At 38.9% G+C, this 72089-nt stretch overlaps 1 protein-coding gene across 1 annotated transcript; it reads right to left on the bottom strand.

Moving 5' to 3' along the window:
- Positions 1-21255: 21255 nt before the first annotated feature.
- Positions 21256-68708, bottom strand: LOC101683054 (glyceraldehyde-3-phosphate dehydrogenase-like). Its single transcript, XM_045088137.1, has 4 exons — positions 68672-68708; positions 66220-66271; positions 43668-43734; positions 21256-21809 (listed from the first exon to the last, which is right to left on the bottom strand). The coding sequence occupies exons 1-4, from the start codon at positions 68706-68708 to the stop codon at positions 21393-21395; spliced, it is 573 nt and encodes a 190-aa protein (XP_044944072.1). The 3' UTR covers positions 21256-21392.
- Positions 68709-72089: the final 3381 nt, after the last annotated feature.

Below are 72089 nucleotides of genomic sequence, written 5' to 3'. Positions count from 1 at the left end.
ATAGTACAAGTAACCCTAAAATTGATATGGAATCAGAAAAGACCCTGAATAGCCAGTGAAATGTTGAAAAAGAAAACCAAATTTGACAGCATTACAATTCCAGACTTTAAGCTCTATTACAAAGCTGCAATCATCAAGACAGTACGGTACTGGTGCTAAAACAGACACATAGATCAATGGAACAGAATAAAGAGCCCAGAAATAGACCCTCAACTTTATGGTCAACTAACCTTTGACAAAGCAAGAAAGAATGTCAAATGGAAAAAAAAAAAAACAGTCTCTTCAACAAATGGTGTCAGGAAAATTAGACAGCCACATGAATAAAAATGAAACTAGACCATTTCCTTACACCACACACAAAAATAGACTCCAAATGGATGAAAGACCTCAATGTGAGACAGGAATTCATCAAAATCCTTGAGGAGAACACAGGCAGCAACCTCTTCGACCTCAGCCACAGCAACATCTTCCTGGAAACATCACCAAAGACAAGGGAAGCAAGGGCAAAAATGAACTATTGGGACTTCATCAAGATCAGAAGCTTTTGCACAACAAAAGCAACAGTCAACAAAACCAAAAGGCAACCAACAGAATGGGAGAAGACATTTGCAAATGACACATCAGATAAAGGGCTAGTATCCAAAATCAATAAAGAACTTATCAAACTCAACATGCAAAGAACAAATAATCCAACCAAGAAATGGACAGAAGACATGAACAGACATTTCTGCCAAGAAGACATCCAAATGGCCAACAGACACATGCAAAAGTGCTCCACACCACTCAGTATCAGGGAAATACAAATCAAAACCACAGTGAGATACCACCTCACATCAGTCAGAATGGCTAAAATTAACAAGTCAGGAAACAACAAATGCTAGTAAGGATGCAGAAAAAGAGGAACCCTCCTACACTGCTGGTGGGAATGCAAGCTGGTTCAGCCACTCTGGAAAACAGCATGGAGGTTCCTCAAAAAGTTGAAAATAGAGCTACCCTATGACCCAGCAATCACACCACTGGGTATTTACCCTAAAGACACAAATGTAGTGATCTGAAGGGTCACATGCACCCAAATGTTTATAGCAGCAATGTCCACAAGAGCCAAACTAGGGAAAGAACCTAGATGTCCATCAACAGATGAATGGATAAAGAAGAAGTGATATATATATTCAATGGAATACTTTACAGCCATCAAAAAAAATGAAATGTTGCCATTTGCAATAATGTGGATGGAACTAGAGGGTATTATGCTAAGCAAAATAAGTCAATCAGAGAAAGACAATTATCATACAATCTATGATATGAGGAATTTGAGAGGCAGCGTAGGAGGTCATGTGTGGAAGGGAGGGAAAAAATGAAACAAGATGGGATCTGGAGGGAGACGGACCATAAGACTCTTAATCTCAGGAGACAAACTGAGGGTTGCTGGAGGCTGTGGGGGAGAGGGATAGGGTGGCTAGGGGATGGACACTGGGGAGGGTATGTGCTATGGTGAGCACTGTTAATTGTTTAAGACTGATGAATCACAGGCCTATACCCTGAAGCAAATAATACATTTTATGTTAATTTAAAAATAAAAATAAAAAATTAGTTAATGGGGCAAAGGAAATGATAAAAAGAAAACTCTAAGGTATCTTGGAGGTAACAACTTCAGGAGAAAGCCACCACCCTCTAGCCTGAGGGAATAAATTGGTTGGAATTATTAAAACTTGCTTTAAAAAGTAGCTCCATGGAATTGAAACTCAGGCCTCTGAGGAGGGAGCACTGCTCACCCGTGCTTGCGTCCCTGGGTTCAGAGGAGGGTCCTGTGGCTAGGGCGCAGACTCTGAGACACCTGTTGCTAGCATCTGAAGCGGGGGCAGTGAAGATTCTACAAGCACTGGAGGAACTGTAAACCAGACTCTGATGCTGCTCTAGGGAGGAACTGCCCCTACTTGGGTAAAGAAGCATCATCAGGGTTACAGTCACAGAAACAGGAAGCAAAACTTGAACAGGAAGGAGCAGGTCCCCCTTTCCTTCTCCAACCATACAGTCTCCATCTGGGGCCCCCTTCTGATGCTAGGTGGGATCAGCTTGTAAAGTAATAACGGGATTTGCAGAAATCCAGGCTCAGGATTACAAAGCAAAGGGGAGTTTGAAGCTTCAAGATAATAACTTAATAACTAGCACAGAGTATCTCGTTTGTACTGTATAGAGGAGGAAATCATAATCGTACTCTGACAAAGTATAAAAATACCCAGTTTCTACAAGACATCTCCCATGATTCCTATATCATCATTAATGAAAACATCATTGAAAGAAAAGTGCTGGTTATTATTTCTTCTGGAAGATAGATTTGTATAGGTGATCTCCAACAGAGAGGATATTAAGAACTTACCTTTTAGACATCTTAGTGGCTGTATTTATATACATACTATTAACTTCCAGAAACATCATTTCTATTCCTATAAAAATCATGAGGATGCTTTTTAGCCAGGAAACATCTTAGGCACTGTGATTATTCTCCATAGATATTTATGGTGCCATCATTTGAATATCTCTATTTTCCCAAGGTGCTGAAGGAGAAAATATTGATTATAGAATATTCTGAAAGTCACTCAGTGTGTATAAAGCTAATAAAAAGGCGTATTGTGGTCATGGTAGAATTTTCAAGGAGGCAATGATCATGGCTTTACAATGCCTATCTGTTTGACAGTTTTTCTTTCGTATAAAATGGATATTCATTATATTGTCCACATCTTTGTTGACTGAGATTAGACAGATTTAACAAGACAGGAAAATCTATACTCTTATACCAATTTTGACAGACCTAATAGACATAAAAAATCTTTCTGATGCCTTTTCTAGAGCAGTTAAATGTAGTGGTCAACCACAGCGTTCAGAATCTTCCTTTAACTGCTAGATTGGAAGTTCGGCCTCAGACCAGTATTCCTAAGTGAGACCTAAAGGGTGTATACATATATTTTGAGTGCACTGTGTTCTGAGAAAATTTCCTCAGAATAAATGGGAATGGGGCAGAGCAGAGAAGGAGGCTGTCAATCACCTCGGGCTTTCAAAGGCCATAAAAGGTAGGCAAAAAGAAAGATACAAGACATAAGTGTTAATCTAAACTTCTCCCTGAATGGAGAGACAAAATAATGTGGTAACTCAGTCAACAGCAATTACATCACTTCCATTCTGTTTCCTACATATGATAGTTCAGAGAATGGAAATACAGAATAAACACTTGATAATTTATGATGCTCTTATCAAAGCTATCCCCAAATGGCCCAGTGTATTGAGAGGTCACTAAAGATAATGTAATATTCTAAAAATTTGGCCACTGGAATCAGGTTACCCAAATGCAACACAATCACAGGCATGTTAACTGTCCATGCCTCAGTCTCTCATTTGTAAAACAAGAAAAATAATATACCTACATAAAATTAATTGAGGTTAACAAAGTGTTGCAAAAATATAGAAGCTAGAGATGACAGCAGTTGATTTCTCTTATGTAGCAGCTCCCAGTTTGTGATCCTATTCTACTTGTTCTACTCACAGACCTTCCCCTAGGTAATTGTTCTACTCTACCTCCCCCTTGGTAATTGTTCTTCTTTACTTCGTCAGAGTGGGCTCGTGGGCACACCCAGGAACCAGCTCACAGGAATGGTAACAGACCAGTGAGCCAGGGCAAAAAGGTTGTCTTTTAAAGAAATGACCCAGAAGTTGCACCTAGCATTTCTACTCACATACTGACCCATATATTTTACCTGCTTTGAGCAAAGTTAGTGTTTTTGTTTTCTTTGGATAAATATCTGAAAGTGGAATTACTGGATCATATGGTAGTTTTATTTTTAGTTTTCTGAGGAATCTCCATATTGTTTTCCATAGCGGCTAAACCAACTGACATTCACACCAACAGTGTATATCGTTCCCTTTCCTTCACATCCTTGCCAACACTTATTATTTCTTATCTTTTTTGATAACAGCCATTCTAGTAGGTATGAGGTACTATCTCATTGTGGTTTTGATTAGCATTTCCCTTATGGTTAAAGATGTTTAGTATTTTTTCATGTACCTGTTGGCCATCTGTATGACTTCTTCAGGAAAATGCCCATTCAGATTTTCTGCTCATTTTTAAACCAGATTGGTTTGTTTTTTTTTTGTTTGTTTTTGTTTTTGTTTTTGTTTTTGTTTGCTATAGAGTTGCATGAGTTCTTTATATATTTTGGATATTAGCCCCTTATCAGATACATAATTTTCAAATATTTTCTCCTATTCCATAGGTTGCCTTTTCATCTTGTTGATCACTTCATTTGCTCTGAAGAAGCTATTTAGTAAGATACGGTACCACTTATTTATTTTTTCTTTTATTGCTTTTACTTTGGGTGTCAGTCAGTAACAGTTATCTAAATTACAAATTCATAGAACTACTAACCCAGCATTTTCTCATCTAGGTATATGTCCTACAGATATACCGGTACCCAGAGAAAATGACATATGTACAAAGTAACTCACTTGGCCTCAATTCTAGTAAGAGATTGGAAACAAAATAACTGTCCATCAATAAAGGGCTAGGTAAATAAATTATTTGTCTCACTTCTCAAACATTTTTATAGATCTTTGAAATGCTCATAGTCTGTGAATACTTACCTGTAATGTCTGATGATTAAATTGGCCCCAACAGAGGGGCCTCAATCTTCTTTACCACACTTTACCACACTTGACTCAGTCACTTTACCACAATGCTTTATCACATTGCCAGATCAGTTTTCTGTCACTGGTGAGGGTCACAGAGTAAAGAAATTGCTCGTAAACACATAAGTGTTTTCATTGATTCATTCAATTCATTCATTTGCTATCCATCAAATATTCACACTACTATGTGCCAAGCACCTAATAAGTATTTTTGAAGTCAGGGATCTAATATGCATATGTGTACAGATTACAGGGGTTCTTTACTAGTAAGTGATAAGCTGAAAATTCATGCTCAGTGTACAACCATTGGGCATAAGATTTAGATGTAAGACAAACAAAGGTAGAGGTTTAGTTCGAACCTTTAGTGAGCGTGATCATGTAATGTGAGTGGAATTCAATCAGGACAGTTTTTACATAATTAATGTCTTTCGTTTCATATATTAATGGCCCAATGTCATTATTATAACATTTAAAAGACATGACAATGGGGGTTGTCAAAAGTTGAGGCCCTAATATTCTAACAGCTCATGGATCCTAGTAAAAATCCAACCAATATTGGACAATAGGTAATTAAATGGAATGTCCCAATCTACCAATTCCCAATGGACTTTGATGATGTTACAGAAGTGTCATTATGATTTTCAAATGGGAAGGATTTATATTCAGTTTCTATTCCAATCAGGAAACTTTCCTTCCTTTTCTACCCCTAAAACTGAAGAATGTTATTATTACAGAGAGACTATAACCCCCAATAGGCCAAAACACAGCACAGTTCATAGAGGCAATTATCTGGGTGTCTCTTTAAGTACCTGAGTAGGGTTTTGACAGTATTTTCGTGATATTATTACTTGCACCCCATGAATTCATTCATTCAGTAAACATTCATTGAGTTCACGTAGTATGTGCCAGGCATTGTGTTTGGTACATAATCAAGAGATAAATGGATAAAGAAGATGTGGGATGTGTGTGTGTGTGTGTGTGTGTGTGTGTGTGTAATGGAATATATGTGTAATGGAATATTACTCAACCATCAAAAGAATAAAATTTTGCCATTTACAACCACATGGATAGAACTTGAGAATATTATGCTAAGTGAAAGAAATCAGTCAGAGAAAGAAAAATCCATATGATTTCACTCATATGTGGAATTTAAGAATCAAAACAGATGAACATCTGGGAAGGGAAGGAAAATAAAATAAGATAAAAACTGAAAGGGATGGTATGCCTGGGTGGTTCAGTCAGCTAAGTGTCTGCCTTCACCTCAGGTCATGATCCCAGGGTCCTGGGTTGGAGTCCCACATCGGGCTCCTTGCTCAGCAAGGAGCCTGCTTCTCCCTCTGCCTGCCATTCCCACTGCTTGTGTTCTTGCTCTCTCTCTGACAAATAAATTACACAATCTTTAAAAAAGAAACAGAAAGGGAAGCAAACCAAGAGACTTTTAATTCTAGGAAACAAACAGGTTGCTGGTGGGGGTGTGGGGGATGAGGTAACTGGGTGATGGGTATAAAGGAGGACATGTCATGTAATGTGCACTGGGCGTTACATGCAACTAATGAATCATTAAATTCTACCCCTGAAACTAATAATACACTGTATGTTAACTAAATTGGATTTAAATTTTAAAAATTTATGAAAATGTCAGCCAGGGCTACAATCATCTGAAGGCTTAACTAAGACTAGAGGATCTGCTATCAAGGGGCTTACCCGCATGCCTGCCAATTTAGTGTGGGTTGTTGGCAAGAGGTCTCACTTTCTTTTTTCTTTTCTTAAGGTTTTTTTGGTTTTTTAAGATTTTATTTATTTATTTGTCAGAGAGAGAGAGAGAGAGAGCACAAGCAGGGGGAGCAACAGTAGGGGAGAGAAGCAGGCTCCTTGTTCAGCTGATGTGGGACTCAGTCCAAGGCCCCTGGATCATGACCTGAGCTGAAGGCAGACGCTTAACTGACTGAGCCACCCAGGCACTCTGAGGTCTCATTTTTCTCACTGCATGGACCTTCTTAAAGGGCTGCTTGAGTGTCTGCATGACATGACAGCTGGCTTCTCCCAGAGAAAGTGATCCCAAAACAAGCAAAGTGGAAGTTGTAATCCTTTAAATGACCAAATCTCAAAGCCACATACCATCTCTTCACCACGTTGTATTCTTCAGAAGCAATTCACGACATCTGGCCCATAGTCAAGTGAGGAAGAATTAGTCTCCACCACTTGGAGTGATAGCTTCAGAGAATTTGTAGACGTATTTTAAAACCACCATGATCATCCTATGTGCTTTGTATGCTTCTAGTCCCCCAAATAAATAATCCTTTAATATTTCCTATAAACCTGAAACTCTACCAAAAACAATTTTATCCTTAACTCTGGCCAACCTGGTATCTGAAGATACGTCCTGACTTTTGTGGATGTGATAATCATGAAAGCAGGTTGCTGTTTTCACCATGAATAGATTAATGTATGCTTAATAACTGACAATTTTGCAGTTTTTTCCGTAAATATTTGTTGTTGCTTTTTTTTTTTTAATAGGCCAGCCAGTCTCTCTGGAGCCTGACTTCCTAGCACTCTACAAGTGAATTTATCTTTCCTTTTCTAAATACTTTGACCTCTCAGCATTCCTTTAGACAATGTATGCATAGGACCTCCTATCTTACCAACCTCATAGAGAAAGGAAGTTGTGGAGAAATGGGAAACAAAACAAGATGACCCAAGCAAGACCAGAGAGCAACAGGAGCTTACAAAGAGGAAATGGTTGTGTTTCTTCTTGCCATCTTACACTTCCCCACTTCCATAAGAAGACCCCTCTTCTGCTCCTTCAGCCCGCGCTGCAGAATGAATATGCACTGAACAGAGCCAAACCAGGAATCTGGAATCCTGCAGTATGAGGCAGAGCCATCCCCGCTGACCCTCAGACTCAGGAGCAAAAATATTATTTTAAGCCATCAAATTTCAGTGTAATTCATTGGGCAGCATAAACTAACTAATACATCCAGTTCTATTTAGATGACCACTGCAATACCAATAAGTTGTAAGTAGAAAGCATGACTGTGACAGAAAACCACATCTCCTGCATAAACCACGTTTTTAGAAAAGGAGGGGGAAATGGTTCTCAGAAGAAGGTTGTGCCAAGGAGTAAGGAGTGTGCTAGGCACATAAATCAATAGGGATGCACCAGAGTTTGAAATTCCGTAACCTTCACTTGTGTTTTCCCCCCTTTATTCGATATAACACTTCATCCAATGAATTAGAGTTTCTCTCACCTAAGACTCTTCTACTACAATTTAATATAAGTACTTTTTGGAGTCGGTGAGATTCAAAGAAGACTTTGAGAGAGAGAGACACACACATGGTTTCAAGCAAAGGGCTCAGTAGTTTGAGTGAGAAACTGGAACAAAGGGCCTGGTGGATGCAGGAGAGGAGAGAAAGCAAAGAGTTGCGGTGGAGTGAGGACTCGTATACAAACACTCGACCCGACAGGGCACACACAAAGCTGGTCTGGTCTTTTCTACTTCTGCTGCATCCTGCAGAATACGATGGGAAGTGTTGAGAAAGCATGTCGGAAGACTCATTGAAAATAATACCAAGACAAAGCAAGAGGACTGGGGCCCTCAAAATGGCAGCCATGACTGGCATTTCTCCTTTTTCTTATAAACCATGATTCTGTCTTCCCTCCCTTCTCTCTCCACACATCACCACCAACAGAACTAAATACAAAATATGAAATACGGAAAATACTAAATTAATATTCGGAGCCTATACCTGTGCTATTCCCCCAGAATTCTTCCGTAACATACCACTAATCATTCAGGGGTTTGATTCCTCTGTTTGAAGTGTGCCGCATGTCCTGTCAAAATAACTTCTTCTAGCTGCATAACAATTGTGGGTGGCCTGTGATCACCTTGTCAATGTCTTTTGCACCCAGAGCTGGTTGCCAGATTCCACATTACTTACCTCCCGGCCCCACTCCTGATAACTTATGCTCCATATATCATCTCCTTCCTCTTTTCTTGCTGGCAATTGCTGGGGCCTAACAGCAATTTGCAGTTATTTATGCAGCTTAAACCCTATTGTCAACATCCTTATCCTCTATACACAACCATTCCAGTGGTGTGAGCTGAGTTTTTCAGGAATAATGGGTGAGTAGGGGAGGGAGATGGGCTGAGGTTAACAGAAGCAAGGCTTCCTGGGATCCTCAGCCAAAGCACACATTGTTGCTGAGCTGCTTCTTGCCTCTATTTGGGGTGGATTTTCATTTGGAATTAAAAACAGATCACAGCTTGCTGTTTGTTTGCTATTGTCAGGTCAGACCAAGCACTCAGGAAGAGGGTGGTATCACTATGTGCATAGAATTTTCTAGGCAGTTTAATAAGAATGATGGAATTTGCCTGCATTTGCATATCACCTTCTCTCTTGGGCTCTCAAAGTCCTCCCAAAACAGAATGTAATCCTCCTAGAAGTCAGGTGAGGCATAGGACATTGTTTTAGAGGATATAGTCAAGGAAATATTTAGAGGATATAGTCAAGGAAAACAGGTGAAAGTAAATAGGAGGGAGGTCAAGGCTGATGCTTTCCTAGGGAACCAAAATTGCAGCTCTTGTGCTACTTACAAAAAAAAAAAAAAAAGAAAGAAAGAAAGAAAGGAAAAGAAAAAGAAAAAGAAAAAAAATCCCTTCTGTATGGATTAATTCAATCTCCACTGGACTGACAGCCCCATGCCAGGTCACACAGCTTGGTGAGTGGAATATGGACTGGAGTTAGGCACCCACTCACCCCTTTAGCCAGGCATTTTTGTACATGGCACAAACATACAACTCAGCCCTGAACTCTTACGTCCAGTGAAGTGAATTAAACCTTTGTACTTAGAATTTTGTCAAAGGGGCTCATTATATCCCCAGTACATAGCTGACCAATTGAAGAGACCACCAACGCCTTAACATCTAAGTAGAAAACTACAGTTTAGAGACCTCTAACAATCTTTGCAAACATTATCTCGTTTATTCAAAAAGTATTTATTAAGCACTTAAGTTGAAAGCACTAGCCCCCTCCAGAAGCCTAAAACCCTTTGGAAACACAATAAAAATTGTAATAAATAACTGTAGCTATAGTAGGCAGTTTCTGACATGGTCCCCAATCATCTTCACATCCTGGTATTAATGCTGTTGTATAATGCTCCCCTTGAATGGGGGCCAGATCTAGTGACAAAAGAATTCTAACACATTTTAGCAAACAGAATACAGCAAAAGTGATGGCATATCTCTTCATGCTAAGATTACAAAAGACTGCTTCCATCTTGCTGTTCTCTCTCTTGCTGGTGTCCTCTCTTACTCTCTCACTTGCTCACTCTGATAGAGCATTCAACCACATTGTGAGACGCCCTATGGAGAGGCCCATATGGCAAAAAACCAAGGGAGGCATCCGGCTAACAGCTTTTAAAAAGCTGAGGCCTCAGTACAACAGCCCATGAGGAACTGAATTCTGCCAACAGCTACACGAATGACCTGGGAAGTAGATCCTTCCCAGGAAAGCCTTGATAATTCCCCGTCTACCATTCAAGATTTTTCTCAGTCCAACCCAGTGTACCTTGTCAATAATACTTCCTACTATACTCTAGCCAAACAGGGATCCTTATTGTTAGATCACAGCCAGTTCATCTCCCTTTCCATGGCTTAATTCCTGTTGTGTCCCCTACTTCGAATATTCTACACTTTCTATCAGAATTCTCCCCCAAATTCCCTCCTGATTCTTTTTTTTTTTTTTTTTTTTTTTTTTAAAGATTTTATTTATTTATCAGAGAGAGAGAGGGGGAGAGAGCGAGCACAGGCAGACAGAATGGCAGGCAGAGGCAGAGGGAGAAGCAGGCTCCCTGCTGAGCAAGGAGCCCAATGTGGGACTCGATCCCAGGACGCTGGGATCATGACCTGAGCCGAAGGCAGCTGCTTAACCAACTGAGCCACCCAGGCGTCCCCCCTCCTGATTCTTGAACCACCTCTTGCCCACTGAACCTCTGGAGTGATCCATCATGGACTACTGTTAGTTTGCAATTCTAGCAGAAACATAATAAGTTATCAAATATGCATAATTGGAAGTATGAAATAAATTAAGATTAAAGATCCAAGCTGAGAAGTCTAGTTTGAAGAAATAAGATTCTACCATCAATTTTGACCATAGTCAAGGTATATTCTAGAACTGTCTATCAACTCCCCTAGGATTCTTTTGCTTATCACCCTGTCTTTAGTAATTCATCATTATTCGTCCATAGAAAGTATGGTAACTTACATTCATAAGCATGAAATTCTTAGAGTTCTCAGACACTCTTTCTTATCTTAATGAATGATATAGTAGTGCTTCTTTTGAAGTTCATAGAAGAGGAGGAGCAGGGGAGATCCCTCATGATTCTTTGAGACTCAAGAGACTCAAGAGAAGGATATATGTATGGTCACACATATAGATATAGGTGTGGGTAGAGTTACAGCACACAAGAAAGATGCTGATGACCTAAAGTTGATCATCGAAGAATAAAATAAGAAATCAAGAAAAGGAGAAACATTTTTGATAAATTGAAGTGGTAGGTTATTAGGGAAATGTAAGAAGGCTAAAATTTCATTTCACATACTACCAGGCAGCAAAAACTAATAATCAGTGATCACCTACTAGCTACCCTAGATTACATTATCCTCTCAAATTATCACAACAACCCATTTTACAAAAGAGAAAATGGAGGCCCAACCATGTAACTTTCGGTAAATTACTTGGTGACTGGTGAGACCAAGATTCTAACACCAACATGGCTGAGTCCAAATCCCATGCAACTCCTTGTTGGGCATCACAACTGGAAGACATGGCCCCATACATGTTTAAGAGGTATCATATTATTTTTCTTGGTTATCACTGGATGAAAGGTAACCTATATCATCCTTCCTGAAATGATACCACTTATTTAAACAGCTTTACCAATATAATCTCTGTCTGTAAGAAAGCCATCTTTCTCTATGTCTCTAAACAGAATGAGGAGCAGACTAGCCAACTTATCAAGATTTCATTGTGAAGATAGGGATAGATGGTGGAATTTGAGAGAATCACCTTATCCCACACCAGGTCTTCTGATGTCATATCCTTATTATTCTTGGAAAAAACCTTAAATGTTTTTTTTTTTTTAATATCAGAAGCAAGTTATCTTTATAGCCCCTAAAAGAGCTTCTATGAAGAGATATCGGCATGCCATATTTTTTAAAAAACTGTTTCCTTGACATGCAAGAGGATATAAGATACAGCCTTGTCCCAAAAATATCTCAAGTAACTGCTTGGGATTGGTACTTTCCTGAGCTTTCTATAGTCATTCATTCAAAGAATGTCAACTGATAGTGTCTAATTAATGTACTATATTGACATTAGAGTAGCCTTGCTATCCTTTCTCCTTCCCCATCATCTGACAAACCTGAGGGTACAGAAAGAGTCGGGGGATGCTGAAACTAGATTTATCAAGGTCTGGTAAGCATGGGCCTGGGAACCCTGAATGTGTCCTGTGAACAGAGGGGGGCAGCAGAGAGCTTCTAGAAAGGCACACTCATAAGGGAGCTTCCAAAGGGGCAGCTTGTTCTGGTTATTCTGGAGACACTGGCTGAGACATCCTGCCCGAAGAGGTGTAACCCAAATGAAGAACTTAGAAGTGCTGAGCTCCTTGGCTGGAATCTGCAAATAGGACCCTCCATCTCCCAAATGACATGCTTCTGATCGTGTCATCCTCTTGCTAAAAAGTCACTTTCATCAATGGTTCTCCATTGCTTAGAACACTGGTTCTCGAGATTTAGTGTGCATCAGCATCACTTGGAGGAACTGGTAAAACACAGATCACACTAGGCACACTTCTAGAATTTCTTATAGTTTAGGTCTGGAGCAGGGCCCAAGAATTTGCTTTTCTGAAACGGTCTCAGGTGATGTTGATATTGCTGGCTCCTGTTGGCTCAGGGACCACACCTGTGAACCACTGGCTTAGAAACTGCTTGCATTGCCCCCCTACCCCCCTGTCTAACTTCTCTTCTAACCACTCAGTCCCACTTGCATCTCCCCTCCCACACACACAGCTTCACAATGTGTCCCACCTGGGAACTTTCTTCAGCCTCCCAAGGAAGCCATGTTTTCCCACACCACTTAGCTTACTGACATTTTCCCTCTCTGCTGAAACGTTTTCCTTCTATCTCTTTACTGGTGAATGCTTACTTATCTCAAGTCTCGAGTTAGAAGCCTCCGTCCTGTGAACTCCCATAGTGCCCTGCATTTAAATTTCCACGCTACATTGTGTTTGTGTCCCAACCAGTCTATCAGCCTTTTGGGAGCAGAGGCTCATAAACTTACACACTATTATAAATCCTCGGTCACCAGTCTCATCTGGAGTCTCACAATAATCATGCCACGTTTCTCTGATCACCTCCCTCTTCTGTTCTCAATGATTATTTCAAACAGTCTTCACTTTCCTCAAATCCCTAACCTACCCACCTCCTCTATCACACTCAACAGATGGCCTTGCCTACTCCTTCACAGAGAAAATAGAAGCCACCATGTAGAAACCTCTCCACTTCCCACCATCAAACCTACAAAGCCACACTCACCACATCCCTCTGACCTCCTAATATAACAGAAGAGCTGCCTCTACTTTCTAACGCTACCTAAAGCCAATCCCTCCAATTCTATTGTTTTCTCCCTCCTGCTTCCTCAAAACCCCCACATCAACACACCCTCTTCACATATCTTCAACTTCTTCTGATTTTCTCCCTGCCATTTTTAAAATGTATTCAACTCTCTCCTCTATATATAACCATCCCCCTTCTGCTACATATCACCCTGAAATTATCATCTTATTTCTGTTTGCTCCTGCCCAGCCAAAAATGTCTAACTTTATGATTTCCATTTTCTCATTTCCCATTCATTCCGTAAGATACTTTTCCTCAAACACTGTTCTTACTAAGCTTGCCAGGGACCCTTCTTTAGCTTAATCGCATAGTAACTTTTCAGTTCCCATCATGCTTGGCCCCATTGACTCCCTCCTCCATGGTGAAGCTCTCTCACCCTTAGCTTCTGCAACATCCAGTCTGGTCTTCTACCTGTCTGGCATTTTCCCCTTTAAGGCCTGGTCCTCCTTTACTTCACTTGTAAATGCCAGTGTTTTATCACACTTGATCTTAGAACTTCTTGTCTAAAGTCGGCCTGGATAAGCTTATCCATTCCCATTGATTCACTCACTCTATATTTACCAATTTTATATGCACAATTGTATATGTACCACTTTACTGGATAGGTCTCCAGCTCTCTGACGTCATATAACCAACTGTCTTCTCTAAGTTCTTCCTTTGATGCTCTCCAGGCTCCACTGAATTTATGATCTTCCAGTAAACCTGCTCCTTCTATGTCTTCTTATTGAAGAAATTGAATGTCAGTAGCTCTGGGGACACATACTTGGTATCTCCCTCTGTGTGGTACTCTATATATAGTCACCGAATCCACAATCCCCAAATTCCACTAGCCTCTCTTCATCTCCTCCAGAATCCCCTCTCTCCTGGATTACAGCTATAGCCACCACTGTCCTTGCAGTATCTTTGACCCCTCCAATTCATTTTTGCCACTTTGCTAGAGGGGCCTTTCTAAAAACAAATGTCACTGCCCTGCTTAAATCCCTCAATAGTTATCCATCGCCATGGGGATGATTCAGTCTTGTCTTGCCCCTTACCCAAGCCACACTGGCCTTTTTCAGCTACTCCAAAGCACCAAGGTCCTACTCACTTCAGGGTCTTTATATATGCCATTCTCTTTCCCTGGAATGCTTGCCTCACACCCTTCTTTGCTTATCAAACTCCCACTCATCCTTCAGGGTTCAGCCTCAGATTCTCTGAGGGAAGTTTCACTGACCCTCCACCACCACCCACTATATGCCAAGTCAAGATTACCAATTAAACACTCTCATAGCATGCTATTCTCTTCCTTCAAAGCACTCATCACAATTGTGGCTAATTAATTAATTGCAAATTTATTTTTCAATGCTTCTCTCTCCTAAGCATAATACAGGCAGAGATCAAATCTTTCTTGTGCTCTACCCTATCTCTACTACCGTTGACAATGCCTGGCTTGTACTGAGCTGACAACAAATCTTTGTTGAAAAAATAATGATGACATGGGACGCCTGGGTGACTCAGTGGACTCAGTGGGTTAAAGCCTCTGCCTTCGGCTCAGGTCATGATCCCAGGGTCCTGGGATCGAGCCCCACATCGGGCTCTCTGCTCGAAAGGGTGCCTGCTTCCCCCTCTCTCTCTCTGCCTGTCTCTCTGCCTACTTGTGATTTCTGTCTGTCAAATAAATAAATAAAATCTTTTTTAAAAAAAGAAAAAAGGAAAAAGAATGATGACAGAAAATCTATGCCACAATTTGAGATTCCACAACTTCATAGGCTGGTTAGTTTGCTAATTCTCTATATTTGCCATGTCCTCTATATTCACTAGATAACAAAATAATAGCCCATATTTCTTCTATTTGTCTGGCACTGTCCTAAGTGTTTTACATTCTCACAAAGTTCCTGTGAGCTAGATACTATTACTTTCTCCATCTTACAGTAGAGGCAACTGAGGCACAGAGACATCAACTATCTTGCCCAAAAACACAGAGCTAATCAGTAATGAGCTGAGATATAGGTCCTATGTTCTTAAAAACTATAATATACCATCCCTCAAGATAGTTATATACAGGGAAGATCTCCATGAATGTTGGGACTTGTGTATTATTAAGGCTGCTATTACAGAGAAAGGAAGCAAAAAAAAAAAAAAATAGATACATCAGTGGAAAATTTAATATACATTCCAATCACCTACAGAGATTGTTGAAATACAGATTACAGACTCCATTACCAGATTCAGTAGGTCTGAGGGGTGAAGCCCAAGAATTTGCATTTCTAACAAATTCCCAGGTTATCCCCAAACAACTCATCAAGGATCACACTATGAAGACTACTACAGTACATAAAGGATTTTCCCAAGATTTTTCCATTTGAAAAAATACAGAGTACCTTTCTCTGGCAATCTGCCCTACTATAATAAATAAATAAATAGGAAAGAAAAGCTTCAAGAGAAAATTTTAAATGCAAACAAAATAGAGCAAGGGTAAAGTGATGTTTCACATTCCTCATCTACTAGATCCTCCTCCTATCTTTTCTTCAACCTCACTGTACGAGTTGTTGTATGCACCTCCTTCTGAAGAAATAAGAGTATTTGCATCTAACAAGATGAGGGTGTTACCCCCGTACCTTTTTAGTTCTCACAACTCTATAATGTCACACTATTATTATCCCCATATTAGAGATGAGGAAACTGAGACTCTAAGAAGTTAAAGATCACAAGTTCCAAGATCAAAAAAACTATAAAGTAGAGTAGTGACTCAGATTCAGGTTCTTGTGACTCCAAACCCCTATCCTTTCCATTAATTGACACTGTGACATTGTCCTTCATATTTCTTCTTTTTTTAATAGATTTTATTCATCTTCTCTTTATTTGAGAGAGGGAGAGTGTACACACACAAGCAGGGGAAGGGGCAGAGGAGGCAAAGAGAGAGAGAGAATCTTAAGTAGACCCCATATTGAATGCGGAGCCCGGGCTGGGCTCCACCTCACCACCCTGAGATCGTGACATGAGCTGAAACAGTCAGACGCTGAACCGACAGAGCCAACCAGGTGCCCCGTCCTTCATATTTCCATTGACCTTTTTAATTCTCTTAAATGTACAAAAAACAAAAAGTAATCTCTTTCACACTCATACAGAAAATGTCAACTGAAGAAAAACACACACACACACAAATCTAAATCCATCTATCCCTGCAAAATATGCTTTTAATGCTTCTTCTTTGGGTTACTTCTTTAAAGTTGGTTGCTATTCATTTTAAATGTTTAGTGATAAGAAATCAAAATCTTGAATTAAAGAATTATTAGATCCTCTGTAAGAAGTATATAACACCCCAAAAACAACCATGGCCTGGTTTGTCTTTCTAGAACCAAGAGAATCCTAAATTCTATTACCTCCCTGGTGTGGTTGAAGAAGGCTTTCAGAATTCCACTGCAGTGCTGTGAGGTCATACATCCCCCATGATTAATCACAAATATTTTATAAAGATGAAGTTTCGTTATATCTTTGTTCTTTGTATCTTGGCTTTTGTTGGCGCATTTTAATTAGGATCTGGTATCTGCAATAAACAGTAAACATAAAGAGCTTTGCAAAAATGTATTAGACTGTTTGTTTTCACACTCTAATGCATATTTGCACAATTTTACCATGAAAAAAGGAAAACATGCTAAGCTCTTGGGCTCTATCCCAAATGTCCTGGAATAGAATCCGGAAATTACTAAAAATGCAACCAAACCTCATCATATTCCAGCAATTAACCTAAGAAACGAGGGTCCATTCTCTGTATAAAAAAAAACGTTTTCAAGGGGAGAAATCTGTGGAGGAGAATGCTTCTCGATAACACACGTATCGCATTCTCCAAACCTGTTTTGAAATTTGGACTTTTTCCCTTTCATGCTAAAAGAGCTTACTTAATAAACAAATTAGGTTGGGCGATGTTTTATTTTTCTCTTTCAGAGTGTTAAGAAAGCTTCTGTTACTAAGCGAAGACAGAAAGAATGGTTAAGCATAAAACAGGAATAAAATAATCACATGTTGCCACATAGCTGGGGATTAATACTCTTTCTGCTAAATAGTTACACACTAGAATGAATTATTAGTAAAACAGTAGAATCATGGCAAGTGCTAATGACAAAGGACAGGCTGGGGGGGTGGTTAATCTGAACACAGCCTAATCAAAAAATAGCATGAACTCTTAAAAATCTCCAAATGTGGTTCCTATGTACAGTTGTTATTGATAGGACACCTTGATAGTGTTCAAATGTGATATAAAATCATAAAAGTGTGAGAAATTCAGAGTCACAGAGTGATTTTTTTTCTATATCTATCCTTAAATATGTTTCCAAATGAAACACAGGATTAAGTAATTTATTTTGTTGCATGATTTATTTATGGGTTGAAACGCAGTAAACAGCAGATAAAAGGCATAGTCCCAGGCATCAACTTAAAAGATAAAAATCATTACATTTTATTAGAGGGAGACATATAAAAATGCCAACGTGAATTGTAAAGAAAGGAAAAGTACTAGCTCACAGGTCCCAAGTCTGAGTTAGACTTGGTGTTTTTAACTCTCCTTTAGGGGAAGGATAGGCCTGAATTTAATTAGAAATCTGTTTTTTTAAGATTAAAGTTGTGAAAAAGTTGAAAGGTTGGATCATGCAAAAATAAAAATGACTCTGAGGATCTTAGGGAATTTGAACTGGTAAACTTAGATTTTATTTCCTGCCAACTGTTTGCGGGAGGATTAAGCGATGTACAGGAATTATTAGTTTTAGATAAAAGCCAGCATTTTATAAAGCAATTAATTTTTCATTAGTTCCACATAATTTTGGCAAAAAATAGTTTTATTCCAATAAAGTTATTACATTTCAAGAGGTTACTCTAAAATATAGCCATTAACTTCGCATTAATTTAACCAGATTTATAATAGGCTAAACTACAGGCAGGAAAGCAGTAATAGTTTTTTACAGAATATATTAGAATTAAAAGGAAAAAATTAAGATGAAAAATATTTTAAAAACAGGTCATAAAATTTCTAAATTTCTAAGCACGGTTATGCATTTACTTAAAAGACATTCTCCTGTAATGTTTGCCAAGCAGATAAAATGAATTATATAAAGTCCACCTTAAGTTTTTGCAGGGGGTTATCTTGTAACTATCAGAAATAAGTATTTTTATTATGACAAATTTACTTTATATTACAATAAATAAAATATACTTAAGGATTGAAAAAGCAAAACTTGTTAGCGCTGAAAACTATTTACAGAGCCATGAACTCTCCTTCCCAATGCTTGAACTACCTTTAATGCACCCACAAAACTCAGATGGCCAAAGAACCCAGATTGTTGGACTATTCTCACCTCTAGTTTGAGCTCTTTAATCCTCACTGGAATGACAAAGAAGCCTAGTTGACTAAGTCCTAACTGGAGAATGTTTCTTGTCTGTTTATCTCCAAATAGGCTTCAGTGGTTACCACTCTACCACCAGCTTCCTGTTCCAGCCCCCAACCACCTCTCTCCAGCTCACTGTGATGTTCTCCCACTAACTCTTTCAAATCCCATGCTTGTCCCCCAACCACATTCAGGTTCCATACTGTGAAAGAAGATTTTTATTAAAAAAGATAAGTCATGTCAACCCTAATAAAAATCCTCCATTGATTTCCCTTGCATCTTGAGAAAAATCTCATTCCTTATCTTGGCCTACAGAACCCATGACTTGTTTCTCTCGTCTGAGTTACTCCTTCTCTCTCAGTGGGTCATACCAACCCAATGAAGTTCTTCAAGTGCCCTACAGCCAGTCTCACTCCCAGTCATGTACCAGGCACTACTAGGAAAGTGCTGAATCCCTCTGTTACCACCACTTTGCTTTTAAGACATTTCTCCCAACATGTTCTTGATGAGACTGTCAATCTAGTTTTTGGATTTTTTTGGCCTGGTTTTGTGCCTCTCCTTGTCCTTTAGACTGGGCACCCAATACACTTATTCATGTAGGATCTTTACTCCCCCTCAAACACTGCTTTGTTACATACCCTCCCTGATTTGGTGTAAGCCCAGAATCTTTTACATAAACATTGCTCAGATAAGGAGTAGGTTTGCTATTCATACCAGCCATGGGGGGGGGGGTCCAGGGATGCACCACATTCTATCATTAAACTATTCTCTGATGATTGCATTTGTATTTATATTGTCTGCCCAGAGAGATCATTAGGTCTTTGAGGTTAAGTAATGTACTTACTTATTTAGTCACATGAGTAGTATTCTGAGGACTTCTCAGATATCATATCCAACATGGGCTCAGCTCAGAACATTGGTAGGACCTTGTGATGAGCTACCTCACAGAGGGACATAATAAACTAGGAGGAGGGCAGATCATTCATTCACTCATTCACTTAACTGGCATCCACACAGCAACTTCCATGTCCTGAGAGCTATGCTAAATGATGCAGAATGAAATGAATAAAACATAGCTACTTACTTTTTATTTCTTTTCAAATTCTTGGCATCCTATCATCATGAACATGATGCACACGCACATACACACACACATTTTTGCTTCTTTGCTCAGTATCATTAAGTTCACTTTAAAAAGAATAGCAGATCAGCATGTGTATATATAGAAACCCCAAAAGATAAAATGGAAAAACAATGAAAACTAACAATAGAATCCAATTAAATAGTATGTTACTGGATAAATGTACAAAAATCAATTTAATTCTTGCAAACAAATAATAATCAAACAATAACCAAGTAGAAATTATTCCCATTTGCAATACCAATAAAAAACATGTAATAGTTAATAATAAACCACATGGGGTGCCTGGGTGGCTCAGTGGGTTAAGCCTCTGTGTTTGGCTCAGGTCATGATCTCAGGGTCCTGCGATCAAGCCCCGTATCAGGCTCTCTGCTCAGCAGGGAGCCTGCTTCCCCCCTCTCTCTCTGCCTGCCTCTCTGCCTACTTGTGATCTCTCTCTCTCTCTCTCTCTGTCAAATAAATAAATAAAATATTAATAATAATAATAATAATAAACCTCATAAGAAATATGCATAAAGAAAACTATAAATTTTTGAGGCACATAAATGTCTTATGTAATTTAGATGGAATATAATGTTCTTGTATCAGAAAAGCTCAGAGGAGTCAAGATGGCAGAGTTGTGGCAGACTGAGATGACATCAGGATACAGGAGTTCAGTTAGTTATCAAACCATTCCGAACATCTACAAACTCAACAGGAGATCGAAGAGAATAAGACAAACAATTCTAGAACAGAAAATCAACCACTTTCCGGGGAGACTCACCTTCCTTCTCTGGAGGCAGGAATCTGCTGGATTTGGAGACTCCAAATGGGGCCGTGCCAAAGACAAAAATGATCGGTCACAGGCCAGGTGAGCTCAGAGCATGGCCAGAGACCAGGGAGTGACAGTGCTTTTCTCTGAGGGTACAATGAGTGAGGAATGGAGCCCCAGAGCTCTCAGCTCCTCCGGGCAGAGATTGGGAGGTTGCCATTTTCATTCCCATCCTCCAGAGCTCTATGGAAAGTGTTCAGGGAACAAAAGCCCCTGAGAGCAAACTTGAGCAGATTACTTAGCCTGGCCCCTGGCAAGGGCAGGGCAATTCTGCCTCCATCAAAGACATTTGAGAATCACTGCGACAGGCCCCTCCCCCAGAAGATCAGCAGGAACATCCAGCCAAGACCAAGCTCACTGACCAAGAACAGCGAAATTCCTGAGGAGGGGAAAGCAAAGCATGGAATACATGGTTTTCTCCCCATGATTCTTTAATCTTGCAAAGTTAATTAATTTTTTTTAATTTTATTTTTTTCTTATTCTAATTTTCTTAACTTTTCCTCTTTCCTTTTTTTTTTTTTTTTTGGCTGGGTACAGTATACTTTATTGATGGTACATGACAAGGTAGGGCTCCCCAAGCCCCTCCTCGTCTTCAGGGGGTCTGGGATGGAAATAGTGGAGGTTGGGAGATTCTCAGTGTTTTAGGGGATAAGTTGGGGCAGGGATTCCCCAGCAGCTGAGGGCCTCTTTCTTCCTCTTGCTCTGGCTGGGGCTGGTGGTTCAGGGGGCTCTTATTCCTTGGAGGCCATGTGGACCATAAGGTCCACCACCCGGTTGCTGTAGCCAAATTCATTGCCATACCAGGAAATGAGCTTGACAAAGTGGTCATTGAGAGCAATGCCAGCCCTAGCATTGAAGGTAGAGGAGTGGGTGTCACTGTTGAAGTCGCAGAAGACAACCTGGTCCTCAGTATACTCCAGGATGCCCTTAAGGGGGCCCTTTGATACCTGCTTCACCACCTTCTTGATGTCATCATATTTGGCAGCTTTCTCCAGGTGGCAGGTCAGATCCACAACAGACATATTGGGGGTGGGGACACGGAAGGGCATGCCAGTGAGCTTCTCATTCAGCTCAGGGATGACCCTGCCTACAGCCTTGGCCGCACCAGTGGAAGCAGGGATGATGTTCTGTCCTCTTTCCTCTTTTAACTTTTTTTTTAAACTAGTTTCTCTTAACAATACCTTTCTAAAAAAAATCTTTTTCAACTTTCATTATTATAGTCATATTTTATCCTTCATTGTATCTAACTTTATTTTTTGTATACATATAGATTTTTTCTTCTAAAAAATTTTGGGGTACAACCTCTTCTAATAAATAAAAATATACCCTAAATCTAGCACAGGGCTTTATTCTAGTCTCCAGCCTAAGAAAATTCTCTTCACTTTCTTTTTCATTCTTTTCCCAACCAACTTATCTTAACAATTCCTTTTTTAGAAATTTTTTAAAATTTTCATCTTTAGAGTCGTATTCCATCCCTTCATCATGTCTACCCTTATTTGTGTGTGTGTGTTTGTGTGTGTGTGTGTGTGTGTGTGTGTATATATATATATATATATAAGTTCTTCTTTTTTCAAAATTTTGGGAGGTAGTTTCTTCTAAGACCAAAATACACCCAAAATCAAATGAGTGGCTCTGTTCTATTCACCAGTCTAATATATATATATATATTTTTTTTTTTTTAATTCTTTTTGCTCTCTTTCTTCTCCTCCCCCACCCCCCAATTTGGGGTCTCTTCTCATTTGGTTAGCATACATTTTTCTGGGGCCTTTGCCACCCTTTTAGTATTTTATTCTCTTGTTCATATATTCTAACCTGGATAAAATGACAAGGTGGAAAAACTCACCACAAAAAAAAAGAACAAGAGGCAGTACCAAAGGCTATGAAACTAATCAATATGGACATTGGTAATATGTCAGATCTACAATTCAGAATGACGATTCTCAAGGTGCTAGCTGGACTAGAAAAAGGCATCAAAGAACTTAGAGAAACACTGTCTGGAGATATAAAAGCCCTCTCTGAAGAAATGAAAGAACTAAAATCTAACCAAGCTAAAATCAAAAAAGCTATTAATGAGGTGCAATCAAAAATGGAGGCTCTTACTGCTAGGATAAATGAGGCAGAAGAGAGAATTAGTGATATAGAAGACCAAATGACAGAGAATAAAGAAGTTGAGCAAAAAAGAGAAAAACAACTACTGGACCATGAGGGGAGAATTTGAGAGATAAGTGATACTGTAAGATGATACAATACTAGAATAATCCCAATTGGGATTCCAGAAAAAGAAGAAAGAGAGAAGGGGCAGAAGGTATATTGGAGCTAACCATTGTAGAGAATTTCCCTAATATATCAAAGAGAACAAGCATCAAAATCCAGGAGGCACAGAGAACCCCCCTCAAAATCAATAAAAATAGGTCCACACCCTGTCATCTAATAGTAAAACTTACAAGTCTTAATGTCAAAGAAAAAATCCTGAAAGCAGCCCAGGAAAAGAAGTCTATAATATACAATGATAAAAATATTAGATTGGCAGCAGACCTATCCACAGAGACCTGGCAGGCCAGAAAGAACTGGCATGATATATTCAAAACACCAAATGAGAAAAACATGCAGCTGGGCTATCATTGAAAATGGAGAGATAAAAAGCTTCCAGGACAAACAAAAACTAAAAAAATTTGTAAACACCAAACCAGTATTACAGGAAATATTGAAATTTGTCCTCTAAGCAAAGAGAGAACCTAAAAGTAGTAGACCAGAAAGGAACAGAGACAATATACAGTAACAGTCACATTACAGGCAATACAATGGCACTAAATTCATATCTCTCAGTAGCTACCCTGATATAAATGGGCTAATCAAAAGACATAGGGCATCAGAATGGATTAAAAAACAAAACCCATCAATATTGCTGTCAATAAGAAACTATTTTAGACTCAAAGACACCTCCAGATTTAAATGAGGTTATGGAAAACAATTTACCATACCAATGGGCATCAAAAGAGTCCTGGGGTGGCAATCTTTATATCAGATAAATTAGATTTTAAGCCAAAGACTAAAATAAGTGATGAGGAAGGAAACTGTATCATACTCAAAGAATCTGTCGAACAGGGGCACCAGAGTGGCTCAGTGGGTTAAAGCCTCTGCCTTCGGCTCAGGTCATGATCCCAGGGTCCTGGGATCGAGCCCTGCATCGGGCTCTTTGCTCAGTGGGAAGACTGCATCCTCCTCTCTCTCTGCCTGCCTCTCTGCCTACTTGTGATCTCTGTCTGTCAAATAAATTAATAAAATCCTTTTAAAAAGAAGATATTATTAAAAAAAAAAAAAGAATCTGTCCAACAAGAAGGTCTAACAATTTTAAATATCTATGCCCCCAACATGGGAGCAGCCAACTATATAAACTAATTAATAGCAAAATCAAAGAAACACATCCACAATAATACAATAATAGTAGGGGACTTTAACACCTCTCTCACTGAAATGGACAGATCATCCAAGCAACAGATCAACAAGGAAATAAAGGCCTTAAATGACACACTGGACCAGATGGACATCACAGATATATTCAGATTATTCCATCCCAAAGCAACAGAATACACATTCTTCTCTAGTGCACATGGAACATTCTCCAGAATAGATCACATCCTGGGTCTCAAATCAGGTCTCATCCAGTACCAAAAGATGGGGATCATTCCCTGCATATTTTCAGACCACAATGCTCTGAAGCTAGAACTCAGTCTCATGAGGAAATTTAGAAAGAACCCAAATACATGGAGGCTAAAGAACATCCTACTAAAGAATGAATGAGTCAACCAAGAAATTAAAGATGAATTGAAAAAATTCATGAAAACAAATGATAATGAAAACACAACTATTCAAAATCTGTGGGACACAGCAAAGGCAATCCTGAGAGGAAAATACATAATGATACAAGCCTTTCTCAAGAAACAAGAAAGGACTCAAGTATACAATCTAACCCTACACCTGAAGGATCTGGAGAAAGAACGACAAAGAAAGCCTAAGCCCAGCAGGAGAAGAGAAATAATAAAGATCAGAATAGAAATCAGTGAAATAGAAACCAAAAGAATGGTAGAACAAATCAATAAAAATAGGAGCTGATTCTTTGAAAGAATTAATAAGATTGATAAACCCCTGGCCAGACTTTTCCATAAGAAAAGAGAAAGTCCCCAAATGAATAAAATCATGAACGATAGAGGAGAGATCACAACCATCACCAAAGAAATACAAATAATTATAAGAACATATTATGAGCAACTGTACACCAGCAAATTGGACTGGAAGAAATGGATGCAGCTGGAAGAAATAGATGCATTCCTAGAGACAGATAAACTACCAAAACTGAACCAGGAAGAAATAGAGAACATGAAAAGACCCATAACCAATGGGTCACCAGTAAGGAGATTGAAGTAGTCTTCAAAAATCTCCCAAAAAACAAGAGCCCATGGCTAAATGGCTTCCAGGGGGAATTCTACCCAACACTGAAAGAAGAATTAATACCTATTCTCCTGAAACTGTTCCAAAAAAGAGAAATGGAAGGAAGACTTCCAAACTCATTTTATGAGGCCAGCATTACCTTGAGCCCAAAACCAGACAAGGACCCCATCAAAAAGGAGAATTATAGATGAGTATCCTTGATGAACACAGATGCAAAAATTCTCACCAAAATACTAGCCAATAGGATCCAACAGTACATTAAAAGGATTATTCAACACGACCAAGTGGGATTTACTCCTGGGCTGCAAGGTTGGTTCAATATCTGCAAATCAATCAATGTGATACAATACATTAATAAAAGAAAGAACAAGAACCATATGATACTCTCAATAGATGCTGAAAAAGCATTTTACAAAGTACAGCATGCTTTCTTGATCAAAACTCTTCAAAGTAGAGGGACAGAGGGTACATACCTCAGTATCATCAAAGCCATCTGTGAAAAACCCACTGCAAATATCATTCTCAATGGAGAAAAACTGAGAGCTTTGCCACTAAGGTCAGGAACACAGCAGGGATGACCATTATCACCACTGCTATTCAACACAGTACTAGAAGTCCTAGTGTTAGCAATCAGACAACAAAAAGAAATTAAAACCTTCCAAATCAGCAAAGAATTTAAACTATCACCCTTTGCAGATGATATGATACTTTATGTGGAAAACCCAAAAGACTCCACTCCAAATCTGCTAGAACTTGTACAGGAATTCAGTAAAGTGTCCAGATATAAAAATCAATGCTCAGAAATCAGTTGCATTTCTATACATCAACAACAAGACAGAAGAAAGAAATTAAGGAGTCAATCCCATTTACAATTGCTCCCAAAGCCATAAGATGCCTAGGAATAAGCCTAACCAAAGAGGCAAATAATCTGTACTCAGAAAACTATAAAGTACTCATGAAAGAAACTGAAGAGGACAAGAAGAAATGGAAAAATGTTCCATGCTCATGGATTGGAAGAAAAAATATTGTGAAAATGTGTATGCTACCTAAAGCAATATACATATTTAATGCAATCCCTATCAAAATACCATCTTTTTTTTTTTCAAAGAAATGAAACAAATAATCCTAAAATTTATATGGAACCAAAAAAGACCTTGAATAGCCAGTGGAATGTTGAAAAAGAAAACCAAAGTTGGTGGCATCACAATTCCAGACTTCAACTCTAATACAAAGCTGAAATCATCAAGACAGTATGGTACTGGCACTAAAACAGACACACAGATCAATGGAACAGAATAAAGAGCCCAGAAATAGACCCTCAACTCTATGGTCAGCTTATTTTTGACAAAGCAAGAAAGAATGTCAAATGGAAAAAAAGACAGTCTCTTCAACAAACGGTATCGGGAAAATTGGACAGCCACATGAAGAAAAATGAAACTAGACCATTTCCTTATGCCACACACAAAAATAGACTCCAAATGGATGAAAGACCTCAATGTGAGACAGGAATTCATCAAAATCCTTGAGGAGAACACAGGCAGCAACCTCTTCGACCTCAGCCACAGCAACTTCTTCCTGGAAACATCACCAAAGGCAAGGGAAGCAAGGGCAAAAATGAACTATTGGGACTTCATCAAGATCAGAAGCTTTTGCACAACAAAAGCAACAGTCAACAAAACCAAAAGGCAACCAACAGAATGGGAGAAGACATTTGCAAATGACACATCAGATAAAGGGCTAATATCCAAAATCAATAAAGAACTTATCAAACTCAACACGCAAAGAACAAATAATCCAATCAAGAAATGGACAGAAGACATGAACAGACATTTCTGCCAAGAAGACATCCAAATGGCCAACAGACACATGCAAAAGTGCTCCACACCACTCAGTATCAGGGAAATACAAATCAAAACCACAGTGAGATACCACCTCACATCAGTCAGAATGGCTAAAATTAACAAGTCAGGAAACAACAGATGCTAGTGAGGATCCAGAAAAAGAGGAACCCTTCTACACTGTTGGTGGGAATGCAAGCTGGTTCAGCCACTCTGGAAAACAGCATGGAGGTTCCTCAAAAAGTTGATAATAGATAATAGAACTACCCTACGACCCAGCAATCACATTACTGGGTATTTACTCTAAAGATAAAAATGTAGTGATCCAAAGGGGAGCAAGCACCCAAATGTTTATGGCAGCAATGTCCACAAGAGCCAAACTAGGGAAAGAACCTAGATGTCCATCAACAGGTGAATGGATAAGGAAGATGTGGTATGTATGTGTATATATATATATGTATATATATATACACACACACACACACACACACACTAGAATACTGCGCAGCCATCAAAAGAAATGAAATGTTGCCATTTGCAATAATGTGGATGGAACTAGAGGGTATTATGCTGAGCGAAATAAGTCAATCAGGGAAAGACAATTATCATATGATCTCCCTGATATGAGGAATTTGAGAGGCAGAGTTGGGGGTTTGGAGAGTGAAAAGGGAAAAATGAAACAACATGGGATTAGGAGGAGACAAACCATAAGAGACTCTTAATCTCACAAAACAAACTGAGGGTTGCCAGGGGGTTAGCGGGTCGGGAGAGGGGGGGTTGGTTTATGGACACTGGGGAGGATATGTGCTATAGTGAGTGCTGTGAAGTGTGTAAGCCTGATGATTCACAAACCTATACCCCTGGGGCTAATAATACATTATATGTAAATTTAAAAAGAAAAGAAAAGAAACGAAAGGCTCATATGAATTATCAATTGGGCCCAAATGATTTAGAAATATGATGTGATGTCAATTAAAATCCTCTGAAAAATTTTGGAATAAGACAAAAAACCATGTTCTTGTGAAAGGACAAATGGGAAAGAATTCCCCCCCCAAATTGAAAAGAATAATTGTGTTAGTATTTATTTTTGCATTAAAAAATTACCCCCAAATTTAGCAGTCCTAACCAACAAACATTTCTTACCTCACAAGGATTCTGAGTCAGGAATCCAGAAGCAGCTTAGTTGACTGGTTCAACCTCTGTGTCTGTCATTGTGTTGCACCAACATGTCAGCTGTGGTCATGTTTGCTTGATGGGGCTAGAGGATCCACTTCCAACACTTCCAACCTGACTCATGTACCTGTTGGGTAAAAGTCTCCACTGGCTTCCCCACTGACTGCTAGGAGAAGGCCTCATTTCCTCATCACATGGAGTTGATTGAGTGTGCTTATGGCATGACAAACTCCCTCAAAGGTAGAAATTCGAGAGACAGACAGAGAGAGAAAAGCTTCAGTGTCTTTCATGACCTAGTATCGGAAGACACACTCCATCATTTCTACAATACCTACTCATTACCAGCAAGTGACTAAATTCAGCCCATACTCAAGGAAAGGGGAATTAGGCTCCACCTTATGATAAGAAGTATCAAAAAACTTGTGGACTTATTTTCAAACCACCACACTAACGAAATCAGGCTCAGCTCTCAACCACTGTATACACTGTTTCTCTTATATTATTCTTTATGCCAGTTTCTATGTGTAAAACAACTCAGAATAGTTTAAAATTTAAATATAAAAACTAAAAGCATTAAATGATCATAGGGAAATATCTCTAAATGTTGGGATGGATAAAATCTTTCCAAGCATGACATCCAAAGGAGAAGCCAAAAGAAGAAGAACAGAAAAGGAGGAGGAGGAGGGGGAGGAGGAAGAGGAAGGGGAGGGGAAAGGAGAAGGAGAAGGATGGGGGAGGGGGAGGAGGAGGAGAAAGAAGAAGGAAGGAAAGAAAAGAAAAGAAAAGAAAGAAAAAATGAAAAGATATAATTACATTAAAAATAAAGCTATCTACATACAAAAAAAACACCATCAAAAAAAAAAAGTCTAACAGAAAACTTGAAAAAATATTTGTGGTATATATGATAGATGGTGTTCCTGTCCTTAATATCAAAGGGTGCTTTAAAATCAGTAAGAAAAAGATATATACATTAGTAGAATACAAAATTGACATAAATAAGCAATTAAAAAGTAGAAATAGAGGGACTCCTGGGTGGCTCAGTTGGTTAAGCAGCTGCCTTCGGCTCAGGTCATGATCCCAGCGTCCTGGGATCGAGTCCCACATCCGGCTCCTTGCTCCGCAGGGAGCCTGCTTCTCCCTCTGCCTCTGCCTGCCATTCTGTCTGCCTGTGCTCGCTCTCTCTCCCTCTCTCTCTCTCTGATGAATAAATAAAATCTTAAAAAAAAAAAGTAGAAATAGAAAATGCCAATAAACACATTAAGGAAATACTCAATTTATTTGATCTTTGGTAATCAAAGAACAGCAATTAAAAATGAGATCTTTCAAGTTGGTAAAGATTGGGAAAATTACAGTATTTTCAAGATTTGGAGGGAAAGGGAATTTCATACATCCACAGGGTGTATACATTGGTATCTGCAAGGAAGTTTTTAAAATAAACCTTAAAGAATTGTATTCCCTTTCACATAACAACTTCTAGCAATCTATCTTAAGAACTACTTGGACAAAGATATACAGAGAAAAATGCTTATCACATCATTTTTTATTTTAACAAAAAAATTTAAAACAATCCAAATATCCAAAAATGGAAGGTTTTGTTACATAAATGACGGTACAACAGTGAAAGATGGAATATGATGCCATTAATAACTGACTTGGAAGAAATTCATGAGGTTAAACGAACAACATATTTAAAATAGCATATATAACATGGTACAATTTTAGAAGAAAAAAATGTTAAACTGTATTGTGTAGAGCATATGTTAATTGTGTTAAATGCTATATAGAGCAAAATGTCAATACCATTATCTTTAGATGATACAATTTTGGGTAACTTTACATTTTCATCTGTTTATTCCTGTTTTTAAAACACTACCAGTGAAATAAGCCCAAATTATAAAGCCAAAGTTATTTCTTCACTGACCCCTCCTCAGTCTTTCTCCTTTCTCCCTCACTAACAGAATAAATGATAGAAGAGGCTGGAACCTGTTATTATCAGTTAATAGTCATTAACCCCCTCACCCCAGCACAGCCTGTGCAATTTGCATGAAAAAGAAATGAGTCTGAAATCTCCTGCCCAGGGATCTCCATCTGCTTTAATGAACCTAGTGGAGTTCTGCTTTTGAGGTAGAACTTTAGGCAGCACCAAAACGATGATGTGCTCACCTTTAAAGCAAGTGATTGAAACCTTACACAAATGTGAGCCTGTCTTACACACCTGAAAAGCTCACAGTAGCTTTTATCAATGTAGGCTATCATTTCTCAAAACGGCATCTATGTCATTTGCTTCTGTCGTTTTAGAAATGGTTGAAAGTTTAATTTTGAATATGAAAAATTTTAGGTGGCATACTCAGCTCTACAAATTAAGAGTCGATCATTCATTTTGAAAGGGAGCCAGGGCCAAAAAGATGATCTGCTTATTACTCTTATGTTAATTACTACAATTCCATAAACACCTTTATCATATAAGGCAGTATATACCAGATCAAACCAACATAAACTTACAAAGACTTTTTGAAATTATTTGTTTACTCATTCGGGAAGATTTTTATGAATGACTTACATTCCTCTTCCTACATTATCATTGATTATCTTTGGAAGAGATGTATTGGCTGAATGGTACTTGCCCTTTCAGAACATTGAAAGAAAGTTTTTATCCTTTTAGAGCTATCAGTTCCCACTGAGAACCAACTCCCTTGATGGTATTAAATAAATAATAAGAATAAAGTTATAACATCCAATGTCTGATTCAGCACATGGCTTAATGAGTTGTAAGGTACAGTTAAGTGCTTTGAAATCTTCAGAGAGTGGGAAGGACGATACACTGTATCACTGTATCACCCGTCTGGAACATAACATCATCTTATTAGAGATTAGTATTCTAATTCTTCATTTTATTTTGATATTTTCACTATCTTTTGCACTGCCTAACTATATTTCATGGAAACAGCTAGAGTTTAAGAAAATATGGAAATAAGTAAAAATTCTAAGGAGTTTAGAAATACTTCAAGGGGGGGTGCTTTCTATCACTGACATTTAGTAAACAGTGCATTAAATTGAATAGCATCAAACTAGTACTTAAAAGAAGCATCTATTTCACAGTAGAAACAAGCTAAGCATCAGGAGATTAGGGTCCTTATTTCAGCTCTCTTTTCACTACCTGCAGGGCCACTGGCTGATCAGGTACCTAGTCTGTGCCTCAGTCTTGTCATCAAAAAGTGATAGCTAATGAGACAACCTCCAGCTGCAATATTCTTTGAGCACACGAAATCAAAATTGAGAAAGACCTGTATCTGAAAACGTCTAAATTGAGTAGCTTGTGCTAAAATATAGAGGGACTTCCTTAGAAATCCCAACCTAAGAGCACTCAGTCTATGAGAACTCCAAGCTCATACACTGAGAAAACCAAATTCCCTTCCAAGGAAGATAATCCCCTTCAAATGTCAATTCACCTAATGACGTCATTTGTTAAAAATGCTTTGATAATCAAACCAGCAATTCGGTCCAGAGTTTACCCATCCTGAACAAAAGAAATTTATTTTTTGTAAGTGGACATATCAAAGATTGTCATCTGCAAGCTATACCTAAGTCCCCAAGGGTTAAGATATATGGAAAATAAAAATAAACAAAAGGTTTTCTGTGATTATTTGGCCTAAAAGCTTCTTTCCTTTTCAATACCATCAAAAATTCATTTCCCAAAACTAAGTTGGAGAGTTTAAAAAGTTCTATTATGATTTCATTCTTGGTACCTCCTATTCCTGAGACAAAACATTGAGGATCATTTTTTTGTTTTGTTTTGTTTTTGAGACTTTGGTACCAGAAAATCTTTGCCTCCCCTAAGAGATGAGTGTCCTTCCTCCTTTCTGAGGGCTAATTTGTAATTTATCATGCATCCCTCTAACCCAGCCTGCCAAGAAGCTTAGACATAGGGTTGAAACTCAATCACAGCAAGCCACATGAATAGTTACAATTCATATATTTTCTCTGTCCTTTTCTCTATATCCTGCTTTTCTACTCTCTTAGCTTTGTTGTTAAGTCATGTTCTATAAGTCATTGCAAACTCTTGGAAAAAGGCGAAGTATAAAAAAATTTAAAAATTGTAGAAGGAGCATAAAATATAAAAATTACAGTCTATATCCAAAGAACAACATCCTTCACCTCCATACAAGGATATTAAAATTAAAAGTGAATTTATTTGGAAGTGAACTGCATGATATCAGCAAAATTTAGACAAGTAATTTGTTTATTAGATGTTCATCAAGTGTTTCAATTTATTTTGCTTTATTAATCTCTCAGGGAAAATTGAGACCTCTCTGAACAGTTAGAGTGCTCAATTAAATTAAATACCTTGTAAAAATACATATGACTAATTTTTAAATGAATGTCTACCTTCAAAGTGAAAACAAAACCCTTTAGAACCAGAGGCTCTGTTTTATTTAGGGGGATATTGGCTGCTCTAGCAAATCCAAAATGTGTAAGGACTCAAACACATTTGAAGTTTATTTTTTGCTTATCTGAAGGTGTGAGGGAATTCTTCCCAGTTAGCAGGCAGATCTCTGTGAAGAGGTTCAGGGACCTGGATTCCCTCCATCTTTGGCTTCGCCATTCCCTAGGGCACCCAGCTAGCAGAAAGGAAAGAGAGCCTAAAGCAGTGACCTAAAGATAGTATATCACTCTCACTCCTATTCCACTGGTGAAGACAAGTCAGGTGGCCACATGCAGATGTAAAGCAAGGAAGGGTTGAGGGTGGTCGGAGGTTAGGGAGTTAGAACTAGGAAAGGTAATTCAGGGCTCCATGGCTTTAATAACTCTATACAATGGAAAGGGAGCACACAAACTCCTGTGGGCAGCTTGCCCTGTCCACTACAGGTTCGTGCCTTTCCATTCTTTGTGTTTTCTTTTTCCCAACTCTCTATGTTCTACGCAAGACACTCAAACACAGAGTGGCAATTTGGCAGCATAACTTGCTCCATGTCAGATGAGGGCCCTGACAAAGAAGAACTGCTGGGAAAAGGCAGTTGAACAGAATCAGGAAATTACACCAAAGACTTAAGAGACACATAAACGTCCAGCCAGAGATCATGAGTTGGACATCTTCCTTCTAGGCTGTTGAGTCCAGGAGAACCACATAAACTAGGACACACTCCATCTCACTTTGTTTTCATCAGTGAAGGTTCTGTTTAATGTGATACAAAATATGATACCTTTGAAAGACTTTGCTTATTAATAAATTTACAGATCAGAAAATTGCCTTTGTCAAGCCATATATCCTGGTTTTGTTCAGGAAATATGGTTATCATCTGGGTTATAGGTTTAGCCCAAGTGATAAATAGCTGTGTAACTTCAGACAATCTACTTTACCTCTATGCACTCAGATTCTTCATTTAAAAAAAAAAAATCAAGGGATTGAACCAACTGATCATGTATATCCAACTAAGATCCATGTGAAAAACTCTGCCATCTGAGCAGCCACTTAAGCTAATTCACCTTGAACATATTTTTTGCTTAATATAGTGTAGCATCAGCGATAAACCAAGCTATTGTAATAAATATATCCATCGACTGGGTTTTGAACAAGTAATGGTTTGTTAAATCCATAAAATAAGATAAATAAAATAAAAACAAAAAGTGCCTATAGTGAGGGCTCTTCTTTCCATATATCAGAGTGCCTTTTGTCAAATTCTAAATCTATTGCTATAGGATAAGTAAAACGTGCATATAGATCTTTACCTCTTCACAACCAAGACATTGCATTCAAATGAATCACTTGAAACTTCCTGCACAACTTCTTAGTCTAGTTATCTAAAAGACAGTGCACTAAATTAATTGAAATGTGTTATGAAAGTAAAAACTGGTCTTCACCTATTGAAGGGTGTTCTGTGGGCCAGTTAGAATGTCATTCAGTTAACAGCCAAATGCCTGGCTTAGTGAACGAAATCATAATCTAGTTACCCAATTGAGTAACTCTGACTTCCTCAGGGAACTACTGCAGCAGGGGCATAGGTCCTTTGCATTCACTGTCCCTTAGAAGAGTCCGTGGTTGGGCACCTGTCCCACTCCCTTCTCCACAATCTTCTAAGAACTTCATCAGAGTTCAATATCCATTGTACCTCCCCTCCAAGTAGCTTCAAAAACCAGCCTCAACATCTAACTTTCAATCTGAGAACAGGATAGTGAATCTTTGGCTTAGGCCTAATTTGATTTCCAAACTCAACAAAGATGCTTGATGCAGTCCCGGAAACTGGTAGGCATCATGAATAAGGGAGGAGTCAGTTCTACCTGGGTTGGGGTCTCAGGAGGAAAGTTTAGAAAAGGTTTTTTAGATAAAATAACACTTGAGAAGGTTTTTCAAAGATAGGAGGAGTCAAGGAGGTAAACAAAAAAGATGCATAGACTGGAGAAATAAACCAGGACCAGACCATGAAATATCCTGGACAGGAGGCTAAAGAATTTGAACTCCATCCTGTGGATAATGGGAAAATCCATGAAGGTTTTTAAGCATCACGGTAATATGATAAAATTTTGCATTTTCCTAAGATTGTTATTTTGGCAACAGTGTGGAGGATAAATTATGGGCCAGAATGGAAATAGGGAGCCAGTCAGGAGACAATTGTGGTTTTTAAGATGATGCCAGTTTAGCCAACACACTATGACAAAGTTCCTAGCCAGAAATCACCCCCTACCCCAACCCTTAGGCAGGTTTACAAGCAACAGGAAATTTCACACAGACAAATGCTCCTAATCTGTACATAGATGCTTCCAGGCAGTAATGTTAGCTCGAGTTGTATTTATGAAATGTGTAGAGTTAGATGAGAATGCTTTCCTTTTTATTGATTACTTTCAATTACACATTACCTGGGATAGTCTTTTGCCAGATATGCTTTATGATTTAGATCAGTGCTCCTCTGTCTGTGGGAAAGGACCATGCTTTGTGTTTTCTTTTTCCAATTTGCTGCAGACTGACACTTTCGTCAAATACAGTAATGGTAAATTTCAGGAAAATGAAATGAAAAAGCAAAAAACACAAAATACAAGCCCTCTTTCTAATTTTATTGAGCAAACATAAGATGAAAATGATTCTGTCAAGTTGCTGTCAGAGTTTCTGAACGTTTACTCCCAGTGTCTGCCACAGGCCACTAGGAGTTTGCAGGCTGGCTGGCACAAGGGCACAGACCCCGCTATGAGTAGCCCAGGTCCAGATGGGCATAGCAAGAGGTATGGAAGCCCAGGAAAATTGATCACCTCCAAGAGCATTGCAGACACTCCCCATTTAATCTCCCTGAAGAGACTGAATAATGATAGTACCAAAACTATTAGACAGAAGTGGTCAGACACAACGTCCACATTTGTGTCATGAAACAATTTAAACAAAGCAGCATTTTTATTAGATTTGGGTCATAGGGGGGGTTTCCCTCCTACACAACTTTGCTTTAAGCAACCACTGAGACCAATATTTAAACATGTTAGCGCTGATGAGCAATGCCAGAAAAAATATAATCAAACAAAGTGACTAAATTAATAATTTATACACTAACAACTATGTGAAAATATAAGGCATGAGGAATTCAATTAGAAAAAAATGTAATCCAAATTAGAGTGCGTCTCAATTAAATTAGATTCCCCAACAGTGCTGTAAGTTTAGTTAAAGCCCATAGCACTACAATGACCTTAACATCACTAATGGCAACTTGACTGGGAGCGTATGTTGTATATTTGAAACACTTTATAAATACTTATGTAGATGCTGGGCTTAAGCTTAAGTGGTAATAAGACTCTTCCCAGATTTCTTTTTATAGTATAATAATAATAGATAATTATTGAACTTTCATTATGCTTCAGAGACATTGTTTCTTTGCATATACCCTAATAAACCTGTAAGATAAGTATTATATTCTCTCATTTTAAAGATAAGAAAATTGAGGTTCAGAGAAGTAAGTGCCTTCTGAAGAGTGGGGGCCAAGTTGAAACCATGTCCTCCTGATGACAAAGCTTGTCCTTCCAGACATAAGGCTCTGCTACACTCTGCCCACATATCACCAGCTTTGGTGGAGTTTTGGCTTCGAGGCTCTAGATTGCCCGGATGGAGTGACTTTCTCAACTTTGTCGTCCCTGAACCTCACAGGGTAATAAAACCCCTAACAAGGTGCCACCATCCAGGGCTGCCCTAGCTCTGTACCTGCTGGTCTTTTTTTTTTTTTTTTTAAACTTTTTATTTTGTAATAACTTAAGACTGATTTTTTTTTTAATTGCAAAAGTAGTTCAGAGGATTCCCCTGAGTTCTTTATCCAGTTTCCCCTAATGTTAGCATCTTATGTAACCACAGTACCATTAATAAAGTTGGGAAATTAATATTGTTAGAATAGTAATTAAGCTATAGACCTTATTTGAATTTGGGCGGCTTTCCCATCAGTGTCATGCTTCCTGTCCCCAATCCAGTCCAGGATCCATCATTGCATTTAGTTTTTTTCTTTCCTTAGAGTCCTCCAACCTGTGACACTTGCTCCATCTTTGTCTTTTATAATCTTGACACCTTTTAAAGAGTACTGTTGGTTATACTGTAGAATGTCCCTCAGTTTAGACTTGCTGGCTGTTTTGGCATTATTAACTTGAAGTTATGGATTTGAGGGAAGAACACCACAAAGCTTATATGCCCTTCCCAGTACATTATGGCAGAGGATACCTGTTGTGAATATGTCTTATTATTAAGCGATACTGACCTTAATCACTTGATTATGGTGTTGTCTACCAGGTGTCTCCACTGTGAAGTTACTATTTTTTCATTGTGCCATCAATACATGCTTATTTGGGTGAAGATGCTTTGAGATCATCCTGCCAACCTTGTTAATGTTGGCGTTTATGACACTGATATCAGAATCACTCTTCTATGTGACTGTTGAGAAGATGGTTGGGGTGGATGATCAGAGAACAAACCTACTCATTATGGAGAAGGAGGAGCAGCCCCTACAGGACTGGAAGGGGGTAGAGTGGCAAAGTGAGAATGGTCAACAGAGAAAAAATAAAGCCCTAGAGAACCCCAAGAAGAGATGGCAAGTTGTTCTGCACCCTGTTTTTCAATATTCCCTTATTCCTATAGTAATTTAATCCCCACTCAACCTCAAGTTTTAACAAGACTAAGGACTTCCAGCTTGAAATTGTATTTCCCAGCAACTTATGGTCCTGTGACTAAGTTTGCAACAATGTCATGTGAGCAGACATTGGTATGCTCACATATGCTGGGTGCATACCATCAGAAGGACATTTCTTGTTCTCTTTCCGCTCCTGTGACCCTAAAACAAGATTTCTTACTCATGTTGCGCCATGTACCAGTTTGGCATGCTGGTGAACTCCCTGAGATCTTAACAGAATGATGTTTCAAATACATAAAGATACAAAAGATTGTAAGGGAAATAAAAATCAATCATAATGAAATACAGTTGTAAAATATTCTTAAATAAATGTATGATATGTTACTCTATGTACTTCTTTATTGATAGATTACAAAAAAATTTTCACAAGAGGGTCTAATGACTAACATAGTCTTAAAGTGATGAGTATAAATGGTATTTTGAGATAACTGCAGGAACTAATATGATATGAAAATACCTTGACTGGTGACACAGTCCCTAGTCCTGCTAATACTACTGTGGTTTGCTGCCTATAATTGAAAGATATGCTACATTTCCATCAGAAGTTTTCCTATTCACATTCACAGACATCCTGAATTCCATCCATGATCTGCAGAATAGAGGATACTGAAGAAGCAAGGTTGAAGAAATCTGAGCCCCAGGATGACCTATGGAATAGAACTATGTATCTGACCCAGTTTCCCTCCTTATGCACTTCTGGAATGTTCCTCAAAAAGTGAGAAATTTCTATACTGTTTGAACCACTTTGCCATCCTTTTTTCTGTATATATCTCTCAGTTACAATAGTTGAGCTGTGGGGCACCTGGGTGGTTCAGTCATTTGAGCATCTGACTCTCGATTTGGGCTTAGGTCATGATCTCAGTGTTGTGGGATTGAGCCCCATGTCAGACTCCATGCTGGGCTGCTTAGGAACCTCTCTCTCGCTCTCCCTCTGCCCAACTCCACCCCCACGCCCCACTCATGTGTTCTCTCTCCTTCTCAAAGAAAAAAAAAAAGTTGACCTCTACTCCAATTCAACGGTTCTCAAACATTTTAATCTTTAGACCCCTTTACAACCTTGAAAATTTTACTGATGACCTCAGACATCTTTTGTATGGATTATATATATCAATGTTTACCATGTTGGAAGTTAGAACTGTGAAATTTTTATTTTCATTCATTAAAAAATAACAATAAGAAACCCATGACATGTTAGCATAAATAACATTTTTATGAAAACTAGCTGCATTTCCAAAATAAAAAAAAAAAAGTGAAAAGAATAGGCACTGTTTTACATTGGTGAGAATCTCTTTAGTGTCTGGTTTAATAGAAGACATCTGGATTCTCATATTCACTTTTGCATTCACTGTTTTATATCTTTGCTTTGGTTGAAATATATGAAGAAAATCCAGCCTCACACAGGTATGGGAAAAAGAGGAGGTTTTTTTGTTTGTTTGTTTGTTTTAAGGGTTTGCTACAGGCAGTCATAGCTCATGGGACTGCTACTTGTTGTTGTTGCTTCAAATTTGATGATGAAGTCACCAGAAGTCAGTGAGAGTACGTATGTAAATAATCCTTTCTTTCAGTGGGATAATCCCTGTTTTGTTTTGTTTTAAGATTTGTTTATTTATTTGACAGAGAGAGATCACAAGGAGGCAGAGAGGCAGGCAGAGGGGGTTGGGGGGGATGCAGGCTCCCCGCTGAGCAGAGAGCCTGATGCAGGGATCGATCCCAGAACCCTGGGATCATAACCTGAGCCAAAGGCAGAGGCTTAATCCACTGAGCCACCCAGGTGCCCCAAAAAGAGGAATTTTTTAATACTCATTTCAGATAATGGTGGGCTTTCTTTTTTGATACTATACAAAAACTTAGCAAGCAGTAGTTTCTTCAGTTTGTTGTAATGTGGAATGTGAAACCATATCACCAAACTTTTATACTCTGTCCCATTAAAATCTTTAGTCTGTAATTTGAATGCCTCTCTAAACCTTACATGGCTTTATAACATCATGAATTGGTCATTTTGAATGTATTGGCTCACTGAGTTATACAGATCTTCCAAATTTTGACACATGTCATTATACAGTATCGAAGAATAACATTGGTTAGCATTACCGTGGGTCTCATCAAAAAAAAAAAAAAAAGTTTTTAAGAATTGAGAATCTGTCAGGCTCATGGTGGTGGATACAAGTCTTCCAAAATTATAATTTTTCACTTGAAAGCTCAAATGTCATCATTGGCAACAAATACTGTCAGTTGTTTTCCTTGAAGTGACAGGCTTACTTACTTCATTTTTGAGGAAATGTCTGCCAAACACCATAGCTTGTCTATCAGTCTTTCTTTCAAGTACAAATGGTTTTCCATGAAAAAGTGGCTAATTCATCTCACAGCTCCAACAATTGCACAAGCCCTTTTCTTGAGACAACCATCATGCGGCAGACGTGCCTTATGGGTGCCTCTCATTTTGTCACCCAGAGTTTTAAAAACACAGACCCGTAGGTCAAAATTTGATAAAAAATAGTTTAACATTATTCATAAATTTAATAAAATTTCTCTTTGTCAAGGGAATCTTAAAAAAAAAAAAAAGATTTTATTTATTTATTTGACAGAGAGAGCATGACAGAGCACCAGCAGGGGGAGGGACAAAGGGAGAAGCTGAGCAGGAAGCCCCATGCGGGACTTGATTCTAGGGCCCTGGCATCATGACCTGAGCTGAAGGCAGACGCTTAACCAGCTGAGTCACCCATGTGCCCCATCAAGGAAATTCTTTTTTTTTTTTTAAGGTTTTATTTATTATTTGACAGAGAGAGATACAGTGGGCAAGAGAGGGAACGCAAGCAGGGGGAGTGGGAGAAGAAGAAGCAGGCTTCCCGCTGAGCAGGGAGCCTGATGTGGGGCTTGATCCCAGGACTCTGGGATCATGACCTGAGCTGAAGGCAGATGCCTAACAAGTGAGCCACCCAGGTGCCCCCCTATCAAAGAAATTCTTAAACGAAACTGGTTTTATCTACATGCTGCAAGTGTGTGGCAGTGAAGAGTACCCCCACTGCTGGTATTTTGGTATCACCACCTTATTTTGTGCTGAGGTACTGGCAATTTTTGCCTTGTCTTTCCTTCTGCACCAGCAGTGGGAATGTCAATACAGTGAAAAGGCCAAATAAAATTTTAGTGTTATTATGAAAATAGTTTGACCTGCGGAATGCCTAAAAGAGTCTGAGATCTGTTAGGACACACAAACCTGACTTTGAGAATCACTGTTCTAACTAATGCAACTTCCAGGCCCTAAAGCAGGCAGTAGATTGGATGGGTGTTGCTCCAGGAAAAGGGATATAAAATAACAAGAAACGAAGGGGCACCTGGATGGTTCAGTCGGTTAAGCAGCCGCCTTTGGCTCAGATCATGATCGCAGGGTCCTGGGATCGAGCCCCATGTCAGGTTCCCTGAGATCAAGTCCCACATCAGGATCCTTGCTTAGGGATCAGGATCCTTGTGCTTTTCCCTCTGCCTGCTACTCCCCTTCTGGAGCTCTTTCTCCCTGACAAATAAATATAAAAAATCTATTTAAAAAGAGTAACAAGAAATGAGTCATCATAGTTTTTAATCCTCTTGAACCATGATGCTAGCCAGGCCAATCCCTGGGACAGTCAGGAACTTGATTCTGCAGGCTGCCACTGACCAGGCTTTCCACCAACAAATAACACCAACTTCCCAGCCAAATGCCAGTTAAGCTGCTCAATACCTAACCCACAGAAGCTATAAGCTGACACATGATTATTGTTGTTTTAAGCCACTAACTGAGCCAATTGAGGTAATTCACTATGCAGCATGACACTGGGGTAGGCAATAGAACACAGTGGTGATGAGAAATGGTATATCTTGCTCTCATGAAGCTTACAGACTACTCATGCCCTAGACTTTCCTTCAGAATCATCAAAACATTGGCACCTGATCACAGTCTACTACTCCAGACCAAATCTTACATTGTCTAATAAATATCAATGGGGAGGGTCATTCAATACCCTTGATTCATAGCTCCTGAACCTCTTCAGTTCCTATAATCTATACCTTCTCTATTTCAGCAACCCACTTCTGTGATCATGCTATGCCCTAAAACTTGCCATCTGTAAAAAGTTTAACTCTAACATACAATTTTTTAAAGATTTTATTTATTTATTTGACAGAGAGAGAGAAAGCAGCAGCAGTAGAGGAAGAAGCAGACTCCCCACTGAGCAAGGAACCCGATGAGGGGCTCAACCCCAGGACCCTGGGATCATAACCTGAGCAGAAGGCAGACACTTAACCAACTGAGCCACCCAGGTGCCCTTAATATACAACTTTTTAAACCATAATAACTAGTTCTCACCATCTGGTTATTTCTCTACTCTTAAACCTGCTCTGACCTCCTTAAGAGATCCGGGTCCAGGGAACTCTCCTGTTCCCTCCCAACCAAACAACCCCTTCCTAGGTTTATTCCCTTCCTTATCCAGGTTAGATCCCATAGTGTGTCACATCAAACACTTTTCTGCCAGAACTCTTATGTAACCTGTCCTTTTTGTCCCCAGACTTGGATATTACCCCCGCCTACCAGTGCCCCACTCATCCTCTTCAGCATTACTCTCCATCCCCCAAAGATTGCCTACAATGAACCTGCACATCCATCTCCGAAGACTTTTCCAGGCTCTGGAGAGACTCCATCAGAATACACAGGGAAGGTCAAAAGTGCTGTGTTAATGCCCTTGGAAGCAGCCCTCAACTAAGGGTGGGTGAGGACACACAGAAACCACCACAGTTGACAGTCACACCTGCCATTACTATTGACCAGAAACTCTCCTACTTATACTGATCTTCTTTGCCTCTCATTTCCCAGCCCAAGGAAGGAATAACCTCATTCACCATCAGTGCATCTCTCTTTCTGCTTGAAAGATAAAGTGGAAAAAATCCTGTAAGAATGTCATTAAATTCCTTTTCCCATTCCTCTCCCCTGCCTTAAAAGAAACAAAAATAAATTAAATAAGGAAGTAAGTAAATAAATAAATAAATAAAATCAGCTTTCCTTGCCTCTTTCTCTCACTCTTTTCCAAAATTTGTCCCTTCTATGATCAGCTAAACTTTCACCAGGACTCTGGATCCCATCACCCCCACCTTCATTACTAAGGATCTCAAATCACCCCTGAACTTACACATGAGGTGAAAACATCTCAGCTGTCATTGTAATTTACCTCCTGACAGCAACTGGTGTGACTGACCACTTCTGAAATTGTTTTCTCCTTGTCAGTGTCTGTGTCATTCCCCTCTTGTAATTTTCTTTCTACATCTCTGATCACTCCTATTCTGTGTTTCTACCAATCAGACACAGCTTAAGCTTCTCTCCATCTACTTCCATCCTCATGGTCATAATGCTAGTTTAGAATACCACCATCTCAAACCAAGGTTACTGGGTGATTCCTCTACTGGCCTCCTCTGCCCTACCTCACCCCACAGCCCAAATCTATTCTCTAGATCATAGCCAGGGTGCTCTTTATTTTATCAGGGCACTGCCCAGTTTAAAATCTATCAGTGACTCCTCAGCAGTTGGGCTTGATGGATGTCAAGGTTAGCAGCAGAGACAGGTTTACCTGGCCTTGGAGAGGTAAGACGTTCTTCCACTGCTGGGGAAATGCTGGTTCTATCTTGGAAAATCTCATTTAAAACAATTGTGCTTGAACACCAGGGCTTTTAACCAACCTGACTTTCTAACCCAGCAACAAGTGTGGAACACCACATACATTGAACCATCCTTTTGTCTTGATGTCTCACCCACCTCTAAGGCTTAAGCCTTGCATATTAGCTGCAACCCTCCAAAATAATACCACCAGATTGATATTGATTAATAACAATTTCACAATTGTTAAGCTTTCCAATTTTCATGTCTTCTAAGTCTGCAAGAGGAATCATGTGCTATACACAAAAGTAAATTCAAACATAGTTACAAAAGGACATATTTTCCCTTGATTTTGGTCACCAAGATTTTCAAAATTAAATCTGTGTTTTAACTTAATAAATGTCCAAAACCCTATCTACAAAACTTTGACCTTACTTTCTATTTATGTCTTGCTCTTAAAGTCTTATTTGGATTTCCCAACTGATATGTTAGTTTTCTACTGCTGCATCCCCAAATACCACAAATTTAGTAGTTTCAAGTAATACACATTTACCATCTCTGCTTCTGTATGTTAAGAGTTGGGCAGAGCTGGTTCTATTCAGGGTCTCACAAAGTTGCAAGGTAGGTGGTGGTTGGACTGCATTCCTTTGGGGAGCTTGAGATCACATAGCTGTTGGAAGAATTTAGTTTTGTGCAGATGTAGAATTTAGTTTTGTGCCACTGCATTGCTGGCTGTTAGTCAGGCTTCATCTAAGCTCCATAGAAGTTCTCCTAGTTCCTTGCTACCTGGTCCTCGCAGACATTGACCCCATGGCAACTTACTTTTTCAAAACCAGAGGAGAGCTTTTCCAGTCTGCAAAAACAGTCTTAGAAAATATCACATATCACATATCAAAGTATCACTTTTGCCATATAAAATAACTTAATTGAGGGAATAACTACCCCATGATATCCACAGATCCTATTCATACTCAAAGGAAGAGGATTACAGGTTATGTACACCAAAGGCAACAATCTTCAGGGCCATTTTAGAATTCTGCAAGCCACAACTAACCTTAAATTTTTATTCATTATGCAAAAATATTTGCATACGTGTCAAATATTTTGAGAAATAAGTTACATAGCATCTTAAGAGAACATCATGCATTGTATGATAGATTGATTCTAAAAATGGCCCACCCCAATTATTCCCTCCCCTGTATCCATACCTCATGGAGTGTGACATCAAAACTCATCCCAGGGATTCTGAGACGTCTTAAGTCTTGCTTTGGCCAAGAGAAGACATCTGAAGTATTGGTATGAGAGTATCAAACCTAAACATGAAGAAGATTGCATGTTTTTGTTCTCGTTGTCTTGAAACCACACTATTGCCAATGATAACAAGCCCAGGATCACCTGCTACAGAATTACATACACTGTGGAACAAAGATAAGCTCCCATCTTGAGGAGTCCTAGACCAGCTACCCTTAGCTGACCCACCAACTGACCACAGACCTAGGAGAGAGCTACTCAAGTTTACCCAAGTCTGTTCCAGATCAGCAGAACCTCACTTTCAACCCATAAATTCCTAAGAAATAATACATAACCGTTGTTTAAAACTACTAAAATTTGAAGTTGTTTGTTATACAGCAATAGCTAACTGATGTATGTGGGGAAAGGCAACAAAGGACTTGGTCGTGTGGTGGAAGTAAAGTAGCCTTAAAAAGCATAATTCATTCAAAGTATCCTCAAATTTCTGTGTTTTATGTAAGAAATCACTACTGCTGATGATGGGATGTTTTCAGTCTGTGTGTCTAAGTAATCTTCATTCAAAAGACTGATGTGTGACCTGCAGTTCTTTCTACAATGAATAGAGCAATAAAGAGATAGAGAAATCAAATAGCAAAAAAAAGAATTCTGCTGTGCTGTTCTAGACACAGCTGCCCTAATAGAGAAATGTGCAGTTTCTACTTTCCTTGCAGTTTTTCAGTTCAGAATTACTTTAAAATAAATCCCAATGAAAGCAGTAATCAATTATGTCAAGAAGAAAACAAAGTTTGATCTGAAAATACTAACAGAATCTAACATTTTAGAAATAAATTACTGTGTCGTGTCCTGTGGCAACATTGTATCAAATTGCTTAAAGATAAATTGTACCATCAACTCCTGGGCGTCTGCATGTGGATTATCCTTTTTGTAGATTATCAAGGGCAAACATTTAATTTCAGGTTTTTATCCCTCTTCTCAGTGTATTTCTCTACCACCGTTCTGAATACTATCAGTCATAGCATGGTAAGAGGACAGAAATTTAGTGAAATACAGTGATAATTCACCTATACTGCATTCTGTAAGAATAAGATGTTCAATATAAGTAAATTTCCAGGATAGCCTAAAAGTTATTCAAGCCCCCTTGTTTTTTAAAAAAGCTGTAACCATTCTGATATAAATTTTGCTAGAATGTATTTTACATTTTCTTTCCTTATGAAACAGAATGTGCTTTATTCCTAAAACCTTTATTTATACAAGGTACTTTAGATGTTAAAAAGAGGTGAAGGTGAATCACATGAGATTCCAACCCAAGTGGCTTACAGTTGAAGGAAAGAGAGGGGATAAAAGACATGTACATAGATGATTCTAGTCATAAGGTCATGAGAAGAGTAATGAAAAGTGAGATACTAATTCAAAGAAAATATTGAATGCCTTTAGTGACATAAGAGAAGGGCTTTGTGGAGTTGGATCTTGAGAACAAGAGGGCTGGACCTGGGGTGAAGCCAGTGAGGTCCTTGCCCCAAGAGGAAAGTTTATAGAAGTACCCAAAACTCAGCCATCAGGACATGTAATACTTTAATGTATAATTTTTAAAAGCCAATATTAACTCAAAAATATCTATAACAAACAAAAAGCCAATATTTTAAGGAAAGACTATGGTGGTTACAGTACCATGCAAAGCCCTATTAAAGTCTGAGACAAATGGAAAAATCAATAGAAGACTATTTGGTTTGGTGACTAAAGAGCCCACTAACTAGGAAGTTATGCCATTTTCTGAAATTATAGTCTATTGTGAAAAGTTAATAGTCTACTATGAGGAATGATCATTTTTGTGATCATTTCCTCTTCTTACAATTTTGGGCACCACACCCTGAGTGGAATATTGAGTGGGTAGATTGCACATGCATCAGTGACTTGCTGATAGAAGCAGATACTGGCCTCAGGCACTTTGTCTTCTAACCAAATAGTATTTTTAGATGGAATCTAAAACCTGATACCAACCTTCAAGTAGTGAGTCAGAATATTGGGTCAGAACTGCACTGCTCTAATAATAACATTAACGTGTTTTTTTCTACGCTTTCTGCTAGAGACAGTTCTCTCTAGGCAGCCTGAGGCATTCATCTGCCTTGGGGGAAATTGGGATTGTTAAACAGGAATGCAAAGAAAAAGAAAGCTACAGTTTGGCCTCTGACTTGAGAAATAGAATTTTCGAATATGCAGCTAGATTTAAAAGCTGGGCCTTATCAAAACAATAGGAATTTCTAAAATCTTTTATCTCCCCTTTTAACTTATCAAGGAGAAGCTGACTCTTACAGTCTCAACATGTCTTCACAGTGAAGAGAAGTATCCCATCCACATTCAGCCAAGGCCATAGGGTAAAGAGGATGTTCTAGGTAAAGAAGATATAACTTACAGGACCTGGAAAATCCAACACTTGCTGCTTCCCATACCAAGGGATTTAGGGAAGTGAGAAACAAAAGAGGAAGGAGATGATATCTTCTGGAGATCACATTTTGTATTGCTTATTGCCCTTTTGGCTAAGATCAAGTGTGGAAATAGCATGTTTGAGAGCTGAAGGAAATAAAGACTAGAGGGTATTTTTCCAAACGCAGGGTGAAGGCATGGGAAAACACTCCTTTATAGGCTCTCTTGACTCCAACTTCAGGGATAGCCCATTAAAGTCAAACAAGAGCATGGTTAGCCAAAGAAAGAGCTGGAATTGATTTTTTTTTCCTGAGTCTGAGGTGTGGAGGGAACACGAAAGTTCTCCCATGGCCCCAAGAGAAGATAGAAAAGAAACTGAGATGAAAGCCAAAGGGCTTTCTGGAATTCATCATGGCAAGGGACAAGATCACTACACAACAGAGACCATGTGGTAAATGGCCAAAGCCATGACCAGGGGAGGGTGTGCCAATGTGAACCATGGCAAGGTCAAATAAGTAAGTATGCCTATGGATGCTTAGGTTTTACAGTGGATGGTCATGTGTCGGAGACTTCCAGGTCCTGACCAAGCCAGGAAACTACTCTAAGTTTTATGCGCTATCCCTTTATCAGTTTGTGTTAGTTAGTCTATTTTCTTGTCCTACATGGTAAGATGCAACCACATAGACAAAGGACAGTTTTACATAGATCAGATGAGCCAAAAGACACCATGAGATGGAAACTGTCAGTGCTCTGCCAACACCCTCTTGTATGCCTTTACAAGTTCTGTGTGCGCAACACCCACCCACATGCACTTCAAGTGTGCTTTTGCCTCTAATGCCTTCACCTGACACTCTTCTTTGGAGGGATGCCATCAGACTCCTGGGACAGCTTTATCCACCTGCTACCTACCTAGTGTGAGAAGTGTCATGGGAGTAGACCTTAGGCAATGATTTATGGGGGTGGGGGATGTGTGATGGAAATAGGAAAGCCCAATCTCTTCACCTTAAGTCCCTAAATTGGGACTACTTTGAGAAATAATTTAAGATTACAGAGTCCCCCTGCAGGATCAGGTTGAAGCTACCATCCACCTGACTTTGCCTGAAATTTCACCATTCCTTGGCTGGCTCCTCCTTCTCCTCTCTTATTGGCTTCTCCTGTTTGTTACACTTGCTCTTGTTCTTTTTGAGTTTCCTGAGATAAATGCTAAATTCATGTACTTTTATTCTTTTCCATATAATACTTAAGTCTATGAATTTTCCTCTGAGTGCAGTTTTGATGTATCATTGTGAGTTTCAATATAAGGTTAATATAACAGTCATGTATTTCTAAATAATCTATAATTACTGCCTTGATTTTCCTCTTTGATATGAACTTCAAAGACTGCCTTGTAATGTGTTTAAGTTTCTATTAGGTTACATATATATAAATATCCACATAAAAACATGTATGTGTATGTTCGGGGCGCATGGGTGGCTCAGCGGGTTAAAGCCTCTGCCTTCGGCTCAGGTCATGATCCCAGAGTCCTGGGATCAGCCCCATATCCGGCTCTCTGCTCAGCAGGGAGCCTGTTTCCGCCCCCCCCCACGCCTACCTCTCTGTCTACTTGTGATCTCTGTCAATTAAATAAATAAAATCTTTTAAAAAAGGATTTAAAAAAATGTATGTGAATGTTCATAGCAGCATTATTCATAATAGCAAAAAAAAAAAAAAAAAAACCCAGAAACAACCCAAGTGTCCATCAACTGAAGAATAGATAAATGAAATGTCTAATGTGCATGTAATGGAATATCATTTAGCAATTAAAAAAAAGGATGACCTTCTAATACATGCTATAACATGGATGAGTCTTAAAAATATCGCCCTAAGTGGGGCGCCTGGGTGGCTCAGTTGGTTGAACGACTGCCTTGGGCTCAGATCATGATCCTGGAGTTCCGGGATCGAGTCCCGCATTGGACTCCCAGCTCCATGGGAAGTCTGCTTCTCCCTCTGACCTTCTCCTCGCTCATGCTCTCTCTCACTGTCTCTCTCTCAAATAAATAAATAAAATCTTTAAAAAAAAATCACCTTTAGTGAAAAATGCCTGTCACAAATGACCACATGTTATATGATTACGTTTATGTGAAATGTCAAAAATAGGCAAATCTGTAGAGATAGAAGTAGTTTAGTGGTTGCCAGGACTGGGGGAAGGAAGGAATGGGTTATGAATGCTAACAGGTATAGGGTTTCTTTGGGGCTATGACAAAATGTTTTGAGATTAAATAATGATAATGGCTAAACAATTGTGAATATACAAAAAAACACTGAATTGTACATGTTAAAAGTAAATTTTATATTGTATGAATTATATGTCAACAAAGCTATTATTTTTTAAAGATACTGTTGTAGCACAAAATGTTTAAAAAATTGGAAGTCCTATATCCATATACTACAACCATAGGATCCATGTCCATACACCCTATATCCATAAATTGCTTGCTCCTATATGTATATTCAGAAAAAATAGCCTTTTTAAAATATAACATACATAAGATATGTATAACTTAAAATATAACTTACATAAGAGTGCACAATTGGTGTACAATTAGATAAATTTTCTAATGATAAACACACCAGTGAAACAACTACCTAGACCAACACAAAGGACTTTTCTTTCACTCTAGAAGCCCCCTGAGTATTCTCACCAGACACTACTTAGGAGGACTTCTTTAGAGAATCCTCAACTCGAGGTCTACTTCTGAGAAACCCAACCTTAGACAGTGCAGACCCAAAGGTCCTTTTTCTTTGTTGCACCCAAATGTCCAGAAGCCATCCTTGGGAAAAGAGAAGCAGAAAAAGGAAATCCAAGAAGAGTCTAAGCTTTTACCCAAAGGCATTAGAGTTAGAAGTTATACTTTGAATATCCTGAGTGATTAAACTGAAAGGAAATGGCTAAACCTGAGAAAGACTGAAATAGTAATTAGTGAGTGGACATTGCCATAGCTCTTCAAGGGCTAAGGGACTGTTAGGAGGTCAAAGCTGATATAGAGAAATAAGGCAATGACCAGTTTGCCTGCAGTCTGATGCCAGGTGAGTTCATCAGGTGACCCCATCAGAGAGAAACTATGTGATGCCCAGAACTCAGGGACTGACACATGGCTGTGTGCCCACTGGAGGGGAGTTGGTCAGCACTGCTTGTACTGTGACCCTAAACAAGTAATTTACCATCTCTTGGCCTTTAAGTCCTTAACTATAAATAAAAGAAAAAGATGCTGAATTCTATGTAGTTTTCACATCAATGGTAATCTAATTGTAACTAGTTTCAAAGAACTTCCACTTTTACATCACAAAAGGCAACTACTCATCCATATAAATGACCAGCACATCCTAGGTTCTAGCCTCAGAGAAGTGATGACAGAGACATCTAGGACAGCCTTCCCGAGGGCAGAGAAAAGGGTCAAGTTCCCTGGTGGCCTTCAGCCGCCTAGGACTCACAGGATGCTCTTTGAAGAGGTACGTCTGTCCCTTTCTGGAAGAATATGCTCAGCTGTCCCTTTGAGAATAAACTAAACTCCTATCCTGTGGGAAAGACTTGAATGCAGTCAGCTATAAGCCAATAGTTGGAGAGGACTACTTTTAAAAATACAACAATCTAAAATGTTAGAGTGAAAGAAGATGGGTGAAAGGGAGACTAGTGCTAATGAATACCAGACTGGTGAGATTGCTCCTACAGGTGAGTATTCAGTCCTGACATTGTCCATTATAACGGACACCTCAACAGAGAGCGAATTCAGAGCTCCTCTGAGTAATACTCAAGATCATTCATGATCTGGTTCTTTAGACTCCTTCAAAGTCATGTCCCATCAATTCTGTGTGCTGTTGGGTCACAGAGTATTGCTCTGCTATTTCCCCAAAACATGCCCTGTGTTTTTGCACCTGCTTCTTCTGCTTTGGACTTTTTATATATTTTATATTCAAGAACTCTTATTTTGCTTTATGAGGTCAGACTCACTTAATAGCCAAATGGGTTGGATCATGTTTTTAGAGAATATAACTATAAAAGACAGTTTGGGGATAATTGGAGAGTTTGTATATGGCCTGGATATTAGATCACAGTAGGAAGTGTTGCTAATGGTAAAGGGTTATGCCATGGAATGCCCCTACTTTTAAAAGATGCCCATAAATTATTTAAGATGGAATGCTTGATGTCTGTAACTTACTTCCAAATGGATCAGAAAATATATAAAGAGAAGATAAAACAAGGATAGCAAAATGTTATCAATTGTTTTATCCAAATGGTGGTATTCAGATGTTCCTTGAGTTGTTTTTTTTTAAACTTCCTTTATGTTTTAGAATTTTCATAATGAAAGTTGGGGAGGACTAAAGTAAGTTCTTGGTGTTATCCTAAACCAACTGTAATTAATATGTGGATGTTCTTTCTTTCTTTCTTTCTTTCTTTTTTTTTTTAAGAAGCTGTCTTAGATGTTGTCTTCTCAGTAATGTCATCTTCATCCTCCACGTTGTGGACTCACATCTTCCAGTACAAATACCAGTATAAAGCATTCTTACTGACACATACACAGTAAGATTATTTGTCAACTTATTGCTTGTGTTTGGTCCTCACTATTTTTACCCTCTTTCACTTCTCAGATGCAATCAGGACTCAAGGAACTTTGGCCCAAAGTGCCAAACTTGGGAAAGAGCTTGTTAAACTGTAAATTCCTATTTAAGTGTGTTTGGTCAAGTTACAGGTATAAAAAATTTCCAGCACTGGAAACTGAAGTAATCATGGGAAGCTTTATGAAAAAAGTGGTAAAAAAAGAAAAGCCTTGAGAAGCAAAATCCAATTTGGATTTGGGAGAAGGCATTCCTGGTAGAATATAAATATGGAAAAGACACAATGGCCAAAGTCTATTTGTATGGCAATGAATGGAATTCATTCAGCATTCACTCATTCAGCAACTATTTATTGGTACCTGCTGTGAACAAAGCAATGTGCTAGGGACTTAGGATAAAATGGTGAGCAAAGCAGACAATGTTGAATGTTCTAGATTCTCAGAGCTGTCGACAAAATAGAGCTCACCACCTATTTTTGTTAATAAAGTTTTATTGAAACATAGCCACATTCATTTACTCACATTTTGTCTGTGGTTTTTGCACTACAATAGCAGAGTTGGGTAGTTGTGACAGAGAATTTGGGCCCACAGAGTCTAAAATATTTACAATTTGGCCTTTTACAGAAAAAAAAATGTTGACTCTTGCCTTAGATCATACTATAATAATAATATTATTATATTATCTGTGGAGACAGATATTAGTTAAAGAACTACTAATAAATTAAAAGTATAGCTTTGATAAGGGCCAGGGGAATACATAATAAAGGAACTTGACCTATTAGAGCAATAAGAGAAGACTCCCTAAGGAAAATAAAAATTTCGGTCAAAGCTTAAGGTTGAGTAGAAGCTGAGCAGATGAAGCAGAAAAAGAAGACCATCTCAAGCACAGAGAATATCACATGTAGAGGCCCTATGGGAATATGGGGAGTTTGAAGGAATAAACAAACTTCACTGTGACTATAGTTCAAAGCATGAGGGGAACAGGGTACAGGGTGAGACTGGAGAGGAAGGCAAAGGTCAGAGCACAAAGGACTCTGTACGCAGGTATGGAGGTTGTCTTTAAGCTTAGAGTAAAGAGAATCCATTGATATATTTTAAGCGCTTGAGTGATATGATCCAACATTCTAAAAGATCTCTCAAGCTTCCCATGGAAGAGATAGCAGTGGTGTCATGTTCCTCATTGCCTAAATCCCTACTTTGTTATCCTTCTTTGTCATTTAGAATCACAAAGACAGGGGACCATGATTTACCAAACTATCTAAGGACTTGAATGTTGTCTCTGAACCTCAGGCCCACAGCCCTTTCCATCTGCTGTGTCCCTTGCTGCAGCCTGGGACTGTTTTTGCCTGAACCCAAGCTGATATTTCCAGGATTATCCAGCCACAGGAGAGATATCCTGTATTGTAACCCACTGGCTTGCTCAGACCAACACGATTGCCTTACACCATATTTACCCAAGATCAAGCTTCCCTGCCTTACCCATTTCCTGCAATCAGTCCACTGCCAATGCACTGGGTCTGTGGAGCTTCCAGGCTCTCAAGTCTGGTTGGTATGGCTAAAGCAAATGTTTATTTCGAGCTCCTGACTCATCTGCTTTTACAGTTCAATGGCTACCAGCAGACCACGATACTACCGATTATCAGACCCCTGGACCCTCTGCGACCCCTCTGACCACAGTGAATTTCTCCAGCCCCTATCATGCTATGCAAACCATGACTTGGAAGTCATCTGTGGTGCCATTTTCTACCTCATGTACAATCCATCCCAGGTTCTGTCCATGGTAGACATAGCTCTCAGATTTGCCCACTTCCTCATCTCAAGGGATTAAGTGACAGAGGTTTATGTCTTGCTCTCATTTTATGTCCATTGGGGGGCAGATGTGCTCTGCTGCATGTTATCTTCACTCTGTGACCGAAGCTAATGGAGTAGCCTTCCATCCAGAAAATTGCTGGCAGTGTGGCAGATAACAAAGAACATGTCAACCTCTTACTGTTCACAAATGTCCCTGTCAGGTATCACTGCTATTGGGAAAGAGTCTCAGGTGTGCAGTCTTTTGACCCCCCACTGAATCACACAAGGCCTCTGCTTGGCCTGTAAGCCTTCCTTATCAAGAGATAAAGAGCCCACAAAGCCTATCCCAGGCTTATCACCTTGTGTTGGAATATCTTACAGATATAATAAAAACTTGCCATGCTAATCCCAATCCTAAGTATTATCCAAGTGAAATGAAAGTTTATGTTACTAAAAAACCCTGTATATTAATTTCTATAGAAGTTGATTAAGTTCCATCAAACTGGAAACAGGGACACCTAGGTGTCTCAGTCGGTTAAGCATCTTCCTTCAGCTCAGGTCATGATTTCAAGGTCCTGAGGTGGAGCCCCACTTTGGACTCCCTGCTCGACGGGGAGTTTGCTTCTCCCTCCCCCTCTATTCTTTCACCCTGCTTCTGTGCTCTTTCTATCTAATAAATAAATAAAATCTTAAAGGGAAAAAAAAGTCTGGAGTTAGAGATGGAAATAGGTTTTCATCTAACCTCACAGATCTCAGATTGTCCTTGCTCTTGTCCATGTCTGTCGTTCCTTCCTGATGGTCTGGTTAACCTGTTTACAACAACTTTGGGCCCCAGACCCTCAACAGCTCTGCCAGGTCCCACAGGGGTATGTGTAACTGCCTTACTAAGTCACGCACAGCAGCTGTTTCTCCTGTTGATCCTGACAGAACACCCGCCTTAATGCCTTTTATGTGATGACACCGCTTGGCCTTAATGCATGAGGTTTCTCTCTCTCTCTCTTTTTTAAGAGAAGGGGAGAAGCAGTGGGAGGGGAAGAGGAGGAGAGAGAATCTTAAACAGGATCCACACTCTGCATGGAGCTCCACGTGAGGCTTGATCTCACAACCCTGAGATCATGACCTGATCAAGAGATGGATGCTTAACCCACTGAGCCACCCAGGTACCTTGGTTTTCTCTGTCTTTTTAATAAGTGTTCTTCATTACAAAAGAAAGAGGTGTGTCTGAGTGAATCCGCCTGTGGAAAGTCACAGCTACAATGGGGAAGTTCGTGCCCACTTACTTAGTATCTATTAATGTAGTCCTTATGTACTGACATGAATATGCTATCTACTCAAACTTTCTGCCATGATTCATGCAGACAAAAGCAGTTGCAGGAGACCTTGACCAAGGCCTCACAGTGAGTTTTGCTAAAAGCATGGGAAATGTAATTAGCTCCTTCTTCTCATTCAGGTTTGTCTCTCACTGCAGACATAATTCTTGAGGCTTCTCTCTGCAACCTGCCCCCACATCCCCAGCATGAGTTCCCTACCCTTGATTAGAAACAGAAAATGGCCAAGTTCAATGCTGACTTGTATTTCCCTTTCAGGAAGCTCTTATTTTCCTTCACCCTCCTTGGATGTCCAACATCTCTTGACTCCAGCCCCTATCAATGCCAATGATAGCTTATGTTTCTCCCAAACAGTCACAGGTGTGACATGCATAGTTTACCCAGTATTCACCAAGTAATGTACAGAACCATCCTATGACCCTTACATCAATACTGTGAAGCCTCCATCTGCCAAATCAGAGGAATCCAGTTCATTCCAGAGGCTGTCCTTCCTTGAATGGGCAGAGAGACTCATTCATCTCATTCATGTTCTGGTGTCCTGGATCCTGTTAGGGTACAGGGGTGGGTGGTTGGAGGGTTTATTGCTTGTTAATGGGACAGAAAGTCAAATATCTTACTAGGAAGTCTCATGAAATAATTTGGACTGATGTGTGGAAAGTTAAAATGGTCCAGAAGTTTCAGCAAAATGGTGTCCTGGGACGTGTACCTCAGGCAAGCAGTGAAAGGAATGGGGGAAAGTTCATCCAGTCATGAATATATTAGGCCAGGGCTGTGGGGATTAAGAAACTCCAGGCTCTGGGATTGGTCCTTTAAAAAGGATGCCCACCAGCTGAATCCCAGCATATAAAAAGCCATACTTGGGCTGATATTGTTCAGGACACGCAGATTGATGGGTAATGAACAGTTGTCAACTGACGTCAGTAAAACTCACTGTAAGCCCTAACTCCTTGGAGAGCGTAGACTTCCCAATATATCACCAAGTTCGATTAGGCTCAGTTCAGGAATCATTTTGGCTTGAGCCTACAGACTGAAGGCCTTTAGTACCTGCTGTTAAGCAGAAATGGGACAGGGAAGATATAAAGCTACAGATAATGATTTTTCTGTGATGGGTAATGGTTTGATTAGTTCTTCTCTAAAAGGGTTAAACATTCCAGTGTCAATCATTATGAAAAAGGCAGGTCCTCAGACAAGAAACTGAAAGTTTGGAGGTGGATAGAGCTCTCCTGCCAGATTTTAAAGAGGGAGAGTTTCTAGGCATGGGCTTCTTCCCAGTATACGCTAGAATGATTATTGATACTTTGGGAAAGAGTTAGAGTGGTCTGCAAGATTTGAAGAGCAGGCCATGTTTTAGACACCAGCTATGTGGCTTCATAGTACTCTTAGTATTTGTTGTTACTGTTTCCTGTTGTTACCTTTCAGCTGGCACAATGGTTCTCAGCCCTGGCTGCACATTAGAACCACCCGGGGAGCTTTTAAAACTACCTCCCCTCTGAGCTGCACTCAAATAAATTTAATCAGAATCACTGAAGGTAGGGCCCAAGCATGATATATTCAGTATCTATCTCAATCTATTTAAAGTGTGTGTGTGTGTGTGTGTGTGTGTTAATACACATACACATATATATGTAAATATAAAATCAGTGTGTGTGTGTATATATATATGATCTCTGAATATGCATTGTGTTTGTATATATAATCAGTGTGTGTATATATATAACCTATATATATATATATGATCAGCATATGTAAGATACATATTTAATCAATACATTCACAAAAATGGTTATATATATATACACATACGTGTGTGTGTGTGTGTGCGTGTGCGTGTGTGTGTGTGTGTGTTTAACACTCCAGGTGATTCTAATGTGTAGCCAGAATAAAAAACTGCTTTACTAACCTTTCTTGGAAGTATTCCAACCCTGCCTCCACTTCACTACTGAGACCATATGAGGCAAATAGGCAAAACCAGGACGATCATGGCAATGGTTTTATTGAGGAGAATATTAAATGAGTTGGGGTTGCTAACAATTTGGGGCACAAGATTCCCACCCCATAGCAAAACTGATAATTTCTGCAGATATCATTGGTTTTTTTTAAAAGATAGATACAAGGGGTGCCTGGGTGGCTCAGTGGGTTGGGCCTCTGCCTTCGGCTCGGGTCCTGATCTCATGGTCCTGGGATCGAGCCCCACATCGGGCTCTTTGCTCGGCAGGGAGTCTGCTTCCCCCTCTCTCTCTGCCTGCCTCTCTGCTTACTTGTGATCTCTCTCTCTCTTTCTCTGTCAAATAAATAAAATCTTAAAAAAAAAAAAAAGATGGATTCAAGTTTTCTTGGGTAACTAAAAATGACCTAATTTGTTTAAATAATTCTATAATAATATATTTTTAAGATTTGTTTCTACCAAGGGTTGATAATATTTTAATGAAAAGAAAATGTGTCTAATGTTTGGTTTCCTGACAAGTCAAAGGATGATATACAGGGGATGGTAAGTAAGAACCTCCTGAAAGCATGTCAGCTAAACAACATGTATAGTTATGTAAGACCAGCCCTTCTCCCTTGCACTTTTCCTCCTAAATAATAGCTTAGTTTTTAAATTCCTCATCCATAAGCCACGGTTCTCTCTTTAAACTTTCACGCTGGTTGTATTTCATGCAATAGATAACTATGACACAAGGTGACTGGCTTTTGCTTAAAACTATCTCCTGCTAGTTTATTTTATTGTAAGATTGTAGTATATAATACATATAACATAGAAACTATGTGTTAACCAACTGCTTATGTTACTGAAGAATCTTAGTCAGGAGCAGGTTATTAGTATAATAGTTTTGGGGGCATCAAAAATTATACACAGATTTCCAACTGCACAGCAGGTCAGTGACCCAACCCCTGTGTTGTTCAAGGGTCAAATGTATGATGAAATAATTACTACAATAAGGTTAGTTAACACCCCGTTACCTCATACTTACCATTTGTTTTTGGTGTGCTGAGAACATCTAAGATTTCCTCTTGACAACCTTCAAGTATATAATACAATTAGTTAACTATAACTATTCATTGCTTACTACATGCTGTAAATTAGACCTTTAGAACTTATTTACCTCTGAATTGGAAATCTGTACCCTCTGACCAACATCTCCCCATTTCTCCCAGCCCCCCAACCCTTAGCAACCACCATTTGGCTCTCTATTTCTATGAGTTCAGCATTTTTAGATTCCACATTGAAGAGAACCTATAGCATTTGTTTGTTTTTTTCACTTAGCGTAATGCCTCCAATGTCCATCCATATACTTGCAAAAGATAACATTTCCTTCTTTTTTGTGGCTTATTTTCCAGTGTGTGTGTGCATGTGTGTGTTTCTTCATCCATTTATTTGTCGCTGGATACTTAGGTCATTTCCATGGCTTAGATAAGGTGAATAATGCTGTAATGGATATGGGAGTGCAGATACCTCTTCAAGATAGTGGTTTCATTTCCTTTAGATATATAGCCAGAAGTAGGATTGTTGAATCATATGGTAGTTCTAACTTTCATTTTTTCAGGAACCACCATACCATTTTCTCTAGGGGCTGTACCAATTCGAAATCCCACCAACAGTGTACAAGCATTCTCTTTTTCAAAAACGTTTTTAAAATCTACTCTTTATTAGGTTAAAAAACAAAACAAAACCATGAAGTCCCTTATACCATAAAAAATATTAACTCAAAATGGGTTAAAGACTTAAATCTAAGAGACAAAAGTAAAAAACTCTTAGAAGAAAACATAAGGTCAAATCTTCATGTTTAGATTTGGGGATAGTTTCTTATACATAACACCAAAAGCAGAGTCGTCAACAACAAAGAGATATACATGGACTTTAAATTAAAAACTTTTTTCATGAACGGATACCATCAAGAGAGTAAAAAGAAACTACAGAATGGAAGATAATATTTGGATTATCACATATGGAATATAGATTTAATATCTAGAATATATACAGAACTCTTGCAGCTCAACAAAAAAAAAAAAAGACAAAATTTAAAAATGGGCAAAGGACTTGAAGGAACATTTCTCCAGAGATGATATAAAAATGGCCAATAAGCACATTAAAATATGTCCAACATCATTAGTCATCAGGGAAATGTAAATCAAGACCACAATGAGATATGATTTCAAACTTAATGGTATGGCTATAAATAAATTAATGAACAAATGGATAAACAAACAAACAGAAATTATGTGTTGGCAAGGATGCAGAGAAATTGGGCCTTTGTACATTGCTGGTGGGAAGTACAGTATTGCAGTCACTGTGGAAAACAGTTGTAAGAGTTCATCAAAAAGCTAAATATGGAGTAACTACATGACCCCACAATTTCATTCCTAAGTATATGCCCCCAAAGACTTGAAAACAGGGTTTCAAGTAGATACTTGCCTGCCAATGTTCACTGCAGCACTATTCACAATAGCCAAAAGATGGAAACAATCCAAGTGTCCGTTGACAGATGAAGGGATAAGCAAAATGTGGTATCTCTACAAAGGAATATTATTCAGCCATAAGAATGAATGAAATTTGGACACATGCTACAACATGGATGGAACTTGAAATCATTATGCTAAAGGAAATAATCTAGACACAAAAATGAAAATATGTATGATTCCACTTGTGCAGGATATCTAAAATAAGCAAATTAGATTATTAGGCAGAATGTAAACTAAAGGGTACCAGGGGCTGAAGAAAGGGGGCACTGGGAAGTTATTGCTTAATGAGTACAAAGTTTCTGTTTGGGGTGATGAGAGAATTTTGGCAACAGACAGCTCTACAACACTGTGAATGCAATTAATGCTACATAATGTAAAAGTGGTTAAAATGATTTCATGCCATGTATATTTTACCACAATAAAAATACTTGTTAAAAATCCATGAAACCAACTATTTTATTTACTATCTTCTCCCAATTTCCACTGTCAGATAAATGTCACTGAGATTAATAAGAAATGTGAAGTTACTTTTGATGAGAGCAGGGAATGCATTACTAATTTATGCCAAAGACCAAATACAGATGTTGTCAAAGTATAAATATTACCACCACATGGCATTAGTTCACAGGACACTCAGGAGACCACCCTGAATATGGAACAAGGCTTCACAGACCATTGATCTAGAAGGAAATGTATTATGGAATATATATGCTCTGATTTTAGAAAGACAGATTTCCTTTTACCTTCTGATTTAATTAACTTTCTCTTTAAGACAATCCTATTATATGTGGATTTATTATAGTTGAGATTAGTTCTTAAAAAGAAAATAAACACAGAAAGTAATGTGGGTTTTGAGTAAGAAAATCAATTTGATTTGTCCTTGTTCAGAATTGGCGTTTCAAAGACGAAACCCATAAATTCAGACTATTTCGTGTTTTTATATTGGGAGCCATGTCATCATAATACAGATTATTTAAATATTGTCAAGAGATTCCAGTAAAATTTTAAAACATGGGAACACAGGTAACATTTTTTTGAAATCACAGGTCTGTCTTTATGCTGAATATATATCTGAGCATACAAAGAAACAATGTATTTCAAAGCCCATTAGAAATTCAGATGCAGAATTTCCTTTCATCTGATCATGTAGAAGTGGATTAATACAGATAATATGAACAGAGAAAAATAAAAAGATGTCATGTTGGATATTCAATAATCCATTACTCAAAGATAAAAGTTTTCTAATAGCCATTACAAAGAAAATCAAAGAATATATAAATTTTAATTTAGCATAGCATTGTATCACATCATAGCTAATGGGAAGCTTCCAAAGCATCTAGCAACAGATGGGTTACTGGTCATTTCCTAAGAATTTAGAAATGCCAAAGGTAAAGAAAATTACACTGTTCCAAAAAGCTTTTAAATAAAAAGAAGTTAAATTCCCCACAGTAAAAACCTTATGGAGAACAGTTGTAAATTTAGGCACTACTGAATAAAAATGCAGTTAAATAAGCCAATTATTTTTATAGGGAAAATAAATTTTCCTATGATAATTCAGATAAAACTGGTAAATGGATAACTGCCTTAATAAAAGGGAGAAAGAAAGCTCAACATAACAGCAATTTATACAAAACAAGGAGTGATAATGAGGAAAGAGATAAGGAATATCTGTAAGGTATGTTACAAGTATATAAATCTGAGAACCTGGTGAGTGTGGGAGATTTAGAGAGTGGAGATGGGGTTGAAATTTGAAATTTCTTCTTAAATAAAAAGTTGTTTAAAGATGAAAGAATAAAAAAATAAGATGAAAGAAAACGCTTCCCTTGAAAATGTGCATACAGAATCATCCAAATTTGGTGGAGGTCTACAACAGGACTCACAGTTTCTGTTGACACATTTCAACAATGTGGACAATTCAATCCCACTTTTAAGTCGCTGTATTTTACCGAATTGCTCCTAAATAATTAGCCAGTCCTGTGATAAATAATTTACTTACATTAGTCAGGACTCTCTTAATTATAAATGACAAAGACAAGCTTAGGTTGGCTAAAGCAGACTAACAGGCTAGGTTGGTTACCATACCTGGGCAAAAATTTAAGTGCTGAGCTTGAGGATTGGTGATCTTTATTTACCCCAGCCTGGATTTTCTTCCTCTTCCTTCTTACCTCCAGTCTTTGCCTCTAATGTCTGCCTTCACTTCTAGGTGGAGAGAATGAAGCTAAGCCAAGCCATGCCAGGACTAAACTAATTAGAAACAAGATGAAGAACAAGAGGGAAAGAGTGTCTTTATGGCAAGAGAGTCCCCAGTTCCAAATGCTGAAACCCCCAATACCAAGCAGGTTTTTGAAACTCTTCTTCTGGTTCTGCTAGCTATTGCCAGATCCTTCAGATAAAGGCCCACTTTTGGCTCAAGCTAGATTGAGTTGGATTTCTGTCACTTGTAACCAAAAGCATCCATGCTTATATAATATACCTCTCTGAATAGTGCTGGAGAACTGAATTCCTGGGAGAGGAAATGGATGGGCAAGTAAATGTCAGTCTAATAGTTTGGGATTAGTTACTAGAGAAGGGGCTATAAGTGTTTCTTGTTTCTTTCTTTCTTTCTTTCTTTCTTTCTTTCTTTCTTCCTTTCTTTTTAAAGATTTTATTTATTTGACACAGACAGCGAGAGCAGGAGGAGTAGGAGAGGAGAAGCTGGCTTCCTGCTGAGCAGGGAGCCCGATGCAATGCGAGGCTCGATCCCAGGCCCCTAGGATCATGACCTGAGCCAAAGGCAGATGCTTAACTACTGAGCCACCCAGGCACCCCTCTTAGGTGTCTCTTAAGTGTTACTGTAAGTGGGGCTTCCTGAGAGGGGCTGGTGCAAGGAATCTGCAAGGTATGAAAGTGGACAGAAAGTGAAGTGGGGCCAAAATTACAGAGTTAAGGTAAAGAAAGGAAATGGAATTAGTGATATGGATATGTTATACTGGTCAGCAGAATCATTCATTCCAACACTTGACAAGCATTTACTGAGCACTTTACGTGCCAGGCACTGTGCCAGGTGCCAGAGAGAGCAGCAAGATGGAGGATGCACATTCCTGCTCTAGAGGAGTTCATACTGTCATAGGGGACCCAAGAGTTTCTCCCATTATACTTTTACAGTTTTAGTGATATGGTCCAAAAAAGAAGACAAAGAGTTACTGAGTCTCAATTTTGGAAGATATTTGTCCTGAAGGGGAGGGTAAGGCGGGATTTGTGTAGGAGTGATGGTAACATGGATATTGACAGATGGGTGTCCTTAGCACAAATAAAGTGGGAGGGTGGAGAAGAGGAAGCATGGGTAAACAAACACTACGTGTAGAAAGAAGAATAAAAGCAAAAGCACAAGGGTGTGTGGACGTCATTTTTGCCAGAACAGTGGGTCTTGCCAGAAGGTACATCTTAAATATCAGGCCCAGGGATTTAGACTTTGTCTGCAGGGCATGAAGCATGAGTGCAGGTGTATAAGCGAAACAGAGCCAGATTAATAAAACAATGTAGATCAAATGAATTGACACTACAAAGGATGGAAGTCAGGACAGTTCCTCAAAGAGTCTGTTAAAATGGTCCAGAAGAGAGGTAATGAATAAGTCACTTGAGAAGTCACTGAGGAAAAGGGGAAATAATAATTTTGGAAAATATAAAAGAGGTGGGGCAGGCCTTAACAACTGGTGATGCAAAAGGAAAGATGATACCTTGGGTTGTAGGGCCATTCACTGAGCTGGGGGTGGAAAGAAGGAAGAGAAGGTTTGTCGGGCAAAAGGGTAGTTCAGGCCATCTCAAGTTTAAGGTGTTTTGTGAACATCCTAGAGTAGAAGACCAGGAAGGAAGTAGTTAAGTGTGAAACCCCAGAATTCCAAAGGGAAATTGGGAACAGCAACTTGAGATTTGATGGTAGTCTGCAGAAAGGGGTAGTTGATGTCAAGGGAGTGTAGGACAGAAGGAATAAAGAATAGGTCAAGAGATATAAAGAGGTTTGACTCACAGAAACTGCCCCTTTCTGGTTTTATTCCTTGATCTCTCCTCTGGTCCAAAGAAGGCTATTGTGAGGTCAAAGGGAGATAAGAAACACAAGACACTTTGAAGCCTTCCCAGAACAAGACAAGTATTCAGGGAATGTTGTCCTGGAAGATCAACAGAGCTGATTGTTCTAATGAATGGGTCAGCTAAATAAATAATTGTATATTTTCAGTGCAGGATATTAAGCTGTTCTTTAAAATTGTGCTTTTGAAGAATAGTGAAAGGACTTGGGAAAATGCCTTTAATTTAATATTAAGAGAAAAATCAGAATATAAAACAGAAATTTTACTAAGCAAAATATGCAGACATATACACAACACTTGCAGTAAAAAAAATGTTCACAATGGTTATCTCTGGAGATTGGGAATAATAGGGATTTAAGCTCCTTAATTAAGAATTTGTTTTCTTTAAGATTTTGTTTATTTATCTGAGAGAGAGAGAGTGAGTAAGAGAGAGAGAGAGAGAGCACAAGCAGGGAGGAGAGGCAGAGGCAGATGGAGGAAGCAGGCTCCCAGCTGAGCAAGGAGCCCAGTGTGGGACTCAATCCCAGGACCCTGCAATCATGACCTTAGTCAAAGGCAGACGCTTAACTGACTGAGCCACCCAGTTGTCCCTCCTCATTAAGAATTTAATTTAAATACTTAAATAAGTTTTTCATAGTATTGTCTGTATTTTTATTGGAAGTAATATTTTATAGTGAGAAAACAATTTCTAAACAAAGGAAGTTGGATCAGTAGCCTCAAATCATGTGGGAAGGTTATTGGTCTTGGCATCTGATGACAAGTTTTAGCACAATAGCAATGGTGGAAGGCTACTTTAAAAAATATTGCAAAATTATTTTATTTCTATAAAAAATAGTTACAGAAATAGAACATTACCAACATGGTTGAAGCTTTCTGTGTCCTCCTTTCTAACAACATTTCCTTTCCTTTCCTTTCCTTCCCGTAAGAGGTAGAGATTTTTCAGAATGCTGTGCTTAAAACCACACTGTGGAGACTTAAGTGAGCAGGTGGCGAAAGGATGATGTCAGGGACCCTGGAAGGCTCCTGATTGGGTGGTAAAGTGGAGGAGAAAAATAGGAAAATAGCGTGAGGGGAGTGTAGAGTGAAGGGAAGGTTTTTAATTTAGAAGAGAGCAAAAGTGAGCACATTTCTCGCAGAAGTAAAGGAGCCAGGTAGAGATTAAGGATTCAAGAGAAATGGCAAACCATAAGAGACTCTCCATCTCACCAAACAAACTGAGGGTTGCTGGGGGGTGGGGGGGTAGGGAGAGGGTGGCTGGGTTATAGACATGGGAGAGGGTATGTGCTATGGTGTGTGCTATGAAATGTGTAAGGCTGATGATTCACAGACCTGTACCCCTGGGGCAAATAATACATTATATGTTAATTTTTTAAAAAGAGAGAGAGAGAGAAAAATGGGAAACTGTAACTGAACAATCCACTCTGGAAGAGGAAGGAGTGATTGAAATAGGCACTTTGGGGAGAAATTCAGCTACATCCTTGAATGATCCCTTCTGATCATTAACACAATCCCATTCATTCAATTTGACATGTTTATTTTCCTTGTCCTTCATACACTCCTTCAGGCTAAAATATATGTTACATTAGCATAAACCTTTTTTAAGCAGAAAAACCCCATTAGAAATTTAATAAAAGCAAAGAAATGGTTAAAACTCAACAAAACATTAGCTGAACACACTGAGAGAACATTGATGCAATTCCTTGAAGAATTGAACCCTGTAAAAGAGACAATTTCTTCATTTTTATTTCAAATAGTGCCACAAGCATAAATCAATTTGTGCTCTCATTTTTACATTATTATTGAAAATGACTAAAAAGAGCTACTTGGCTGTTCAAGATGTTACTCTATTTTCCTCAACAAGATTATGCAATAATACCCAAATTTTAACCAACAGAATGAGTTGGGTTATGGAACAAATTATTCATAGAGATAGGACTCGCCTCATAAAAGTAGACTCTCATGAAACAATATGAGCAAGGACTGAGTTTTATTAGTTGCGCCCCGAATATCTCATTCCCAGTTCTGATGATGGTGAAATACACTGACTCAGCATTTGGTAATATTAGAATGGCTCTATGCTTTTGAAGGCTTTAAAGGATCTGATCTCAAGAATCCATTTACAATATTCAGTTGGCATGGCTACTTATGTATTTTGAAAACATTTATTAAAACTAATTAGCATTAACCTATATTCTTTATTTAAAGGATAAGGTGATCCAAGACATAACATCTGTCTCCATAACTATTTTTGCTTGATATTAAATTGCTTTTGTACATGTTTTAGGCAAAATAATAATAAAGTGTTTTGAATTCAGGTGGTATCTCATCATTTACCACCAAAAATTATTAACCACTTAAACTATTTAGAATTTTCTTTCCTCTAAAAGGCATGGGGACACCTGGTAGTCTCAGTTGGTAGAGCATGTGGCTTTTAATCTTGGGGTCATGAGTTCGAGCCCCATGTTGGGTGTAGCAGAGATTAATTAGTTAATTAATTAATCAAAAATAAAATAAAATGAAAATAAAAAACAAAAATTATATTATGGTTCTGTTTCTGAGAGATATAACATATACATATGTTTAAGTCTCAAAATTTTATGGTAAGAAAAATAAAGACAGACAAGTCTCTAAAATTGTTTTTAAGATGACTCACTTGTCAATTGAACAATATTATTTAAACCTAATTTTCATAGGATTATACACTTACTTTAAAAAACACCCAAATTTTCCTATATAGGAAAATATTATTCTCATCTTCGTGAATATTTTGAACATAGTTCCAAAAGAAAAAACTAAAATTCTTCTCAGTGAACTACCATTGTTCTTGGGTAAGTTATTTGACCCCCGAGCTTAAAGCAGCACCCACAAACAGCTTGCTTATCTATAGCCATCAGCCACGTAGATCATCACACCCATAAAGAAAATTCAGTCATCGTTGACTGTGAAGGACATTGTGAATGCATATTGATGATTGATAATTTTCAAATTATCAATCATTTTCAAACTCTAGCAAGCATCAGAATCACAAGGATAATTTAACAATACAGATTTCCAGGGGTGCCTGGGTGGCTCAGTGGGTTAAAGTCTCTGCCTTTGGCTCAGGTCATGATCTCAGGGTCCTGGGATCCAGCCCCTCGTCGGGCTCTCTGCTCAGAGGGGAGCCTGCTTCCTCCTCTCTCTCTGCCTGCCTCTCTGCCTACTTGTGATCTCTGTCTGTCAAATAAATAAATAAATAAATCTTTTAAAAAATGAATAAATAAATAAATAAAAATACAGATTACCGGTCACCAAACCTAGAGTTTCTGGTCCCAGTATGTCTGGGGTAAGACCCAAGAATCTATATTTCTAACAAATTCCTGAGTGATGTTAATGCTGCTGGTGTAGGAACCATACTTGGAAAACTAATGTGAACAGTCCTTTCAAATGTACGTACCTGTAAGACACACTAACAGTGACAATGCCACTGATTTTTGCTGATTTCTCATCTACAAGGGCAATCACTTTCCCTCAGTATTTTCTCCTTTCGGATGGGTTCTAACGTTTGTCTCAGCGAGGAGCAATGACATAGGAATTAAGGGGTATCCTAAAGGATTTACAATTTGTTGTAACTATTGTCTCATTCTTTTCCTCTCTGCGGTTGACCCAAGTCCCTGGGGAAAACCAGGTGTGATCTAGCCTCTGATCACATAGCCATCCTAAAATGGAGTAGATTTTTTCCTCTTCTTTATGGACAGAAATATATGTTTGTTAGAAGACTCCAGTGACATTTCCTGCATGGAGATTCTATTGTTCTCTTAATATGAAAGAAGATTGTGGGCTATTAGTAAGCGAAATAAGATGACTTTGAAATCAATGGACCAGGGAGACTTTGTGTTGAATCTGAGCTCTGTGTTAGTTTAATACAGGCAACACAAATCTTTCTAGATATTTTTTATGGAAAAAGATTTAACATGGGGAGCAAGATGCTTGCTAAATCATTTGAAAGAGTTGGAGTATTAGGCATCAGGAAGCCTGATCTAGAAATCCGAAAGCTCTTTCCCAGCACTGTGTCTCAACACCCATGAATCTGGTGATCAGACACTGAAGTAGCAAACCTGGACACCTCAACTCCCTTTAGATACAGATCTCCATTACTTTGCTCTTCAAGGAGACAAATGACCTTCACTTCATTTCCGCCTTCCAAAGCTAGGACACGTGCCTCTAATTGATTGAATACAATTTACAGCCAGAATCCAAGCTGTAATTTTTAGATTTCCAGCCTTTGCAGTATAGGAAGATACTCTAAGATTAAGGACAAATGCAGAAAAAGCTGAGAAATGTGCTGATATATTTTCATGATGATTATCTACTACCATATGAGAAAGTCTTGATTTATTCTGGTAATGTCCTGTTCTTCCTTCTCCTCCTCCTCTTGCACACACACACATATATACACACATACATGTGAGCACAGCTAGGCATGTATCCACCTTCCTCATTTCTGTAAACAGGCTTCACTATCCTTTAATTCATAAATCCTTGCACTAATTTTTATTCTTTTAATCACAATTAAAAGTTTTCAAACTGGAAGAAACCCAGGTCATCTAGCCCTGCCTCCTTCTTTCCAGATGAACAAGATAAGGCCAAAAGGCATATGACTAGTAAGTGGCTGAGCAAGAAGCCATAACCAATTCTACTGTCCTGGACTTATTTTCCTTCCACAAAATATTCCATTTTGCCACTGAACTGTGCTTATTGTTCTTTTCAGGTCCCTTATTTCCATCTCCTCATCTCTACCTCTCCTGTGACCATCTTAGCTCAGGTCTTTAATATCTCAAACATAGATTTAAAAAGAGACGCTGAGACAGAATTCCTGCACTTCTCCACTCCAACTTACCCTATATTCTGCCACTATCTTCATTCTCTGAAAAATCCTTCACTCTGGCATCCCTTACCTTTTTTTTTTTTTTTTTAAGATTTTTATCTATTTAGGGGATGCCTGGTGGTTCAGTCAGTTAAGTGTCTGCCTTTGGCTCAGATCATGATCCCAGGGTCCTGAGATTGAGTCCCACATCAGGCTCCCTGCTCATCAGGGAGCCTGCTTCTCCCTCTGCCTGCCACTCCCCCTGTTTATGCTCTCTCTCTTTCTCTCTGACAAGTAAATAAATAAAATCTTTAAAAAAAAAAAGACTATTTATTTAGGGGCACCTGGGTGGCTCAGTCAGTTAAATGCCTGCCTACTCTTTAGGTCATGATCCCAGGATGCTGGGATTGAGCCCCGTATAGGGCTACTCTGCTCCTTCCCCCTATTCATGCGATTCATGCTCTCTTTCTCAAATAAAGAAATACAATTTCTTTTTAAATTTAAATTAGAGCAAGATGGCAGAGGTGTAGGAGACCTAAATCTCATGGGATCCTGGGAGTTCAGTTAGATAGTTATCAAAACATTCTGAACACCTACAAACTCAATAGGAGATCAAAAAGAAGAGCAGCAATTCTAGGAACAGGAAAGCGACCACTTTCTGGAAGATAGAATGTGCAGAGAAGTGAATCTGGGGCAGTATATGAGAAGAGAGATCACGGTGGGGAGGGGTCGGCTCCCCGCAAGTGGTAGAGCAGCAGAGCACAAAACAGGAACTTTCAGAAGTCGGCTGCACTGAGGGACGTTGCTCCAGAGGCTAAGCAGGGGGCGGAGCCCTTGCTGGGACAGTGTGGTCTCCAGACCGGATGGTGTCTTGAGAGTGGCAGAGCTCCCAGGTATTGGAGAGGGGAAGCAGGCTGCCGAGAGGGAGCCGAGGAGCGGCTCTCAGCTCGGGGTTACCTTAAGCCAAGATCCAAGGCACAGTTAGGCCAGTGCTTTTAAGCAGGGACACTGCACTGCAAGTGGCAGATCCAGGGAGACTCACCTTCCTCTTCCAGGAGGATCAGCGCAGAAGCACGCATGGCAGGAAACTGCTGTGTTTTAAGACTCCAAACAGGGCCATGTGCCAGAGATAGAAAGGTTTGGTCACAGTCTGGCTGAGCATGCAGTGCGGCCAGAGACCAGGGAGACGGGGGTGACTGACTGCTTTTCTCTGAGGGCGCACTGAGGCGTGGGGGCCCAGAGCTCTCAGCAACTAGGGGTGGGAGATTGGGAGGCTGCCATTTTCATTCCCATCCTCCAAAGCTATATGGAAAGGGTTTGGGGAATAAAAGCTCCCAAGAGCAAAACAGAGCAGATTATTTAGCCTGGCCCCTGGCAAGCACGGTGCAATTTTTCGGGCAAAGACATTTGAGAATCACTGCAACAGGTTCCTCCCCCAGAAGATCAGCAGGAACATCCAGCCAAGACCAAGTTCATCAACAAATGAGAACTGGGGAACTCCAGAGGTAGGGGAATGCAACACGTAGAATTCATGGCTTTTCCCCCACGATTCTTTAGTCTTTCAAAGTTAAATTTTTTTAATTTTATTTTTTCTTATTCTATTTTTTTTAAGATTTTATTTTTTTGACAGAGAGAGAGATCATAAGTAAGCAGAGACGCAGGCAGGGAGTGGGGGAGCAGGCTCCCTGCTGAGCAGAGAGCCTGATGTGGGGCTCAATCCCAGGACCCTGAGATCACAACCTGGGCCAAAGGCAGAGGCTCAACCCACTGAGCCGCCCAGGCACCCCTCTTATTCTATTTTTTAAATTTTTCTCTTTCTTATTTTAACCTTTTTAAACTATTTTATCTTATCAATAATTTTTAAAAATTTTTATTTTTAAATTTTCATTGTTATAGTCGTATTCTATCCATTCATTGTATTTAACCTTCAAATAAGGAAATGACAGATGCTAGTGAGGATGTGGAGAAAGGGGACCCTTCCTACACTGTTAGTGGGAATGCAAGCTGGTTCAGCCACTCTGGAAAACAGCATGGAGGTTCCTCAAAAAGTTGAAAATAGAGCTACCCTACGACCCAGCAATCACACTACTGGGTATTTACCCTAAAGATACAAATGTAGTGATCTGAAGGGACACGTGCACCCAAATGGTTATAGCAGCAATGTCCACAATAGCCAAACTACGGAAAGAACCTAGATATCCATCAACAGATGAATGGATAAAGAAGAGGTGGTGTATATATACGATGGAATACTATGCAGTCATAAAAAAAAACCCAAAATCTTACCATTTGGATGGAACTAGAGGGTATTATGCTGAGCGAAATAAGTCCATCAGAGAAAGACAATTACCATATGATCTCCCTGATATGAGAAATTTGAGAGGCAGGGTGGGGGATCGTGGGGGAAGGGAGGGAAAAACATGAAACAAGATGGGACGGGGGAGGAAGACAAATTATAAAAGACTCTTAATCTCAGGAAACAAACAGGGTTGCTGGGGGGTGGGAAGGAGGGATAGGGTGGCTTGGTTATGGACATTGAGGGGGGTATGCACTATTCTGAGCACTGTGAATTGTGTAAGACTGATGATTCACAGACCTGCACCCCTAAAGCAAATTATACATTATATGTTAATTTTAAAAAATACTTGTAAATACATTTTGCATAGCTGAAGTAAATGGCTAAGAAATTCAAAATATATTTAGCCTCCTTGGTAATAAAATTCTTGCAAAGTGATTAAAAATTTTTAAATTAAAATTTTAAAATTTTTAAAATTAAAAAAATTTAAAGATTTTATTTATTTGAGAGAGGACAGAGATAGTGAAAGAGAGCACAGGTGGGGAGTAGAGGGAAAAGCAGGCTTCCCCAGCAGGGAACCTGATATGAGGCTTGATCGCAGGACCCTGGAATCATGACCTGAAGATGCTTGACCAACTGAACCACCCAGGCACCTCTGGCAGCCCTTACTTTGATTGCTAGAATAGCTAATATTGCTGAGAGGATGAAGTTCAAATTCCTTAGCTTGGCCCACCAGCAGCCAAACCCTCTTATCTTATCCAGTTTCACTCCTCTATGAGAGGATTGGAACCACAGTCACTTAATGAAAGGCCTGCATTTTAAAGTGGCAGGAGGAACCAAGAACAAGAAGTGGTTGAGTATTAGGCCAAAGACATAATTAGGGGTCAGATTTTATTTTCTTTTGCTCAAGTCAAAAAGACCTGCCAATCAATATATATGAGAACTTGGAATAAGGTACAATTTAAGGCCTAAGCAGAGGAATAAGACTGAATATTAACTCAGCAGTGATGGAGCACAAAAACACAGGGCTTTGAACCAAAAGACCCAATTTTTATGTAAAATTCTAACATTACTGAAAACACTTTGAAGCCCATTACTTAACCTCTTTGAGATAACTTCCTTATTTCTATAATGGAGACAATGATTGATACCTGGTAGGAGCGTTTTTAAAGGTAAATGAAATAATATGTATGAAATAATTCAGGAGAGTACCTAGCATGTATTATACATTCATTCTTTTTATTATCTTTTCACTCCTTTATTCCTTTATTCTACAAATATTTATCCAGCAGCTATAATGTGCAAGTACTATTCAAAGAGCTTTCCAAATACTGTGCAAGAATACAGTGAGGAACAATATATATGAAATCCTTGGCCTTGTGGAGCTTCCAAACTAGTGGAAGAGACAGACAATAAATAAATGAGCCTAAATAGAATTACAAACAGGGATGTGTGCCATGAAATTAAAGAATAAAGGAGTATAAGAATGACCAGCATATGGGACCAAATTTAAATTGGGTGTGATTAAGAAAGGCTTCTCTCAGGAAATGCCATTAAAACTGAGGCATAAAGGAGAAGAGGTTAAGTAAGTGAAGGATATGATCAATAAATGCCAGTTATTTTCTCTGCCTGCATTGGGACAAAGAGGTGATTCCCTTTAGTTCTCTTCACGTGGCAATATGGAGGTCAAAACCAACCATGCTGGCTATAAAAGCTGAAGTGGTCGCCTTGAAGGTGAGGAAGAATGCAGAAGGGTCAGGGATGTCTGGAGCTGGTTCATGCTGGCCCACAAAAGCTGATGGTACACATCAGTTCCCAACTCTGTGTCCAGTTATGTCACATGGGTCACTTGCAATTGGCTATGGATGGTATATTTACAATGTGGAAATTGGCATATATTATAAATGAAAGGCTTTCTTTCTCTAGACAGGTGGTTATTAAACATTAACCACCATGCCACTGGGCAAGGGACTGTTGTACTATTTGGTATTTTGAACTATGTTCTTTGATAAAGATAAAAGTTAAATTTAAGAGAAAATGAAAATTTAAACACTGGATGAAAACATGAGATCATTCTAACTATGAGTATTGTATATTAGCCAAAGGCCAGTCATAAAAGCAAAACCCATGCTAGGTATTTCAAACAGAGGTATTTAATATAGAG

Source organism: Mustela putorius, unplaced genomic scaffold (assembly GCF_011764305.1).
Source record: "Mustela putorius furo isolate JIRA1106 unplaced genomic scaffold, ASM1176430v1.1 tig00003834_pilon_pilon_pilon, whole genome shotgun sequence".
Lineage (NCBI taxonomy): Eukaryota > Metazoa > Chordata > Mammalia > Carnivora > Mustelidae > Mustela > Mustela putorius.
This window is presented reverse-complemented; position numbering and strand designations above follow the sequence as displayed.

Coding starts and splice junctions, on each gene's coding strand:
- LOC101683054 (XM_045088137.1), bottom strand. CDS start 68,708: ATGCGTGCTTCTGCGCTGATCCTCCTGGAAGAGGAAG. Junction 66,272..68,671: donor GATCCTCCTGGAAGAGGAAG/GTGAGTCTCCCT, acceptor TTGCCCTTGTAG/ATGAGAAATCAGCAAAAATC. Junction 21,810..43,667: donor TCAATGTCTGCGAGGACCAG/GTAGCAAGGAAC, acceptor TTAAAAAAAAAG/TTAAAAGAGGAAAGAGGACA.